The sequence below is a fragment of the Pristiophorus japonicus genome, chromosome 25, assembly GCF_044704955.1.
Source record: "Pristiophorus japonicus isolate sPriJap1 chromosome 25, sPriJap1.hap1, whole genome shotgun sequence".
NCBI classification, from domain to species: domain Eukaryota; kingdom Metazoa; phylum Chordata; class Chondrichthyes; family Pristiophoridae; genus Pristiophorus; species Pristiophorus japonicus.
Window position 1 is genome coordinate 7,833,389 of NC_092001.1, and position 72,089 is coordinate 7,905,477.

Here is a 72,089-nt window from a genome sequence, read left to right on the forward strand (position 1 = left end):
GCACTAATCTATCCAACACTCACCTGTCACATAGTGTGAAAGAATGACAGAGACAGTATCTATGCAAAACTCACCTGTCACATAGTGTCAGAGAATGAGAGAGACAGTATCTATCCAACACTCACCTGTCACATAGTGTCAGAGAATGGGAGAGGCAGTATCTATCCAACACTCACCTGTCACATCGTGTCAGAGAATGGGATAGGCAGTAGCTATCCTACAGTCACCTGTCACATAGTGTCAGAGAATGAGGGAGGCAGTATCTATCCAACACTCACCTGTCACATAGTGTGAGAATGAGAGAAGCAGTATCTATCCTACACTCACCTGTCTCATAATATCAGAGAATGAGAGAGGCAGTATCTATCCAACACTCACCTGTCTCATAATATCAGAGAATGAAAGAGGCAGTATCTATCCAACTCACACGTGTCACAGTATCAGAGAATGAGGGAGGCAGTTACTATCCAACACTCACCTGTCACTTCGTGTCAGAGAATGAGAGAGGCAGTATCTATCCAACACTCACCTGTCACATAGTGTCAGAGAATGAGAGAGGCAGTATCTATCCAACACTCACCTACCACATAGTGTCAGAGAATGAGAGAGGCAGTATCTCTCCAACACTCACCTGTCACATAGTGTCAGAGAATGAGAGAGGCAGTATCTATCCAACACTTACCTGTCACATAGTATCAGCGAATGAGAGAGACAGTATCCATCCAACACTTACCTGTGAGATAGTGTCAGAGAATGAGCGATGCACTAATCTATCCAACACTCACCTGTCACATAGTTTCAGAGAATGAGAGAGACAGTATCTATCCAACACTCACCTGTCACATCGTCACAGAGAATGAGAGAGGCAGAATCTATACAACACTCACCTGTCACTTCGTGCAAGAGAATGAGAGAGGCAGTAACTCTCCAACACTTACCTGTCACATATTGTCAGAGAAAGAATGATGCACTAATCTATCCAACACTCACATATCACATTGTGTGAAAGAATGACAGAGGCAGTATCTATCCAACACTGACCTGTGGAATGGTGTCAGTGAATGAGAGATGCACTAATCTATCCAACACTCACCTGTCACATAGTATCAGAGAATGACAGAGGCAGTATCTATAAAACACTGACCTGTCACATAGTATCAGAGAATGAGAGAGTCAGTATCTATGCAAAACTCACCTGTCACATAGTGTCAGAGAATGAGAGAGACAGTATCTATCCAACACTCACCTGTCACATAGTGTCAGAGAATGGGAGAGGCAGTATCTATCCAACACTCACCTGTCACATCGTGTCAGAGAATGAGAGAGGCAGTATCTGTCCAACACTCACCTGTCGCATAGTGTCAGAGAATGGGATAGGCAGTAGCTATCCTACAGTCACCTGTCACATAGTGTCAGAGAATGAGGGAGGCAGTATCTATCCAACACTCACCTGTCACATAGTGTCAGAGAATGAGAGAAGCATTATCTATCCTACACTCACCTGTCTCATAATATCAGAGAATGAGAGAGGCAGTATCTATCCAACACTCACCTGTCTCATAATATCAGAGAATGAAAGAGGCAGTATCTATCCAACACACACGTGTCACAGTATCAGAGAATGAGGAAGGCAGTAACTGTCCAACACTCACCTGTCACAAAGTTTCAGAGAATGAAAGAGACAGTATCTATCCAACACTCACCTGTTACATAGTGTCAGAGAATGAGAGAGGCAGTATCTATCCAACACTCACCTGTTACATAGTGTCAGAGAATGAGAGAGACAGTATCTATCCAACACTCACCTGTCACACAGTGTCAGAGAATGTGAGAGGCAGTATCTATCCAACACTCACCTGTCACAAAGTGTCAGAGAATGAAAGAGGCAGTATCTATCCAACACTCACCTGTTACATAGTGTCAGAGAATGAGAGAGACAGTATCTATCCAACACTCACCTGTCACATAGTGTGAGAATGAGAGAAGCAGTATCTATCCAACACTTACCTGTCACATAGTGTCAGAGAATGAAAGAGGCAGTATCTATCCAGCACTCACCTGTCACATAGTGTCAGAGAATGAAAGAGACAGTATCTATCCTACACTCACCTGTCTCATAATATCAGAGAATGAGAGAGGCAGTATCTATCCAACACTCACCTGTCTCATAATATCAGAGAATGTGAGAGGCAGTATCTATCCAACTCACACGTGTCACAGTATCAGAGAATGACGGAGGCAGTTACTATCCAACACTCACCTGTCACTTCGTGTCAGAGAATGAGAGGCAGTATCTATCCAACACTCACCTGTCACATAGTGTCAGAGAATGAGAGAGGCAGTATTTATCCAACACTCACCTACCACATAGTGTCAGAGAATGAGAGAGGCAGTATCTATCCAACACTTACCTGTCACATAGTGTCAGAGAATGAGAGAGGCTGTATCTATCCAACACTCACCTGTCACACAGTGTCAGAGAATGTGAGAGGCAGTATCTACCCTCCACTCACCTGTCACATAGTGTCAGAGAATGAAAGAGGCAGTATCTATCCAGCACTCACCTGTCACATAGTCTCAGAGAATGAGAGAGGCAGTATCTATCCAACACTCACCTGTCACACAGTGTCAGAGAATGTGAGAGGCAGTATCTATCCAACACTCACCTGTCACATAGTCTCAGAGAATGAGAGAGGCAGTATCTATCCAACACTCACCTGTCACACAGTGTCAGAGAATGTGAGAGGCAGTATCTGTCCAACACTCACCTGTCACATAGTGTCAGAGAATGGGATAGGCAGTAGCTATCCTACAGTCACCTGTCACATAGTGTTAGAGAATGAGGGAGGCAGTATCTATCCAACACTCACCTGTCACATAGTGTGAGAATGAGAGAGGCAGTATCTATCCTACACTCACCTGTCTCATAATATCAGAGAATGAGAGGCAGTATCAATCCAACACTCACCTGTCTCATAATATCAGAGAATGAAAGAGGCAGTATCTATCCAACACACACGTGTCACAGTATCAGAGAATGAGGAAGGCAGTAACTGTCCAACACTCACCTGTCACAAAGTTTCAGAGAATGAAAGAGACAGTATCTATCCAACACTCACCTGTCACATAGTGTCAGAGAATGAGAGAGGCAGTATCTATCCAACACTCACCTGTCACAAAGTGTCAGAGAATGAAAGAGGCAGTATCTATCCAACACTCACCTGTTACATAGTGTCAGAGAATGAGGGAGGCAGTTACTATCCAACACTCACCTGTCACAAAGTTTCAGAGAATGAAAGAGACAGTATCTATCCAACACTCACCTGTCACATCGTCACAGAGAATGAGAGAGGCAGTATCTATCCAACACTCATCTGTCACATAGTATCAGAGAATGAGAGAGGCAGTATCTATCCAAAACTTACCTGTTACATAGTAGCAGAGAATGAGAGAGGCAGTATCTATCCAACACTCACCTGTCACATAGTTTCAGAGAATGAAAGAGGCAGTATCTATCCAGCACTCACCTGTCACATAGTCTCAGAGAATGAGAGAGGCAGTATCTATCCAACACTCACCTGTCACACAGTGTCAGAGAATGTGAGAGGCAGTATCTACCCTCCACTCACCTGTCACATAGTGTCAGAGAATGAAAGAGGCAGTATCTATCCAGCACTCACCTGTCACATAGTCTCAGAGAATGAGAGAGGCAGTATCTATCCAACACTCACCTGTCACACAGTGTCAGAGAATGTGAGAGGCAGTATCTACCCTCCACTCACCTGTCACATAGTGTCAGAGAATGAGAGAGGCAGTATCTATCCAACACTCACATGTCTCATAGTGTCAGAGAATGAGAGAGGCAGAATCTATACAACACTCACCTGTCACTTCGTGCAAGAGAATGAGAGAGGCAGTACCTCTCCAACACTTACCTGTCACATATTGTCAGAGAAAGAATGATGCACTAATCTATCCAACACTCACATATCACATTGTGTGAAAGAATGACAGAGGCAGTATCTATCCAACACTGACCTGTGGGATGGTGTCAGTGAATGAGAGATGCACTAATCTATCCAACACTCACCTGTCACATAGTATCAGAGAATGACAGAGGCAGTATCTATCCAACACACACGTGTCACAGTATCAGAGAATGAGGGAGGCAGTTACTATCCAACACACACGTGTCACCGTATCAGAGAATGAGGGAGGCAGTTACTATCCAACACTCACCTGTCACATAGTGTCAGAGAATGTGAGAGGCAGTATCCATCCAACACTTACCTGTGAGATAGTGTCAGAGAATGAGCGATGCACTAATCTATCCAACACTCACCTGTCACATAGTGTCAGAGAATGAGAGAGACAGTATCTATCCAACACTCACCTGTCACATAGTGTGAGAATGAGAGAAGCAGTATCTATCCGACACTCACCTGTCTCATAATATCAGAGAATGAGAGAGGCAGTATCTATCCAACACTCACCTGTCTCATAATATCAGAGAATGAAAGAGGCAGTATCTATCCAACACACACGTGTCACACAGTGTCAGAGAATGTGAGAGGCAGTATCTTTCCAACTCATACGTGTCACAGTATCAGAGAATGAGGGAGGCAGTTACTATCCAACACTCACCTGTCACACAGTGTCAGAGAACGTGAGAGGCAGTATCTACCCTCCACTCACCTGTCACACTGTATCAGAGAATGAGAGAGGCAGTATCTATCCATCACTCATCTGTCACATGGTATCAGAGAATGAGAGAGGCAGTATCTATCCAAAACTGAGCTGTCACAAAGTGTGAAAGAATGAGAGAGGCAGTATCTATCCTACAGTCACCTGTCACATAGTGTAAGAGAATGAGAGAGGCAGTATCTATCCAACACTCACCTATCACATAGTGTCAGAGAATGAGAGAGGCAGAATCTATCCAACACTCACCTGTCACATAGTATCAGTGAATGAGAGAGGCAGTATCTATCCAACACTTACCTCTGCGATGATGTCAGAGAAAGAGTGATGCACTAATCTATCCAACACTCACATGTCACATTGTGTGAAAGAATGACAGAGGCAGTATCTATCCAACACTGACCTGTGGGATGGTGTCAGTGAATGAGAGATGCACTAATCTATCCAACACTCACCTGTCACATAGTGTGAAAGAATGACAGAGACAGTATCTATGCAAAACTCACCTGTCACATCGTGTCAGAGAATGAGAGAGGCAGTATCTGTCCAACACTCACCTGTCACATAGTGTCAGAGAATGGGATAGGCAGTAGCTATCCTACAGTCACCTGTCACATAGTGTCAGAGAATGAGGGAGGCAGTATCTATCCTACACACACCTGTCTCATAATATCAGAGAATGAGAGAGGCAGTATCTATCCAACACTCACCTGTCTCATAATATCAGAGAATGAAAAAGGCAGTATCTGTCCAACACACACGTGTCACAGTATCAGAGAATGAGAGAGACAGTATCTATCCAACACTCACCTGTCACACAGTCTCAGAGAATGAGAGAGGCAGTATCTATCCAACACTCACCTGTCACAAAGTGTCAGAGAATGAAAAAGGCAGTATCTATCCAACACTCACCTGTTACATAGTGTCAGAGAATGAGAGAGACAGTATCTATCCAACACTCACCTGTCACAGTGTCAGAGAATGTGATAGGCAGTATCTATCCAACATTCACCTGTCACAAAGTGTCAGAGAATGAAAGAGGCAATATCTATCCAACACACTGGTGTCACAGTATCAGAGAATGAGGGAGGCAGTTACTATCCAACACTTACCTGTCACTTCGTGTCAGAGAATGAGAGAGGCAGTATCTATCCAACACTCACCTGTCACATAGTCTCAGAAAATGAGAGAGGCAGTATCTATCCAACACTCACCTACCACATAGTGTCAGAGAATGAGAGAGGCAGTATCTATCCAACACTCACCTGTCACATAGTGTCAGAGAATGTGAGAGGCAGTTTCCATCCAACACTTACCTGTAAGATAGTGTCAGAGAATGAGCGATGCACTAATCTATCCAACACTCACCTGTCACATAGTGTCAGAGAATGAAAGAGGCAGTATCTATCCAACACTCACTTGTCACATAGTATCAGAGAATGAGAGAGGCAGTATCTATCCAAAACTTACCTGTTACATAGTATCAGAGAATGAGAGAGGCAGTATCTATCCAACACTCACCTGTCACACAGTGTCAGAGAATGTGAGAGGCAGTATCTACCCTCCACTCACCTGTCACACTGTATCAGAGAATGAGAGAGGCAGTATCTATCCATCACTCATCTGTCACATGGTATCAGAGAATGAGAGAGGCAGTATCTATCCAAAACTTAGCTGTCACAAAGTGTGAAAGAATGAGAGAGGCAGTATCGATCCAACACTCACCTGTCACATAGTATCAGAGAATGAGAGAGGCAGTATCTATCCAACACTTACCTGTCACATAGTATCAGAGAATGAGAGAGGCAGTATCTATCCAACACTTAAATGTGCGATGATGTCAGAGAATGAGAGATGCACTAACCTATCCAACACTCAACAGTCACAGAGTGTGAAAGAATGACAGAGACAGTATCTATCCAACACTCACATGTCTCATAGTGTCAGAGAATGAGAGAGGCAGAATCTATACAACACTCACCTGTCACTTTGTGCAAGAGAATGAGAGACGCAGTACCTCTCCAACACTTACCTGTCACATATTGTCAGAGAAAGAGTGATGCACTCATCTATCCAACACTCACATGTCACATTGTGTGAAAGAATGACAGAGGCAGTATCAATCCAACACTGACCTGTGGGATGGTGTCAGTGAATGAGAGATGCACTAATCTATCCAACACTCACCTGTCACAGAGTGTGAAAGAATGACAGAGACAGTATCTACCCAACACTCACCTGTCACTTAGTCACAGAGAATGAGAGAGGCAGTATCTATCCAACACTCACCTGTCACATAGTGTCAGAGAATGAGAGAGGCAGTATTGATCCAACACTCACCTGTCACATAGTGTCAGAGAATGAGAGAGGCAGTATCTACCCTACACTCACCTGTCTCATAATATCAGAGAATGAGAGGCAGTATCTATCCAACACTCACCTGTCTCATAATATCAGAGAATGAGAGAGGCAGTATCTATCCAAAACTTACCTACCACATAGTGTCAGAGAATGAGAGAGGCAGTATCTATCCATCACTCACCTGTCACATAGTGTCAGAGAATGTGAGAGGCAGTATCTATCCAACACACACGTGTCACAGTATCAGAGAATGACGGAGGCAGTTACTATCCAACACTCACCTGTCACTTCGTGTCACTGAATGAGAGAGGCAGTATCTATCCAACACTCAGCTGTCACATAGTCTCAGAAAATGAGAGAGGCAGTATCTATCCAACACTCACCTGTCAAACTGTCTCAGAGAAAGAGAGAGGCAGTATCTATCCAAAACTTACCTGTTACATAGTATCAGAGAATGAGAGAGGCAGTATCTATCCAACACTCACCTGTCACATAGTGTCAGAGAATGAAAGAGGCAGTATCTATCCAGCACTCACCTGTCACAAAGTCTCAGAGAATGAGAGAGACAGTATCTACCCTCCACTCACCTGTCACACTGTATCAGAGAATGAGAGAGGCAGTATCTATCCATCACTCATCTGTCACATGGTATCAGAGAATGAGAGAGGCAGTATCTATCCAAAACTTAGCTGTCACAGAGTGTGAAAGAATGAGAGAGGCAGTATCTATCCTACAGTCACCTGTCACATAGTGTCAGAGAATGAGAGAGGCAGTATCTATCCAACACTCACCTATCACATAGTGTCAGAGAATGAGAGAGGCAGAATCTATCCAACACTCATCTGTCACATAGTATCAGAGAATGAGAGAGGCAGTATCTATCCAACACTTACCTGTCACTTCATGCAAGAGAATGAGAGAGGCAGTACCTCTCCAACACTAACCTGTCACATATTGTCAGAGAAAGAGTGATGCACTAATCTATCCAACACTCACATGTCACATTGTGTGAAAGAATGACAGAGACAGTATCGATGCAAAACTCACCTGTCACATAGTGTCAGAGAATGAGAGAGACAGTATCTATCCAACACTTACCTATCACATAGTGTCAGAGAAGGGAGAGGCAGTATCTATCCAACACTCACCTGTCACATAGTGTCAGAGAATGAGAGAAGCATTATCTATCCTACACTCACCTGTCTCATAATATCAGAGAATGAGAGAGGCAGTATCTATCCAACACTCACCTGTCTCATAATATCAGAGAATGTGAGAGGCAGTATCTATCCAACTCACACGTGTCACAGTATCAGAGAATGAGGGAGGCAGTTACTATCCAACACTCACCTGTCACTTCGTGTCAGAGAATGAGAGAGGCAGTATCTATCCAACACTTACCTGTCACTTCGTATCAGAGAATGAGAGAGGCAGTATCTATCCAAAACTTACCTACCACATAGTGTCAGAGAATGAGAGAGGCAGTATCTATCCATCACTCACCTGTCACATAGTGTCAGAGAATGTGAGAGGCAGTATCTATCCAACACACACGTGTCACAGTATCAGAGAATGACGGAGGCAGTTACTATCCAACACTCACCTGTCACTTCGTGTCACTGAATGAGAGAGGCAGTATCTATCCAACACTCAGCTGTCACATAGTCTCAGAAAATGAGAGAGGCAGTATCTATCCAACACTCACCTGTCAAACTGTCTCAGAGAAAGAGAGAGGCAGTATCTATCCAAAACTTACCTGTTACATAGTATCAGAGAATGAGAGAGGCAGTATCTATCCAACACTCACCTGTCACATAGTGTCAGAGAATGAAAGAGGCAGTATCTATCCAGCACTCACCTGTCACAAAGTCTCAGAGAATGAGAGAGACAGTATCTACCCTCCACTCACCTGTCACACTGTATCAGAGAATGAGAGAGGCAGTATCTATCCATCACTCATCTGTCACATGGTATCAGAGAATGAGAGAGGCAGTATCTATCCAAAACTTAGCTGTCACAGAGTGTGAAAGAATGAGAGAGGCAGTATCTATCCTACAGTCACCTGTCACATAGTGTCAGAGAATGAGAGAGGCAGTATCTATCCAACACTCACCTATCACATAGTGTCAGAGAATGAGAGAGGCAGAATCTATCCAACACTCATCTGTCACATAGTATCAGAGAATGAGAGAGGCAGTATCTATCCAACACTTACCTGTCACTTCATGCAAGAGAATGAGAGAGGCAGTACCTCTCCAACACTAACCTGTCACATATTGTCAGAGAAAGAGTGATGCACTAATCTATCCAACACTCACATGTCACATTGTGTGAAAGAATGACAGAGACAGTATCGATGCAAAACTCACCTGTCACATAGTGTCAGAGAATGAGAGAGACAGTATCTATCCAACACTTACCTATCACATAGTGTCAGAGAAGGGAGAGGCAGTATCTATCCAACACTCACCTGTCACATAGTGTCAGAGAATGAGAGAAGCATTATCTATCCTACACTCACCTGTCTCATAATATCAGAGAATGAGAGAGGCAGTATCTATCCAACACTCACCTGTCTCATAATATCAGAGAATGTGAGAGGCAGTATCTATCCAACTCACACGTGTCACAGTATCAGAGAATGAGGGAGGCAGTTACTATCCAACACTCACCTGTCACTTCGTGTCAGAGAATGAGAGAGGCAGTATCTATCCAACACTTACCTGTCACTTCGTATCAGAGAATGAGAGAGGCAGTATCTATCCAAAACTTACCTACCACATAGTGTCAGAGAATGAGAGAGGCAGTATCTATCCATCACTCACCTGTCACATAGTGTCAGAGAATGTGAGAGGCAGTATCTATCCAACACACACGTGTCACAGTATCAGAGAATGACGGAGGCAGTTACTATCCAACACTCACCTGTCACTTCGTGTCACTGAATGAGAGAGGCAGTATCTATCCAACACTCACCTGTCACATAGTGTCAGAGAATGAAAGAGGCAGTATCTATCCAGCACTCACCTGTCACAAAGTCTCAGAGAATGAGAGAGGCAGTATCTATCCAACACTCACCTATCACATAGTGTCAGAGAATGAGAGAGGCAGAATCTATCCAACACTCATCTGTCACATAGTATCAGAGAATGAGAGAGGCAGTATCTATCCAACACTTACCTGTCACTTCATGCAAGAGAATGAGAGAGGCAGTACCTCTCCAACACTAACCTGTCACATATTGTCAGAGAAAGAGTGATGCACTAATCTATCCAACACTCACATGTCACATTGTGTGAAAGAATGACAGAGACAGTATCGATGCAAAACTCACCTGTCACATAGTGTCAGAGAATGAGAGAGACAGTATCTATCCAACACTTACCTATCACATAGTGTCAGAGAAGGGAGAGGCAGTATCTATCCAACACTCACCTGTCACATAGTGTCAGAGAATGAGAGAAGCATTATCTATCCTACACTCACCTGTCTCATAATATCAGAGAATGAGAGAGGCAGTATCTATCCAACACTCACCTGTCTCATAATATCAGAGAATGTGAGAGGCAGTATCTATCCAACTCACACGTGTCACAGTATCAGAGAATGAGGGAGGCAGTTACTATCCAACACTCACCTGTCACTTCGTGTCAGAGAATGAGAGAGGCAGTATCTATCCAACACTTACCTGTCACTTCGTATCAGAGAATGAGAGAGGCAGTATCTATCCAAAACTTACCTACCACATAGTGTCAGAGAATGAGAGAGGCAGTATCTATCCATCACTCACCTGTCACATAGTGTCAGAGAATGTGAGAGGCAGTATCTATCCAACACACACGTGTCACAGTATCAGAGAATGACGGAGGCAGTTACTATCCAACACTCACCTGTCACTTCGTGTCACTGAATGAGAGAGGCAGTATCTATCCAACACTCACCTGTCACATAGTGTCAGAGAATGAAAGAGGCAGTATCTATCCAGCACTCACCTGTCACAAAGTCTCAGAGAATGAGAGAGGCAGTATCTATCCAACACTCACCTATCACATAGTGTCAGAGAATGAGAGAGGCAGAATCTATCCAACACTCATCTGTCACATAGTATCAGAGAATGAGAGAGGCAGTATCTATCCAACACTTACCTGTCACTTCATGCAAGAGAATGAGAGAGGCAGTACCTCTCCAACACTAACCTGTCACATATTGTCAGAGAAAGAGTGATGCACTAATCTATCCAACACTCACATGTCACATTGTGTGAAAGAATGACAGAGACAGTATCGATGCAAAACTCACCTGTCACATAGTGTCAGAGAATGAGAGAGACAGTATCTATCCAACACTTACCTATCACATAGTGTCAGAGAAGGGAGAGGCAGTATCTATCCAACACTCACCTGTCACATAGTGTCAGAGAATGAGAGAAGCATTATCTATCCTACACTCACCTGTCTCATAATATCAGAGAATGAGAGAGGCAGTATCTATCCAACACTCACCTGTCTCATAATATCAGAGAATGAAAGTGGCAGTATCTATCCAACACACACGTGTCACAGTATCAGAGAATGAGGGAGGCAGTAACTGTCCAACACTCACCTGTCACAAAGTTTCAGAGAATGAAAGAGACAGTATCTATCCAACACTCACCTGTCACACAGTGTCAGAGAATGAGAGAGACAGTATCTATCCAACACTCACCTGTCACACTGTGTCAGAGAATGTGAGAGGCAGTATCTATCCAACACTCACCTGTCACATAGTGTCAGAGAATGAAAGAGGCAGTATCTATCCAGCACTCACCTGTCACATAGTCTCAGAGAATGAGAGAGGCAGTATCTACCCTCCACTCACCTGTCACACTGTATCAGAGAATGAGAGAGGCAGTATCTATCCAACACTCACCTGTCACACAGTGTCAGAGAATGAGAGAGACAGTATCTATCCAACACTCACCTGTCACACAGTGTCAGAGAATGTGAGAGGCAGCATCTATCCAACACTCACCTGTCACATAGTGTCAGAGAATGAAAGTGGCAGTATCTATCCAACACACACGTGTCACAGTATCAGAGAATGAGGGAGGCAGTTACTATCCAACACTTACCTGTCACTTCGTGTCAGAGAATGAGAGAGGCAGTATCTATCCAACACTTGCCTGTCACTTCGTGTCAGAGAATGAGAGAGGCAGTCTCTATCCAACACTCACCTGTCACATAGTCTCAGAGAATGGGAGAGGCTGTATCTATCCATCAGTCACCTGTCACATAGTGTCAGAGAATGTGAGAGGCCGTATCCATCCAAAACTTACCTGTGAGATAGTGTCAGAGAATGAGCGATGCACTAATCTATCCAACACTCACCTGTCACATAGTCACAGAGAATGAGAGAGGCAGTATCTATCCAACACTCACCTGTCTCATAATATCAGAGAATGTGAGAGGCAGTATCTATCCAACTCACACGTGTCACAGTATCAGAGAATGAGGGAGGCAGTTACTATCCAACACTCACCTGTCACTTCGTGTCAGAGAATGAGAGAGGCAGTATCTATCCAACACTTACCTGTCACTTCGTATCAGAGAATGAGAGAGGCAGTATCTACCCTCCACTCACCTGTCACACTGTATCAGAGAATGAGAGAGGCAGTATCTATCCAACACTCACCTGTCACACAGTGTCAGAGAATGAGAGAGACAGTATCTATCCAACACTCACCTGTCACACAGTGTCAGAGAATGAGAGAGACAGTATCTATCCAACACTCACCTGTCACACAGTGTCAGAGAATGTGAGAGGCAGCATCTATCCAACACTCACCTGTCACATAGTGTCAGAGAATGAAAGTGGCAGTATCTATCCAACACACACGTTTCACAGTATCAGAGAATGAGGGAGGCAGTTACTATCCAACACTTACCTGTCACTTCGTGTCAGAGAATGAGAGAGGCAGTATCTATCCAACACTTGCCTGTCACTTCGTGTCAGAGAATGAGAGAGGCAGTCTCTATCCAACACTCACCTGTCACATAGTCTCAGAGAATGGGAGAGGCTGTATCTATCCATCAGTCACCTGTCACATAGTGTCAGAGAATGTGAGAGGCCGTATCCATCCAAAACTTACCTGTGAGATAGTGTCAGAGAATGAGCGATGCACTAATCGATCCAACACTCACCTGTCACATAGTCACAGAGAATGAGAGAGGCAGTATCTATCCAACACTCACCTGTCTCATAATATCAGAGAATGTGAGAGGCAGTATCTATCCAACTCACACGTGTCACAGTATCAGAGAATGAGGGAGGCAGTTACTATCCAACACTCACCTGTCACTTCGTGTCAGAGAATGAGAGAGGCAGTATCTATCCAACACTTACCTGTCACTTCGTATCAGAGAATGAGAGAGGCAGTATCTATCCAAAACTTACCTACCACATAGTGTCAGAGAATGAGAGAGGCAGTATCTATCCATCACTCACCTGTCACATAGTGTCAGAGAATGTGAGAGGCAGTATCTATCCAACACACACGTGTCACAGTATCAGAGAATGACGGAGGCAGTTACTATCCAACACTCACCTGTCACTTCGTGTCACTGAATGAGAGAGGCAGTATCTATCCAACACTCACCTGTCACATAGTCTCAGAAAATGAGAGAGGCAGTATCTATCCAACACTCACCTGTCAAACTGTCTCAGAGAATGAGAGAGGCAGTATCTATCCAAAACTTACCTGTTACATAGTATCAGAGAATGAGAGAGGCAGTATCTATCCAACACTCACCTGTCACATAGTGTCAGAGAATGAAAGAGGCAGTATCTATCCAGCACTCACCTGTCACATAGTCTCAGAGAATGAGAGAGGCAGTATCTACCCTCCACTCACCTGTCACACTGTATCAGAGAATGAGAGAGGCAGTATCTATCCAAAACTTAGCTGTCACAAAGTGTGAAAGAATGAGAGAGGCAGTATCTATCCTACAGTCACCTGTCACATAGTGTCAGAGAATGAGAGAGGCAGTATCTATCCAACACTCACCTATCACATAGTGTCAGAGAATGAGAGAGGCAGAATCTATCCAACACTCATCTGTCACATAGTATCAGAGAATGAGAGAGGCAGTATCTATCCAACACTTACCTGTCACTTCGTGCAAGAGAATGAGAGAGGCAGTACCTCTCCAACACTAACCTGTCACATATTGTCAGAGAAAGAGTGATGCACTAATCTATCCAACACTCACATGTCACATTGTGTGAAAGAATGACAGAGACAGTATCGATGCAAAACTCACCTGTCACATAGTGTCAGAGAATGAGAGAGACAGTATCTATCCAACACTTACCTATCACATAGTGTCAGAGAAGGGAGAGGCAGTATCTATCCAACACTCACCTGTCACATAGTGTCAGAGAATGAGAGAAGCATTATCTATCCTACACTCACCTGTCTCATAATATCAGAGAATGAGAGAGGCAGTATCTATCCAACACTCACCTGTCTCATAATATCAGAGAATGAAAGAGGCAGAATCTATCCAACACACACGTGTCACAGTATCAGAGAATGAGGGAGGCAGTAACTGTCCAACACTCACCTGTCACAAAGTTTCAGAGAATGAGAGAGACAGTATCTATCCAACACTCACCTGTCACACAGTGTCAGAGAATGTGAGAGGCAGTATCTATCCAACACTCACCTGTCACATAGTGTCAGAGAATGAAAGAGGCAGTATCTATCCAACACACACGTGTCACAGTATCAGAGAATGAGGGAGGCAGTTACTATCCAACACTTACCTGTCACTTCGTGTCAGAGAATGAGAGAGGCAGTATCTATCCAACACTTACCTGTCACTTCGTGTCAGAGAATGAGAGAGGCAGTATCTATCCAGCACTTGCCTGTCAACTCGTGTCAGAGAATGAGAGAGGCAGTCTCTATCCAACACTCACCTGTCACATATTCTCAGAGAATGAGAGAGGCAGTATCTATCCAACACTCACCTGTCACATAGTGTCAGAGAATGGGAGAGGCTGTATCTATCCATCAGTCACCTGTCACATAGTGTCAGAGAATGTGAGAGGCCGTATCCATCCAAAACTTACCTGTGAGATAGTGTCAGAGAATGAGCGATGCACTAATCTATCCAACACTCACCTGTCACATAGTGTCAGAGAATGAGAGAGACAGTATCTATCCAACACTCACCTGTCACATAGTCACAGAGAATGAGAGAGGCTGTATCTACCCTCCACTCACCTGTCACACTGTATCAGAGAATGAGAGAGGCAGTATCTATCCATCACTCATCTGTCACATGGTATCAGAGAATGAGAGAGGCAGTATCTATCCAAAACTTAGCTGTCACAAAGTGTGAAAGAATGAGAGAGGCAGTATCTATCCTACAGTCACCTGTCACATAGTGTCAGAGAATGAGAGAGGCAGTACCTCTCCAACACTTACCTGTCACATATTGTCAGAGAAAGAGTGATGCACTAATCTATCCAACACTCACATGTCACATTTTGTGAAAGAATGACAGAGACAGTCTCTATGCAAAACTCACCTGTCACATAGTGTCAGAGAATGAGAGAGACAGTATCTATCCAACACTCACCTGTGGGATGGTGTCAGTTAATGAGAGATGCACTAATCTATCCAACACTCACCTGTCACATAGTGTGAAAGAATGACAGAGACAGTCTCTATGCAAAACTCACCTGTCACATAGTGTGAAAGAATGACAGAGACAGTCTCTATGCAAAACTCACCTGTCACATAGTGTCAGAGAATGAGAGAGGCAGTATCTATCCAACACTCACCTGTCTCATAATATCAGAGAATGAGAGAGGCAGTATCTATCCAACACTCACCTGTCTCATATTATCAGAGAATGAGAGAGGCAGTAGCTATCCTACAGTCACCTGTCACATAGTGTCAGAGAATGAGAGAGGCAGTATCTATCCAACACTCACCTGTCACATAGTGTCAGAGAATGAGAGAGGCAGTATCTATCCAACACTCACCTGTCACATAGTGTCAGAGAATGAGAGAGGCAGTATCTCTCCAACACTGAGCTGTCATCAGAATTTGTCACGTAGAATGAGCGAAAAACAGGAGCAGTATCTGTAAAAAAAAAAACTCAACTGGCAATCCAACTCTGCCTCACTGTACCAGAGATTGAGAGATGCAATACCTGTCCTATTTCAACCAAGATATCTGAATGGTGACAGAGTCAGAAAAGGGGAGGTGCAATGAGACCTCGGTGTCATGGTACATCAGTCATTGAAGGTTGGCATGCAGGTACTGCAGGCGGTTAAGAAAGCAAATGGCAAGTTGGCCTTCATAGCGAGGGGATTTGAGTACAGGGGCAGAGAGGTTTTACTGCAGTTGTACAGTGCCTTGGTGAGGCCACACCTGGAGTATTGTGTACAGTTTAGGTCTCCTAACTTGAGAAAGGACATTCTTGCTATTGAGGGAGTGCAGCGAAGGTTCACCAAACTGATTCCCGGGATGGCAGGACTGACATCACAAGAAAGACTGGATCAACTGGGCTTGTATTCACTGGAGTTCAGACGAATGAGAGGGGATCTCATAGAAACATTTATAATTCTGACAGGTTTAGACAGGTTAGATGCAGGAAGAATGTTCCCAATGTTGGGGAAGTCCAGAACCAGGGGTCACAGTCTAAGGATAAGGGGTAAGCCATTTAGGACCGAGATGAGGAGAAACTTCTTCACCCAGAGAGTGGTGAACCTGTGGAATTCTCTACCACAGAAAGTAGTTGAGGCCAATTCACTAAATACATTCAAAAAGGAGTTAGATGTAGTCCTTCCTATTAGGGGGATCAAGGGGTACGCCGAGAAAGCAGGAATGGGGTACTGAAGTTGCATGTTCAGCCATGAACCCATTGAATTGCGGTGCAGGCTAGAAGGGCCAAATGGCTTACACCTGCATCTATTTTCTATGTTTCTATGTTTCTATGTTTCTATGTTTCTATGTTTCTATGTTTCTATCCCAAATTGATAGCAATGTCACAGAATGAAATGTACAGCGTCTATCCCATGTTCAGCAGTCAATCACACACTGACACACAGTACCAGAGAGTGAGTAACAGGGTCTTTCGTATATTCTCCCTCAATCACACTGACGCATTTTTGCAGAGAGTAAAACATCGGTCGTTTTTGGAAAAATAATATATTTATCAGTTTGGTCAATCTGTATTGCAGAATGGGAGTTAAAGTATCTGCATTTTGTATTCCACTGACAATCAAACACTGCCACACAGTAACAGAGAGTGACAGGTAAACTATCTATCCTATAGTCAACAACAATACCTAAACTGATATGTATGACCAGAGAGTGAGTGGCAGCTATTTGTTGTACACAACTGTCAATCCCAGACTGGCACACAGGAGCAGAGAGTGCGTGACAGTGTCTGTCCTATACACACCTGTCAATCTCACACTGACACACAGGAGCAGAGAATGAGTGGCAGCTATTTGTTGTATCAACTGTCAATCACACACTGACACACAGTACCAGAGAGTGAGTGACAGTGTCTGTCCTGTACATACCTGTCAATCACACACTGACACACAGTACCAGAAAGTGAGTGATAGTGTCTGTCCTATACACACCTGTCAATCTCACACTGACACACAGGAGCAGAGAGTGAGTGACAGTGTCTGTCCTATACACACCTGTCAATTACACACTGACACACAGTACCAGAAAGTGAGTGACAGTGTCTGTCCTATACACACCTGTCAATCACTCACTGACACACAGTACCAGAGAGTGAGTGACAGTGTCTGTCCTATACACACCTGTCAATCACACACTGACACACAGCACCAGAAAGTGAGTGACAGTGTCTGTCCTATACACATCTGGCAATCACACGCTGATACACAGTACCAGAGAGTGAGTGACAGTATCTGTCCTATACACACCTGTCAATCACACATTGACACACAGTACCAGAGAGTGAGTGACAGTGTCTGTCCTATACACACCTGTCGATCACACACTGACACACAGTACCAGAGAGTGATTCATAAAGTATCTAGTCTACCCTAACCAAGCAATTTGAAACTGCCCCATTTTCCCATTAAGTGACAGAAACAATATCACCGGACCAGTGAGTGTAGAACATGGTATTGGGGGTAATGGTTTGACGTGGATAGAGAACTGGTTGGTCGACAGGAAGCAGAGAGTCAGGATAAATGGGTCATTTCAGAATGGCAGGCAGAGACTAGTTAGGTGCCGCAGGGCTCAGTGCTGGGACCCCAGCTATTTACAATATACATCAATGATTAAGAGGAAGGAATCAAAAGTAATATCTCCAAATTTGCAGATGGCACTAAAGCTGGGTGGTGGTGTGAGCTGTGAGGAGGATGCGAAGAGGCTGCAGGTTGACTTGGACAGGTTAGGTGAATGGGCAAGTGCATGGCAGATGCTGTATAATGTGGTTAAATGTGAGCTTATCCAATTCGGTGGCAAAAACATGAAGGCGGAATATTAACTGAACGGCGGCAAATTAGGAAAAGGGGAGATGCAACGAGATCTGGGTGGCATGGTACATCAGGCATTGAAGATTGGCACACAGTTTGGCACAGCTGGTGAAGAAGGCAAAAGGCATGTTAGCCTTCATAGCTAGGGGATTTGAGTATAGGACCAGGGAGGTCTTACTGCAGTTGTACAGAGTCTTGCTGAGGCCTCACCTGGAATATTGTGTTCAGTTTTGGTCTCCTAATCTGAGGAAGGACATTCTTGCTATTGAGGGAGTGCAGCGAAGGTTCACTAGACTGATGCCAGGGATGGCAGGACTGACATATGAGGAGAGTTTGGATCAACTGGGCCTGTATTCACTGGAGTTTAGAAGAATGAGAGGGGATCTCATAGAAACATATAACATTCTGACACGACTGGACAGGTTAGATGCGGGAAGAATGTTCCCGATATTTTGGAGTTCCAGAACCAGGGGACACAGTCTAAGGATAAGGGGTAGGCCATTTAGCAATTAGTTGGGAGAAACTTCTTCACTCAGAGTTGTGAACCTGTGGCATTCTCTTCTGCAGAGAGTTGTTGATGCCAGGTCATTAGATATATTCAAGAGGAAGTAGGATATGGCCCTTATGGCTAAAGGGATCAAGGGGTATGGAGAGAAAGCAGGAAATGGATACTGAGGTGAATAATCAGCCATGATCTTATTGATTGGTGGTGCAGGCTCGAAGGGCCGAATGGCCTACTCCTGCACCTATTTTCAGTGTTTCTATGAACCCAGCCAGAGTCAGCACCTTTAGGGGAGGGGAACCAGTGAGTGTAGAACTGTACCCAGCCAGAGTCAGTACCTTCAGGGGAGGGGAACCAGTGAGTGGAGAACTGAACCCAGCCAGAGTCAGTACCTTCAGGGGAGGGGAACCAGTGAGTGTAGAACTGAACGCAGCCAGAGTCAGCATCTTCAGGGGAGGGGAACCGGTGAGTGTAGAACTGAACCCAGCCAGAGTCAGTACCTTCAGGGGAGGGGAACCAGTGAGTGTAGAACTGTACCCAGCCAGAGTCAGCACATTCAGGTGAGGGGAACCAGTGAGTGTAGAACTGTACCCAGCCAGAGTCAGCACATTCAGGTGAGGGGAACCAGTGAGTGTAGAACTGTACCCAGACAGAGTCAGTACCTTCAGGGGAGGGGAACCAGTGAGTGGAGAACTGAACCCAGCCAGAGTCAGCACCTTCAGGGGAGGAGAACCAGTGAGTGTAGAACTGAACCCTGCCAGAGTCAGTACCTTCAGGGGAGGGGAACCAGTGAGTGTAGAACTGAACCCAGCCAGAGTCAGCACCTTCAGGAGAGGGGAACCAGTGAGTGTAGAACTGAACCCAGCCAGAGTTAGCACATTCAGAGAGGGGAACCAGTGAGTGTAGAACTGAACCTAGCCAGAGATGGTGATGAAAATTGGGAGCAGAGGACAAGCTGAATTTCAGGACAGGAATGAGGAAGAGTATGGAGTGGGGATTTTCTGCTTTCTGGAACAAGAGAGGAAAGAATGTTCTCTAGAATCTAGAATTGTCTGTTCTGAATTTCTGTCCTGTTCTTGCAGTAATGATTTTTGTAAACTCCTTTTCCAGGTTATTCGAGGGGCAGGATTTGCAGGCGGGGAACTCAAACCAAACATCACATCAAGAGCTGACGGAATCACTCGATTCCTCAGGACCTGAGTATCATCGGCGTTTCAATGTGGAAGGAGAAAAGTTTGTCTGTTCTGTCTGTGGGAACAGGTTTCAAACATCAGTGATACTGGAAAAGCACCGAGGCACACACACACCCGAGTGAGAGTGTTCCAGTGCACTGACTGTGGAAAGAGCTTTAACCAGTTACACAGACTGACAAAACATCACACCATTGACAGCGGGGAGAACCCGTAAAGGTGATCTGTGTGTACCAGGCTTCAACTGATCGTCCAACCTGGAGAGACACAAGGACACCCCCACCACAGAGAAACCGTGGGAATGTGAGGACTGTGGGAAAGGATTCAATTACCCATCTAATCTGGAAGTTCATCGGCGCTGCCACACTGGAGAGAGGCCGTTCACCTGCTCTGATTGTGGGAAGGGATTCACTGCCCATTCCAACCTGTTGAAACACCAGCGAGTTCACACTGGGGAGCGACCATTCACCTGCTCCAAGTGTGGGAAAGGATTCACTGCCCATTCCAACCTGTTGAAACACCAGCGAGTTCACACAGGGGAGAAGCCATTCACCTGCTCTGAATGTGGGCAGGGATTCACTCAGTCATCCCATCTTCTAACTCACCAGCGAGTTCATACTGGGGAGAGGCCATTCAGCTGCTCTGAGTGTGGGGAGGGATTCACTACATCATCCCACCTGCTGAGACATCAGCGAGTTCACACTGGGGAGAGGCCGTTCACCTGCTCTGACTGTGGGAAGGGATTCACACAGTCCTCCCACCTTGTAGCTCACCAGCGAGTTCACACTGGGGAGAGGCCATTCATCTGCTTCGAGTGTGGCAAAGCATTCACTCGGTCATCCCACCTGCTAACACACCAGCGAGTTCACACTGGGGAGAGGCCGTTCACCTGCTTCGAGTGTGGGAAGGGATTCACTCGGTCATCACACCTGCTGATGCACCAGCGAGTTCACACTGGAGAGAGGCCGTTCATCTGTTCTGAGTGTGGGAAGGGATTCACTCGGTCATCCCACCTGCTGATACACCAGCAAGTTCACACCAGGGAGAGGCCGTTCATCTGCTCTGAGTGTGGGAAGGGATTCACTACATCATCCAACCTGCTGACACACCAGCGAGTTCACAAGTGACTCCAGGGTTTGGATTCGCTGTTGTTCCAGACTGAATCGTGTCCATTCTGACAGTTGGGCTTTCATTCTGCTGATACTGATTACCCCTATAACTGGACTGGAGTTTAATATTCGGGATATTTGACAAAATAATCAACGGGAAAAGGGTCCGATAAAAAAATAACGCTGATTGTGTTTGCATCCATACTTCATCCTTTAAAAAACATAAGAAATAGGAGCAGGGGTAGGCCATTGTCCACTCGAACCTGTTCTGCCGTATAATAAGATCATAGCTGATCTGATCTTGGCTTAGCTCCACTTCCCTACTGATCACCATAACCCTTCAGTCCATTATCGCTCTAAAGTCTGGCTATCTCCACTTTAAATATTTTCAATGACCCTGGCTCCACAGCTCTCTGGGGTAGGAAACGCCAAAGTTTTACGACACTCCAAGAGAAGAAAATTCTCTTCATCTCAGTTCTAAATCGGCTACCCGTTATTTTAAACTATGCCCCCTAGTTCCAGATTCCCCACGAGTGGAAACATCCTCTCTACATCTACCTTGTTGAGCCGCCTCAGTATCATATGGTTCAATAAGATCTTCTCTCATACTTCTAAACTCCAATGAGTACAGGCTCAGCCTATCTTCCGAAGTCAACTCCTTCATCTCAGAAATTAAACTAGTGAAGATTCTCTGAACTGTCTCCAATGCAAGTATATCACTCCTTAAATAAGGAGATCAAAATTGTACGCAGTACTCCAGGTGTGGTCTCACCAATACTCTGTACAATCATAGCAGGACTTCCCTGCCTTTATACTCCATCCTCCTTGCAATAAAGGCCAACATTTCTTTGCCTTCATAATTATTTCCTGTGCCTGACTTTTTGTGTTTCATGCACAAGGACCTCCAGGTCCCTCTGTACTGCAGCATTTTGTAATATCTCTCCATTTAAATAATAAATTGTATTTTTATTTTTTCTACCTCACACTTTCCCACAATACACTCAATTGGTCCACTCAATTAGCCTGTCTGCATACCGTTGCAGATTATTTCTGTCCTCCACACAATGTGCTTTCACACCCATCTTTGTATCATCAGCAAACTTGGAAACATTACACTCGTTCCCTTCATCCAAGTCATCAATATAGATTGTAAATAGTTGCAGCCCCAGCAGTAATCCCTATGACCCCCAACTAGTTGCCATTTGACAACCGGAAACTGACCCATTTATCCCGACTCTGTCTTCTGTTAGAACATAAGAACATGAGAATTAGGAACAGCCCCTCGAGCCTGCTCTGCCATTCAACAAGATCATGGCTGATCTGGCCGTGGACTCAGCTCCACTTACCCGCCCACTTCCCATAACCTTAATTCCCTTATTGGTTAAAAATCTATCAATTTGTGATTTGAATACATTCAATGAGCTAGCCTCAACTGCCTCCTTGGGCAGAGAATTCCAGATTCGCAACCCTCTGGGAGAAGAAATTCCTTCACAACTCAGTTTTAAATTGGCTCCCCCGTATTTTGAGGTTGTGCCCCCTAGTTCTAGTCTCCCCGACCAGTGGAAACAACCTCTCTGCCTCTATTTTGTCTATCCCTTTCATTATTTTAAATATTTCTATAAGATCACCCCTCATCCTTCTGAACTCCAACGAGTAAAGACTCAGTCTACTCAATCTATCATCATAAGGTTACCCCCTCATCTCTGGAATCAGCTTAGTGAATCGTCTCTGTACCCTCTCCAAAGCTAACATATTCTTCCATAAACCGTGACCAAAACTGCACGCAGTACTCAAGGTGCGGCCTCACCAATACCCTGTACAGTTGCAGCAGGACCTCCCTGCTTTTGTACTCCATCCCTCTCACAATGAAGGCCAACATTCCATTCACCTTCCTGATTCCCTGCTGCACCTGCAAACTAACTTTTTGAGATTCATGCATGAGGACCCCCAGGTCCCTCTGTGCTGCAGCATGTTGTAATTTCTCCCCATTCAAATAATATTCCCTTTTACTGTTTTTTTTTCCCAAGGTGGATGTCCTCACATTTTCTGACATTGTATTCCATCCTCCAAAGCTTAGCCTATTCGCTTAACCTATCTGAATCTCTTTGCAGCCTCTCTGTGTCTTCTACACAACCCGCTTTCCCACTAATCTTTGTGTCATCTGTAAATTTTGTTACACTACACTCTGTCCCGTCTTCCAGGTCATCTATTTCTATTGTAAACAGTTGTAGTCCCAGCACTGATCCCTGTGGCACACCACTAACCACTGATTGCCACCCTTAAAAGGACCCATTTATCCCGACTCTCTGCTTTCTGTTAGTTTGCCAATTTTCTATCCATGCTAAAACATTTCCTCTGACTCCGCATACCTTTATCTTCTGCAGTAATATTTTGTGTGGCACCTTATCGAATGTCTTTTGGAAATCCAAATACACCACATCCATCGGTACACCTCAATCCACCATGCTCGTTATATCCTCAAAGAATTCCAGTAAATTATTAAACATGATTTCCCCTTCATGAATCCATGTTGCGTCAGCTTGATTGCACTATTCCTATCTCGATGTCTCGCTATTTCATCCTTAATGATAGCTTCAAGCATTTTCCTCACTACAGATGTTAAACTAACTGGCCTATAGTTACCTGACTTTTGTCTGCCCCCTTTTTTAAACAGAGGCATTACATTAGCTGCTTTCCAATCTGATGGTACCTCCCCAGAACCCAGAGAATTTTGGTAGATTATAACGAAGGCATCTGCTACAACTTCCTTCTTCTCTTTTAATACCCTGGGATGCATTTCATCAGGATCAGGGGACTTGTCTACCTTGAGTCCCAATAGCCTGTCCACCACTACCTCCCGAGTGATAGTGATTATCTCAAGGTCCTCCCTTCCCACATTCCCGTGACCAGCAATTTTCGGCATGGTTTTTGTGTCTTCCACTTTGAAAACCGAAGCAAAATAATTGTTTAAGGTCTCAGCCATTTCCACATTTCACATTATTAAATCCCCCTTCACATCTTCTAAGGGACCAACAATTACTTAAGTCACTCTTCTCCGTTTTATATATCGATAAAAGCTTTTACTATCTGTTTTTATGTTTTGCGCAAGTTTACTTTCATAATCTATCCTTTCTTTATTGCTTTCTTAGTCATTCTTTGCTGTCATAAAAATTCTCCCAATCTTCTAGTTTCCCACTAACCTTGGCCACTTTATATGTATTGGTTTTTAATTGTTAGTTAGCCCATCCTCTATCCATGCTAATATATTACCCTCAACCCCATGAAATTTTTTCTTGTGCAGTAACCTGTTATGTGGCACCTTATTGCGTATCTGCTGGAAAACCAAATACACCACATTCATTGGTTCCCCCTTATCCACCTTGCACATTACTTCCTCAAAGAACTCCAGCAAATTTGTCAAACATGATTTCTCTTTTTTAAAACCATACTGACTCTGCTTATCTGTATTATACTTTTCCAAATGTCCTGATAGTGCTTCCTTAAAAATGGACTCCAGCTTTTTCCCAATGACAGAAGTTAGGCTATTTTCTGTCTCCCTCCTTTTTTAAATATTGTTACATTTGTGGTTTTCCAATCTCCTGGGACCTCCCTAGAGTCCAATGAATTTTGGTAGATTACAACCAATACATCCATTATCTCTGCAGACCCTAGGACGTAAGCCATTGGTCCAGGGAACCTGTTCACTTTAGTCCCATTATTTTACCAAATACTACTTCTTTAGCGATAGTGATAGTTTTTAGTTCCTCCCTCTCTATAGCTTCTTGAGTATCTACCATTTGGATGTTTTTAGCATCCTCTACCATGAAGTCTGATACAAAATATTTGTTCAAAGTCTCTGCCATTTCCCTGTACCCCACTATTAATTCCCCAGTCTCATCCTCAAAGGGATCAACATTTACTTTAACCAGTCTTTTACATTTTTTCCTGGTATTAATCATAATATAATGAGCTGGATTGGGAGTGGGCTGGCAGTGCGTAGGCAGCAAGCTGTTATGGATGGAATGGGTTGGTTTGGATACCGGTCAGCAGTGAGCTCCCTCAGGAGTTGGTGTGGGATATGTTGCTCTTTACAATTTTTATTAATGATCTGGTTGTAGGTGATGGGGGCACAATCTATAAATTTGCATAAGGATATCAAGATTTGTGCGAGTCTTAGGGGCCCGTCTGCTTCAGGCAGATCTTACTGTTTTGGGAGATTGGTCTCATGACTGGTAAATGGTGTGTAACTTAGGTAAGTGCACTGTTATGCACGTGGGTAAGGTAAATGCTCAACAGTCATTCATGCGTCAGTGATAAGCACTAAAGAAGGTGGTGACAAGGAGAGATTTGGGCATTCCAGCACATACATCTTTTAAGGTTCGAAGTCTGGGGGCTGTTCAACCATTGGAGCAGGTCGGGGAGCAGAAGGAGCAGGCCTGGCCCAGCAGTCTGAGCGGCCCCCAGCCTGTGATCACCATCGGTGCTACAAAGTGGCTTTCTCTGATCCAAATGGAGGATTTCACACTTTGCGAGTTGAATTTCATCTGGCATTGTTTTCCCCATTTTCATGCATCCAATCCACAGATATTGAAGACCAGGAAGTATAATCACCGTCCCTCGCTGATCTCGAACCACCAATCATTCGTTTAATAGACGAACGTGCTACCCGATTGCATTACAGAGATGTGCTGAATTTTTGGCAACAACATATGCGGTTATCGAGCCAAAACTTCAGATTACAGTGAGCAAGCGAACAACTGTCCACTCTCTGTTCAGTTATCCCAATTAAAGAATGTAGTATTCATTGTGGAAACATGCAAATGTTGATCAAAGAAAACACGTTAAACAAATTGATCAGAAAACCCGCGTCCAGCTATTAGCATGGTTCAGCAACCAATTAATATGGTATCTGCGTTTCTCACAACTTTGGGAATCTTTCCACGAGTTCTTCTGCTATAGTATTCTTCAATGTAGGGATCAAATATACACGTGGTTGTTTCACTGCATGCCCTGGGAACCAGGCACTCTAGAGCCGAGGCTAATGATGGGACCCTGCTCGTTCTGCTCTATATGGGGGTCAGCAGCATGCAAAGTGAAACAACGTACCACAGGTTTGTAATGGAGCCTCGACCAATCCTGCTCTGTGTGGGTCTCAGTACCACACTGGGTGATGGAGTAACATATCACAGGTGGGAATGGAGTCTGGGCTTTCCCTGCTCTGTGTGGGTCTCAGTACCACACTGGGTGATAGAGTAACAAAGCACAGGTGGGGAGTGAGTCTGGGCTTTCCCTGCTCTGTGTGGGTCTCAGTACCACACTGGGTGATAGAGTAACAAAGCACAGGTGGGGAGTGAGTCTGGGCTTTCTCTGCTCTGTGTGGGGCTCAGTACCACACTGGGTGATAGAGTAATATACCACAGGTGGGGATGGAGCCTGGGCTTTCCCTGCTCTGTGTGGGTCTCAGTACCACACTGGGTGAGATAGAGTATCATACCACAGGTGGGGATGGAGCCTGGGCTTTCCCTGCTCTGTGTAGGGCTCAGTCCCACACCATGTGCAATAAATTAAGATGTGGAAGGCGGAGGATGGAACCTGATCGCATTCTGTTGTGTGGAGCTCAGCACCACACCGGGTGAGATGTGCAAACTCTCGACACAAGCTGAGCCCCTGGGGCAGAGCCAATAGCTGCCTCCCTGCAATGACAGACAGGGAGCAGAGACTGAGGTTGTAGTTTTACATGTTTAAGCTGCTTTATTAGGCGATTCTTCAGCTCTGAATCCCCCAGCAAAGACTTCATGGAGTGTATAATATAAATGAGATTCAACATCAGCATCAGAAAATCTCTCCTTGATTTGCGACTGTTATTTCTATGCAGCTTCTCGCTGCTAAAGAGTGAACTTAATATAATTTCACCTTGGCTCGGGGTCAGTGCGGCTCAGTGTATTTTGGTCTGTTTGAAATGCAATGTAATTGGCCGCCCCTGAACCAATTTACAGCTTGCCCCAGCCATGAACAGCGCAACATTCGTTGCAGTGATACAAAATAAACTTATATGTCTGTTGTTTTAAAGTCAGCAGTAAATGACTAGACTTCTCTCAACATATGGAACTAGAACTGCCGATTGACACTGTAAATGTTGCAAACATTTAACTGCAAGTGTCAGATCAATCATGGTTATCATTAGGCATCCATGTACCTTTTTGCGCTACACCCTCACTTATCACAGCATGGCTATCAGTCAATGCACTGCCAGTGTGAAAAAATGCAACATTTTAAACTTAGCAACGTGTGCAATACTGTAATCAGAGAGCGCTTGGGCCATGGGCAGTGATAACCTATCCTGAGCATTAAGATATTCATCAGGCCTGGGTCCCTCCTGTATTGCGCATTGGTTCACTGTGTGCCTATGTTTAGGATTCACAGGCGATTTCCCAGCTCTGAATTCATGCAGTGTTTGATGTAATTCACTGTGTCAGTGAGATCTAACCTGGTGTACAAACTTTGTATCTTTATCAACACTTCATAACACTAGCCTGGTGAGCAAGCTTTGTATCTTTATTAACATACCAGCAGAACATTAAATCAACAGATGGAACTAGAATTGCTGATTGACACTGTAAGTTTTGCCAACATTTAACTGCAGTGTGAGAACAATCACAATTATCATTAGGCTTCCATGTACGTTCTGGCGCTGCATCACCCTAACAAACCTAGCTCATCACAGCACAGCTATCAGATAATTCGTAGCCTGGGCCGTGGCAGTGATAACTTAATTTGAGCGTTAAGGTTTTCATTATCATTATACATACATTAACACAATCTGATCTCCGAGATCTGTTTGGGACCCATCGCCCGAAGTGAGGACTGAGTGGGCGAGACAATTCCTTCCGGGGTTAGGTTTTCTTTCAAAAAGTTGTGAGAAAATTCTGTTTCACTTCTTTGCGGGCCGATAATAGCTCAGTTTGGAGAGTGTTAGCGTTAAGACCAAAAAATACTTGGTTCAATTCTGGGTTTTGGCAATTTTTGATTATTTTGTTTAAGGGGAGAGGCTGGTTTTGTATGGGGACAGTGCTTGAGGGATGGGCTGTTTAGCGGTTCCATGATAATTTTCAAAATGAATTTTGTTGGATGCAGCGCTCTTTTTCTGTTACTTTATATTTACTCTCTGCCCAGTTTGAATATGAACAGTGAAAAATGTTTAAGCGATGTGATGTGTTCAATGTTTATGCAGTAACTCTGTCACCCAGTGTGAGCCGGAAACACGATCCGGTCAGGCTGGGTTTTCACACATGTTCAGCGCACTTTGTGGTTAGTTAGCTTAGTGGCATAGAGCATGGTGTTACTAATTCTAAGGTCGCTGATTCGATCCCTGTACGGGACATTTGAATACAATTGATATTTTTGGGGGGTTTTCATAACATTTAATATCCAATCTTTATAATGAAACAAATCTGTACAGAATCTCAAGGTTTGGGAATTATTTGGAATAACATCCATTGCTTCTTTGCCGCCGGGGTGAAGAGGCACATCTTTCTGTTTATTTGTGTTTCTTGGTCTGCTGATAAACAATAAACTGGCGGCCTGTTCCCTTAAATGGTCCTCAGCAGGAACGGACAGACAGAACGGTTCTGTCCCCAGAGATAAGCAAAAGGCTTCAGTTCAGGACAAATACACCAAATGAAATGTTCACCCGGCACCGAGAGTGAACAACCCAGAGAAAAGGACAGAATGAAATAGAATTCAGTGGATGCCTACCCGCACTTAATGCTGTGGTTGCGCGGACATGCCTTTCGTGTTCTCAGCAAAATTGCCATTTGCTACGAACGGTTTTACCTGGCACGAATGTGATGTGAATTTCGAAGGAGCAAGGAGGATAGACTGCGTTTGTCTGCTTGCTGGCAAAGTCACTTGCAGCAGCTTCCCTGGTGGTCTAGTGGCTAGGATTTGCACTTTCACTGTTCGCGCACAGGGTTTGCTTCCCGGTCAGGGAACAGTGTATTTTGGGCTGTTTGAACTGCAAAGTAATCGGCTGCTCCTGAACAAATTTGCAGCTCACCACAGTGCTGCTGCCCCAACCTTCAGCATCGCATCATTCATTGCAACGATACAAAATACTTCTGTGCTTGCTGTTTCAAAGTCAGCAGTAAATGACTAGATCTCTCTCAACAAATGGAACTAGAATTTCTGCTCGATGCTGTAAATGTGTTTAATCATAGCTATCATTAGTCTTCCATGTACCTTTTTGCACCACATCACTCTCGCTTATCACAGCACGGCTATTAATCAATGCATTGCCAGTGTGGAAACATTCAACATTGTAATCTTAGTAACTTGTGAAACACTGTAATCAAAGAATGCCTGGGCCATGGGCTTATCCTGAAGATTAAGATATTCATTTGGCCTGGCCCTTCCTGTATTACACATTGGCTCGCTGTATGTCTATGTTTAAGTTTCTCAGGCGATTTCCCAGATCTGAATTCCCCAGCAGAAACTTCATGGAGTGTTTGATCTAAAGGAGATTCAGCATCAGTATCGTTAACTCTCTCCTTGTTTCACGACTCTTATCTCTCTTCAGCATCTCACTGCTAAGGACTGAACCTGTTATAATTTCACCTTGGCTCGAATTCAGTGCGGCTCAGTGTGACTTCGGCACATCTCCCTTTCACAACCCATCAGTGCCATCAAAATAACGGGGAATTTTACTAAAACGTTATATTCTGAAATTTGAATAAACACACCAGCAGATTTCACTGTGTCTTCAACGCTGTGAGATGTAGCCTGGTTAGCTTTGTATCTAATGAACACTTCTGCAGAACATTAAATCAACATATGGAACTAGAATTACTGATTGACACTGTAAGTTTTGCCAACATTTAACTGCAGTCTGAGAACAATCACAATTATCATTAGGCTTCCATGTACATTCTGGCGCGGCATCACCCAAACAAACCGAGCTGCTCACAGCACGGCGATCAGGCAATTCATTGCCAGTGTGGAAAAATACACATTTTGAACTTAGCAACTTGTGCAATACTGGCATCAGAGAGTGCCTGGGCCTTGGGCAATGATAACTTAATCTGAACGTTAAGATTTTCATTATCATTATACATTACATGAACACAACCTGAGCTCCGAAATCAGTTTGGGACTCATTGCCCCCAAGTGAGTGAGCAGGGCAATTCCTCCCGGGGTTCGGTTTTGTTTCAAAAAATTGTGATAAAGTTTTGCTTCATTTGCTTTCGGGCCGAAAAAGCTCAGTTGGGAGAGCGTTAGACTGAAGATCGAAAGGACCCAAATCTTGGGTTTCGGCAATTTCTCGTTATTTTGTGTTCTCTTCAAATTTAAGAGAAGAGGTTGGTTTTATATGTGGACTATACTTGAGGGACAGGCTGTTCAGCGGTTGTGTGATAATTTTCAAAATTATTTCTGTTAGATTCAGCGCTCTTTTTCTGTTACTTTCTATTTACACTCTGCCCAGTTTTGTATATGAACAGTGAACAATGTGTACGCGATGTGATGTGTTCAATGTTTGTGCAGTAAATCTATCACCCAGTGTGTACCGGAAACACACATTTGTTATACAGTGTGACCGGTTAGCTCAGTTGGTTTGAGCATGGGGCTATTAACGCCAAGGTAGTGGGTTTGGTCCCTGTTCGAATGCTGTTCATATTTTTTTCCGGTTTTTCATAACATTTCATCCAATATTTATAATGAAACAAATTCATACAGAATCCCAAGGGTTGCGAATTATTTGGAATAACTTCCATTGCTTCTTTGCCGCTGTGGCGATGAGGCACATCTTTCTGTTTATTTCTATTTCTGGGTCTGCTGATAAACGATGAACTGGCGGCCTGTTCCCGTTAATGGTCATCAGCAGGAACGGTAAGACAGAACAATTCTGTCCCCCAGAGATGGGCAAATGGCTTCAGTTCAGGAAAAATAATACAAATGCAATGTTCACCCGGCACCGATAGTGAACAAACCAGAGAAAAGGACAGGGAGAAATAGATTTAAGTGGATGCCTACCCGCACTTAATACTGTCGTTGTGCGGACATGTCTTTCATAAGAACATAAGAATTAGGAACAGGAGTAGGCCATCTAGCCCCTCGAGCCTGCTCCACCATTCAACAAGATCATGGCTAATCTGGCCGTGGACTCAACTCCACTTACCCGCCCGCTCCCCGTGACCCTTAACTCCTTGATTGGTTAAAAATCTATCTTTCTGTGATTTGAATAAATTCAATGAGCTAGCCTCAACTGCTTCCTTGGGCAGAGATTCACAACCCTCTGGGAGAAGAAATTCCTTCTCAACTCGGTTTTAAATTGGCTCCTCCTAGGCTGTGCCCCCTAGTTCTAGTCTCCCCGACCAGTGGAAACAACCTCTGTGCCTCTATCTTGTCTATCCCTTTCATTATTTTAATTGTTTCTACAAGATCACCCCTCATCTTTCTGAACTCCAACGAATAAAGACCCAGTCTGCTCAATCTATCATCATAAGATAACCCTCTCATCTCTGGAATCAGCCTAGCGAATCGTCTCTGAACCCATTCCAAAGCTAGTATAGCCTTCCTTAAGTAAGGTGACCAAAACTGCACGCCGTACTCCAAGTGCGGCCTCACTAATACCCTGTACAGTTGCAGCAGGACCTCCCTGCTTTTGTACTCCATCTCTCTCGCAATGAAGGCCAACATTCCATTCGTCTTCCTGATTACCTGCTGCACCTGCAAACTAAATTTTTGGGATTTATGCACAAGGACCCCCAGGTCCCTCTGCACCTCAGCATGATGTAATTTCTCCCCATTCAAATAATATTCCCTTTTACTGTTTTTTTTTCCAAGGTGGATGACCTCACATTTTCCGACATTGTATTCCATCTGCCAAACTTTAGCCCATTTGTTTAACCTGTCTCAATCTCTTTGCAGCCTCTCTGTGTCCTCTGCCCAACCCGCTTTCCCACTAATCTTTGTGTCATCTGCAAATTTGTTACACTACACTCTGGCCCCTCCTCCAGGTCATCTATGTCTCAACAAAAATGCCACTTGCTACAAACAGTTTTACGTTGCAAGAATGTGATGTTAATTTCGAAGGAGCAAGGAGGAAAGACTGCGTTGGTCTGTTTGTATGTAGGCACTCTTTTAATGACTCCACGAGGCAGTGATATGGGACTTAAACTGTGAAGACTGTAGTCCTTTATTGCAGCTCCTAGGGAGAGGACACTAAGAGGTGAGCGCACTTTTATACTGGGTTACCTGCAGTGTGCAGGTGACCATTAGGTCTCCAGCAGCAGCACCCTCTGGTGTACAGGTAAGGTCTGTGCAGGGTGAAGTTGGTGATGTGATCAGTCGTGGGCTGTGGGAGCTTTTGGTGAGGGCTGTGTTGGTGCCAGATGTGATCCCTGTGCATGAAGCTGGCCTCATACATTTCCCCACTCACGCACAGACCATGTGGTGTCACGTTTGTGGGATCCCTCAGTGCGGCTGCCAGTGCAGCAGTGGGTAGGGTACATACTCTGTAGAGTGGGTAAGTGTGTGGTGGTGGGCAGGGATAAGCAGCGAGGGTGCATTTTGTGCGGACTGTAATGCATTAATGCAGGCTGAGCAGCCCGCAGCCTGAGAGCACCATCGGAGCAGGCCGGGGAGCGGAAGGAGCACTGTGGAGGCCTGGCGCAGTAGGCTGCGCAGCCTCCGGTCTGCGAGCACCAGCGGAGCAGGCCTGGGAGTAGAAGGAGCAGGTGGCGGTACACCACTCCAGGGAGCAGTTGGTACCGGAGCAGGAGAGCAACGGCAGTGCAGAGTGACGTCACCAATGTCCAGGTCGATGATTGGAGGATTGGCAGATACTGCAGGACCGGCGAGGTTGGGGCAAAGGGGTGGCGAGAGATTGTAGAGGGATATGATCGGGGCCCAGGAGAGGCGCAGGCCCAGGGGTAGCACAGACCAGCCCACACTGCGATTTGTGCAGCAGAGCTGGTCTCCAGTTAATCTTGGTTAATCCTTGCCACTGGACCAAGACCTAGCTCTGTTTAGCCCGTGTGGTGGCTGGTGTGCAACGGCCACCACACATTTAAAAAATCCACGCACAGGCATCATCCAAATTTCAAGGTTTAGTTCGGACCTGGAATTTTAGCTGCTTCATTGAAACACCTGTGAACTTTTTGATATGGAAGCAAGTCATCCTGGATTCGAGGGACTGCCGATGATGATGGATGATGATGGTGGTGGGCAGGACCACAGGACTGTGTGGGCTTCTTGTCCTCCGTTTGTGATGAAAGTCTGCTCAGTCCAGGGTCTGGCAGGAAAGCTGGAGGGTACTGGCCTCTCGCTCCTGGTGTTGGTCCTGATGGCCAGGGGGTGTAGGGCCGATCTGGGGCAGGTTGCCAGTATTGGTGGCTGTGCTGCCCATTGACCGCTGTCCCTGTCCCTGCAGTGGGTCTGTACCCACTATGTGTGTGTGTGAGCCCTTCCTGGGGCATCACATTTGTCCCAAAAGTCCAGGCTACATGATCAGGTAGCACGCTGGACCTGGGGGTCTCCCACTGGGGGATTCCGCTGTATTAACATTGTCCCTGTTGAACCCAGTGTCCTTTAACAGTATACTTCATGTATACATGACACATTGTCTCCAATCATACAGAGTCCAATCTACACTGCTTTCTCTCTTTACATTGTAACTTACAGCATTTACATCAATTTCTTGTATTTTGGTCTCTCCACACATGGTTGCATTTGGCATTTTTTAATTTCTATCATCATCATTAAGCGTTACAAACTTGTTCTCAACATCACTTACACAAGCATTCATTACATTTTCTCATCAGTTACTCCGGCATCACAATTCAACGGTACATCATCATACCTGCATTTGCTAACTGTATTTGTAACTTTAAAGTCCTTGTCATCGTAACATTGAAACTGTCCTGTTCAATTATTTCGGTTACCGGTCTCGTTGAAGGTGGCCTTCCAATCCACTTCGCCGCTCGTTGCCACGTGTCGCTCCTCTAACGCTGCCCCTCGTGGTCTGATCGTGGCCATTCTGATTTTAGGTTCTTCGCCTCGTGGTTTGGCCGCCATCTTCTCGCTCTCCTCCAGTTAGGCTGTGATGATCTTTCCTTCTCAGGTCCAGCCACAGACGCCGGGAATCCACTTTTCTCGACGATTTGCTTCACTTGGAGTTCTGCCACGGCCCGGAAGGTGAAGTCTGGACCTTTGGTTCTGGTGATCTCGCCATGGTGTTGTGAAGTTGTCGCCACGCAGTAGAGCTGGACGGTAGGATTTCTAGGTGCAGCCATGGATCCAAGTTCTGTACTGAATGGGATGTGGAATACTGGAGCTCGGAGACAGTCATCACTTCGACTGACTTGGACCTGCTTCATCCAACATCTTCCCAGCAGTGTTGGACCATCGATGGCAATGATCCACAGTGGGAGATTGATTTATCACACCGCCCTGGGCGACCTGGACATCCCCACTGCCAGTGACTGTGATTTGCCTTTGGTGTAGGTGAGCGGCTTCACTTGGACAGGAGACAGTTTTGCTCATTTGGCGGGATTGATCCAAAGTTTTTCAAAGGTTATCTGGCTCACCAAAGACTGGCTCGCCTCTGTTTCCATCTCCATTGAAATTGGAACTCCTATCATGGCTACTTCCATTTTCCATGGGGAACTTTCAGTGGAGGAGGGATAAATTCCACACTTTTCTTCTAGGGGTTGAGCAGCTTCACCTTCATCTATGTCGGAGCCCAGTTGATCAGACAATTCTTCAGCGATGTGCTGAGTAAAGCTTTTTCTATACATTCTCTGAAGGTGCACTTTCGCTTTGCAGCCTTTGCATCTATAGTCTTTGTAGCGGCACTGCTGGGCCCTGTGCTTTCCTCCACAGCGTCAGCATGGGGCTAACCGATTTGTCCAATTTGGTGGATGCAGGGCTGCGGGACTCAGGGCAGCATTTCTGCCTTTAGAAGTAGCCATTCAGTTCATTGAATTCATTAGTTTAGGGTTCTGGGTGTGTGTCATTTTTCGCTTGGAGTCGCTGCCTGAAATCACGTAGGCCTAGCTCAATTTAATTGCATTCTGCTGGGTGACTGTGATGTCCGCAGAGAGCAGTTTGTGGAGGAGGCCCTTGTGGCCGGTTCCACAAACAAATTTGTCCCTTAGTGCTTCGTTAAGGTGGTCGCCAAAATCACATGGTGATCTTCTTAAATCTGCAGCATACTTAGCAATTTCTTGGCCTTCGGGTCGCCGGTGAGTGTAGAACCGGTGCCTGGCTGTGAGGATGCTGTCTTTGGGTTTCAGTTACTCCTGTATTAGGCTACAAGTTCCCCATAGCTCTTGTTTGCTGTCTTCGCTGGGGCTAGCAAGTCCCTGAAAAGACCATGAATAGTGGGCCCACAACTACTAAGCAGGACGGCCCTGCACTTGTGTGGCAGTGTAGCCGGTGTGTCCCCATCCAGGTCGTTGACTATGAAGAAGTGCTTTAACATTTCCACGAAGGCGTCCATATCTTCCTCATCGGTGAATAGTTGACAGTTGCTGACACACGAAATGTTGTGCGTGTAGTTCGTGACCTCGTCGCCAGTTATTGTGTCGGTAGATATTCTCTTAATGAATCCACGATGCAGGGGTTTGATACTTAAACTGTGAAGACTGTAGTCCTTTATTGCAGCTAGAGTGATGACACCAAGAGGTGAGCTCCCTTTCATACAGCGTTACCTGCAGTGTGCAGGTGACCCTTAGGTCTCCAGCAGCAGTAGCCTCTGGTGTACAGGTAAGGTGTGTACAGGGTGAAGGTACAGTCAGTGTTACAGTACATCACAACATTACATCATAACATTACATCATAACATTGTAGGCGTGCATACATAACAGACTATTTGCTGGCAAATATATTTGCAGTAGCTTCCCCGCTGGAGTAGTGGTGAGGATTTGGTGCTTTTACCGCTGCAGCCTGGGTTTGATTTCCGGTCAGAGAACAGTGTATTTTCGGCTATTTACATTGCTACTCCTGAACAAATTTACAGCTCACCACACTGCTGCTGCTCCAACCATCAGCAGCGCATTATTTGTTGCAGCTATACAACATACACTTCTGTGCCTGCTGTTTTAAAGTCAGCAGTCAATGACTAGACCTCTCTCAACATCTGAAACTAGAATTGCTGATTGACACAGTAAATGTTGCCAGTCATGTCCATCATCAGTCATCAATGTACCTTTTTGCAGCACATCATCCTTGCTTACCACAGCACGGCTATCAGTCAATGCACTGCCAGTGTGGAAAATTCAACATTTTAAACTTAGCAATGTGTGCAAGATTGGAATCAGATTGTGCCTGGCCTATGGGCACTGATAACTTATCCTGAGCATAAAGATTTTCATTATCATTATATATTACATTAGCACAACCTGAACTCCGAGACCTGTTTGGGACCCTTTGCGCCGAAGTGAGGACTGAGTGAGCGGGGCAATTGCTCCCGGGGTTAGCTGTTCTTTAAAAAAGCTGTGAGAAAGTTTTGCTTCATTTGCTGTCGGGCCGAAAAAGCTCAGTTGGGAAAGCGTTAGACTGAAGATTTAAACATCCCGGGTTTCGGCAATTGCTGGTTATTTTGTGTTCCTTTCATTTAATGAGAGAAGCTGGTTTTATATCTGGAGAGTGCTTGAGAGATGGGCTGCTCAGCGCTTGCATGATAATAATTTCTACAATGAATTGTTCGATTCATGCGCTGTTTTTCTATTACTTCTTATTTACACCCTGTCCAGTTTTATATATGAACAGTGAACAATGTTTAAGCGATATCATGTGTTCAATGTTTTTGCAGTAACTCGGTCACCCAGTGTGAGCCGGAAACACATTCCCCTCAGGCTGGGCTGGCACCTACCTTCAACACACTTTGTGGCCGGTTAGCTCAGTTGGTACTAATAACGCCGATATCCCCTTACGCGCCATTCAAGTAGTTTTCATATTTTATTCGGTTGTTCCTAACATTTAAAATCCAATCTTTCAAAATAAAACAAATCCGCACAGAATCCCAAGGGTTGGGAATTATTTGGAATAACATCCATTTCTTGTTTCCCGCTGGGGCGGAGAGGCAAACCTTCTGTTTACTTGTGTTGCTGGGATGCTGATAAAAGTTGAAGCAGCGGCCTGGTCCCGGAAATGGTCATAAGCAGGAATAGACAGAAAGAACAGCTCTGTCCCAGAGACAGGCAAACCAAAGCAAATGTTCACCGGCTCCAAGAGTGCAAAATCCAGAGAAAAGGACAGAATGAAATAGATTTCAGCGGATGCCTAGCCGCACTGTGGGTGCTCCTGAACAAACTTGCAGCTCACCACACTGCTGCTGCCCCTAACATCAGCAGCGCATCATTCGTTGCAGCGATACAAAATACATCCCCCACTATTGTTTTAAGTTCAGCAGTAAACAACTCGACATCTCTCAACATTGCTGATTGAAACTGTAAGTTTTACCAACATTTAACTGCAGTGTAGAACAATCACAATTAACATTAGTCTTCCATGTACGTTCTGGCGCTGAATCACCCTAAAAAAAACCTCGCTCATTACAGCACGGCTATCAGGCAATTCAGTGCCAGTGTGGACACATGCACCATTTTGAAATTAGAAAAGTGTACAAGACTGTAATCAGAGAGTGCCTGCGCCATAGGCAGTGATAACTTAACCTGAGCATAGAGATTTTCAATATTATTTTACATTACAATAACACAAGCTGAGATCCTAGATTTGTTTGGGACCCAATGCCCCGAAGTGAGGATTGAGTGAGCGGGACAATTCCTCTCGGGGTTAGATTTTCTTTCAGAAATGTGTGAGAAATTTTTCATCTGTCTGCTGTCGGATGAAATAGCTCAGTTGGAGCGCAGTAGACTGGAGATTTCAAAGTCCATGGTTCAATCCTGGGTTTTGGCAATTTCTCGTTATTTTGTGTTCCCTTCATTTTAAAGGGAGAGGCTGGATTTATATCCGAACAGTGCTCATCTCTGTTTTAAATGGGTGGCCCCTTATTCTAAGATCATGCCCTCTAGTTCTAGTCTCTTCCATCAGTGGAAAGATCCTCTCTGCATTCACTTTGTCAAGCTCCCTCATAATCTTATACTTTTCAATAAGATCACCTCTCATTCTTCTGAATTCCAAAGAGTAGAGGCCCAGCCAGCTCAAACTTTCCTCATAAGTCAACCCCCTCATCCTCGGAATCAACCCAGTGAAGTTGCTCTGAACTGCCTCCAAAACAGGTATATCCTTTCATTAATATGGAAAACAAAACTGCACGCAATATTCCTGGTGTGGCCTCACCCATAACTTATATAGCTGTAGCAAGACTCCCCTGCTTTTATACTCCAACCCCTTTGCAATAAAGGCCAAGATACCATTGGCATACCTGATCAATTGCTATACCTGCATGCTATCATTTTGTGTTTCATGCAAGTACTCTCAGTTGCCGGTGTACTGCATCACTTTGCAATCTTTCTCCATTTAAATAATAATTTTCTCGTGAATTTTCTGCAAAAGTGCTTGATCTCACACTTTCAATCATTGTACTCTAGCTGCCAAATTTGTGACCACTCACTGAGCCTGCCTTTGTCCTTTTGCAGATATTTTGTGTCCTCCTCACACATTGCTTTTCCGCCCATCTTTGTATCGTCAGCAAATTTGGCTACGTTATGTAAGTTGCCTACTTTCAGATGTGCAATAGAAAATCCCACAGCACATTCTTCTCCTGTCAGGCAGTCATCGAATCCGTGTTCAATCAAATCAGTATGGCTTCAAGTTACATGTGATGCCTTTTTTCTCACATGACATGAAATGCACAGTAAGATCGCGCAACACGTTTGCACGCACTCTCTCACTTACACAAACAGACTAAAATTCCTGCACCCTCCAAATTTGAAATTGGAAATCCGGGACAGACAGCACATCCCTTTTAAACAGACACAGAACGATCCGGGACTGATAGCACACAATTTTCGAGAGACAGAAAAAGACCCCGGTCATCAGCACATCACAGATTGAACAAAAACAGAGATTTCTTTAAAGTTAACAGGTCGTGCAGATTCTGTGGATGAAGATCCCGGGTTCACGTTTAGTCAGATGATCATTCCGATATTTTAGGAAAAATGTAAAGTTTACACATTTGTTTTCCAAAAATAGCGCCTGGAAAAAAATAGGCAGCGAGGAAGGACACAAGGAAATGTCTGTGATACAGTGGAGCTCAGTAGTGATTGAATAATAAATGGCACAATGCGAAAAGGCAAAGTGGGTGGTAAGCGGGCAATAAAGTAACAAAGAATGCTCCAGAGGAGGTGTTAGTGGGAACAGCAGAACCATTACCAGACAATGGGAGCGGTGCTTATGATCCGATACACTGAACCTAATATTGAGGACAGAACACTATAACATGCCTGAAATATAGGGTGTGAACGCCTTTTAATCAGACCAGGCAGCTTGGCCACCCCGGATTGATTTCCTGTACGGTTTGAATTCGGCAGCCAAGGGACTAAATCCAAAGCAAGCTTCTCACATCTTTTCAGCGCTAGAGATACAGGACGCACTCATATTCAGGGCAGAGTATGTTTGACGTTGAAGTGGAGATTAACGCAGAATATATGTTTATCCCAATGGAGGTGAGCTCATGCATGCAGAAAGGAAGATATACTGATCAAGTATTGGCCGGAACCAAACACGGGTTTAGGTTGTCCAATGAGACACAGAGCCGAGTACATCTGAGATACTTTAACTTTACTCAGTTCGGTGATTTTCACTTTGCTCCTGGGAAACTCCAGGATTTGGACGATGTGGAAACAACGGAGCGAAATCAGACGTTTTAATTTGTAATATATCCGTTCTCTCACAGGTCGACTGGCTCAGAAGCGGTTCTTTGACTAAAAGTTGGCAGGGCTCATCCGGGATCGCTCGCATTTCAATTATGAAAATCCCAAAGCGAGAATCATACGCCTAGACCAACGAGCCACCGCCGATGAGGAGCGTAGCTCTCAGATTCTGACGGTAGTTTACCATTCGGCCCATCGTGCCTGTGCTGACTCGCAGAGACCGATCTCATGAGTCCCCCTGTCCATAGTCCTGCTAATGTTTTCCCTTTGATGAATATAGTATTAATTTAAGACATTACATTACCAAAGAGATGCATCTTTGTCAGTAAAAAGTGAATTTGGCAATGAGGTTAAATGTGATTGACAAAAAAAACCAGAGGGGTCAAATGTTTAACACAATAACGACGAGGGTGGGAGGACACTAGATTAGCAGTCCATCGCCTGAACCTCTCGGCCACCGCGTCTCCTATTTACAGCAACGTCAGACATCCATCCCCTTTGCATCAAAACTGAAATAACGTGCAAAAAAGTCGACTTCACCGCCTCTTCTGCCCGTGGAACCAAATTGGCAGTGATGAAAATGTGCCACTAGCTTCTTAAAGCAAACAGCCTTCCTTTACTTCAGGTGAGTGACTGTACGAGATGATTGGTTTTGAGGCAGAATCAAAACAAAGGATATAAAATTTCAAGAGGCGAGTTAGTTGACCGCGACAGGACTCAAACCTGCAATCTTCTGATAACATCGTGATTACAATCAAAGTCAGACGCCTTATCCATTCGGCCACGCTGCTGCTGCCATTGGCGCAAAATTTGTTGTTTTTTTATCTTGAGAGCAAATTTGGGACAAAGGTTATTTTAATGAATGAATGTAGGAAAACATTGAGCATATTTCGAGTAATGAATAGATGCGCTGCGATATGGATGCGCACGGGCACAGGCAACGTCAATGTAGCTTGAAACACAACAGTTTCACAATTCGGTTATCGCAGCTGATAATCACACTCCTTTTAAAACTATACAGGATGATCCGGATTATGAGAAAATACGTCATAAAGGGGCAAATGATGAACCGGAACTGACAACCATCCCGTTTAAGCAGACGCCAAATGATCCTGAACAACAATCACATCCCGATTACAAAGATGTAGAATGACCCTTGACTGACAGCAGTTCGCTTTTAAAAGAATAAAGTGGGATTTCTATCTTTCTTGAAGGCAATTATGCTGTGCGTGAGTGAGTGTGGGGCTCAGGACCAGTCGGGGCTGGGACGGTTGTTGAAGCCACAGGTGATAGACAGGCAGGAAGGAGGGAGGGAAGTAAAACCAACCCAGACAAAAAGACAATTTAAAGTATCTATATATTTATTATAATAAGAAAATAAATATTTTTACAATTTTATTGCAAAAAATTAAATTTGATTTGATTTAAATAAATAAATAATTGTTTCATAATCTATATATTTTTGATTGAACGCAGTCTGTGTGACTGGATGAATTCCACTGGAAATCAGGGCGTGCAGTCAGTAAATGCCCAACCACAGTAAGCCCATGGTGGAAGACAAGCCACGAGGGAAGATGTGGGCAACAAAGGCGATCTTTTAAAGGCGCGTGTGTCTTTCTGCTGGATCTGACAGCAGCTGCGTGTGCTGTGAAAGAAGTCAAATGTAATAGAGCCAATGCAGGCAGCACAGAAAAAGCACATTTATTGTGAAAGTTAAAAAGTAGGGAAAGTATAAAAATATACATCTATATATAAATATATATATATATGTATATAAACAAAGTCAGTAAGTCAGTCATGTCTTGTCTTGTCTTGATTTGATTTGTATTTGAAAATAAGGGGGCATCATGTCACACAGCCCATCCGCAAGCTCTCGCTAAAATCGCTATGTTTCTGACTTATGTAATTTGCCTTCTTTCAGATATGGAACAGCAAAATCCCACAGCAGATTCTTCTCCTGTCAGGCAGTCCTCGAATGCGTGTTCAATCAAATCAGTGTGGCTTCAAGTTGCAAATAATGCCTTTTTTCTCCCATGACATGAAATGCACAGTAAGATCACACAGCACGTCTGCACGCACTCTCTCTCGCTTACACAAACACACAAACAAACTAAAATTCCTGCACCCTCAAAAGGCAGTTTTTGAAATTTGAAATTTGAAATCCAGTACAGACAGCACATCCCTTTTAAACAGACACAGAATGATCCGATACTGATAGCACACCATTTTAAAGAGACAGAGAATGACCCCGGACAGGCAGCACATCACCTTAAAAGGGATACGGAAACAGAATGAACAAAAACAGAGAATTCTGTAAAACTCAGCAGATCGTGCAGATTCTGTGGATGAAGATCCCGGGTTCACGTTCAGTCAAATGATCATTTCGATATTTTAGGAAAAACGGAAAGTTTACAGATTTTTTCAACATAAATAGCGCCTGGAATAAAATAGGCAGCGAGGAAGGACAAAAGGGAATGCCTGTGATACAGTGGAGCTTAGGAGTGATTGAATAATAAATGGCACAATGCGAAAAGGCAAAGTGAGTGGTAAGCGGGCAATAAAGTAACAAAGGATGGACCAGAGGAGGTGTTAGTGGGAACAACAGAACCATTACCAGACAATGGGAGAGGTGCTTATGATCCGATACGCTGAACCTAATGTTGAGGCCAGAAGACTATAACATGCCTGCAATATAGGGTGTGAACGCCTTTTAATCAGACCAGGCAGCTTGGCCACCCCGGATTGATTTCCTGTACGGTTTAAATTCGGCAGCCAAGGGACTAATTCAAAAGCCAGCTTCTCACATCTTTTCGGCGCGAGAGAAACAGGACGTACTCAAATTCAGGGCAGAGTATGAAGTGGAGATTGACGCCGAATGTATGCTTATCTGAATGGAGATGAGCTCATGCATGCAGAAATGAAGATATGCTGATCAAGTATTGGCCGGAACCAAACACGGGTTCAGGTTGTCCAATGAGACACAGAGCCGAGTTCATCTGAGATACTTTAATTTTACTCAATTAGGTGAGATTCACTTTGCTCCTGGGAATCTAAAAGATTTGGACGATGTGGGAACAACGGAGCGATTTCACACGATTCAATTTGTAATATCTCTTTTTTCTCTTATGTCGACCGGCTCAGAAGCGGTCCTTTGACTAAAAGTTGACAGGGCTCGTCCGCGATTTGAACATGATACCTCTCGCATTTCCAATTATGAAAATCCCAAAGTGAGAATCATACCCCTAGACCAACGAGCCACCTACAACAATGAGCGCAGGTCTCAGATTCTGACGGTAGGTTGCTATTCGGCCCATCGTGCCTGTGCTGACTCTCAGAGACCAATCGAATGAGTCCCCCTCTCCATTGTCCTGCTAATGTTTTCCCTTTGATGAATAAAATATTAATTTGAGATATTACATTACCAAAGAGTTGTATCCTTGTCAGTAAAAAGTGAATTTGGCAATGAGGTTAAATGTGATTGACAAAAAAATCCAGAGGGGTCAAAGGTTTAACACAATAACGACGAGGGTGGGAGCAGTCCATCGCCTGAAACTCTCGGACACCTCGTCTCCTATTTACAGCAACGTCAGACATCCATTCCCTTTGCAACCAAACAGAAATAACGTGCAAAAACATTGTACTTCACCGCCTGTTCTGCCCTTGGAACCAGATCGACAGTGATGAAAATGTGCCATTAGCATCTTAAAGCAAACAGCCTTCCTTTATTTCAGGTGAGTGACTGTCCGAGATGGTTGGTTTTGAGGCAGAATCAATGCAAATAATTAAAATTTCACGCAGCGAGTTAGTTGACCGCGGCAGAAATCGATCCTGCAATCTTCTGATAACATCGTGGTTACAATCGAAGTCAGACACCTTATGCATTAGGCCACACGGCCGCTGCCATTGGCACAAAAATTTGTTGTTTTTTTATTTTGAGAGCAAATTTGGGACAGGGGTTTATTTCAAGGAATGGATGCAGGAAAACATGAGCATATTTCGAATAATAAATAGATGCGCTGCGATATGGATGCGCACGGGCACAGGCAACGTCAATGTACCATGAAACACAACAGTTTAACAATTCGGTCATCGCAGCTGAAATCACACTCCTTTTAAAACTAAACAGGATGATCCGGCATTCTGAGCAAATACGTCTTAGAAGGGCAAAACATAAACCGGAACTGACAACCACCCCGTTTAAACTGACACCGAATGATCCGGGACTGCAAGTACATCCCTTTTACAGATGTAGAATGACGCATGATTGACAGCAGTTCCGTTTCAAAAGAATAAAGTGGGATTTCCATCATTCCTGAAGGCAATTGTGCTGTGCGTGAGTGAGCGCGGGTCTGAGGAACACGCGGGGCAGAGACGGTTATTGAAGCCACAGGTGATAGACAGGCAGAAAGGAGGGAGGGAAATAAAAATAACCGAGACAAAAAGCCAATTTGAAATATATATATATATATATTTATCATAATAAGAAAATAAATACATTTACAATTTTATTTCAAAAAATTGAATTTTATTTTATTGAAATAAATAAATAATTGTTTCATAATCTATATATTTTTGATTAAACGAAGGCTGTGTGACTGGATGAATTCCACTGGAAATCAGGTGGTGCAGTCAGTAAATACCCAAACACAGTCAGCCCATGGTGGAAGGCAAGCCACGAGGGAAGATGTGGGCAACAAATACGACCTTTTAAAGTCGCGAGTGCCTTTCTGCTGGATCTGACAGCAGCTGCTTGTGCTGTGAAAGACATCAAATGTAATAGAGGTATTGCAGCCAGAACAGAAAAAGCACATTTATTGTGAATGTTAGCAAGTAGGGAAGGTATGTGAATATACATATATATATATATATCTAAACAAAGTCAATCAGTCATCATGTCTTGTTTTGTCTTGATTTGATTTATATTTGAAAATAAGGGGGCATCATGTCACACAGCACATACGCAAGCTCTCGCTAAAATCGCTATGTTTCTGACTTATGTAATTTGCCTTCTTTCAGATGTGGAACAGCAAAATCCCACAGCAGATTCTTCTCCTGTCAGGCAGTCCTCGAATGTGTGTTCAATCAAATCAGTGTGGCTTCAAGTTGCAAATAATGCCTTTTTTCTCCCATGACATGAAATGCACAGTAAGATCACACAGCACGTCTGCACGCACTCCCTCGCTGACACAAACACACAAACAAACTAAAATTCCTGCACCTTCCAAAGGCAGTTTTTGAAATTAGAAATTTGAAATCCGGGACAGACAGCACATCCCTTTTAAACAGACACAGAATGATCCGATACTGATAGCACACCATTTTAAAGAGACAGAGAATGACCCCGGACAGGCCGCACATCACCTTAAAAGGGATACGGAAACAGAATGAACAAAAACAGAGAATTCTGTAAAACTCAGCAGATCGTGCAGATTCTGCGGATGAAGATCCTGGGTTCACGTTCAGTCAAATGATCATTTCGATATTTTAGGAAAAACGGAAAGTTTACAGATTTTTTCAACATAAATAGCGCCTGGAATAAAATAGGCAGCGAGGAAGGACAAAAGGGAATGTCAGTGATACAATGGAGCTTAGGAGTGATTGAATAATAAATGGCACAATGCGAAAAGGCAAAGTGAGTGGTAAGCGGGCAATAAAGTAACAAAGGATGGACCAGAGGAGGTGTTAATGGGAACAACAGAACCATTACCAGACAATGGGAGCGGTGCTTATGATCCGATACGTTGAACCTAATGTTGAGGCCAGAAGACTATAACATGCCTGCAATATAGGGTGTCACCGCCTTTTAATCAGACCAGGCAGTTTGGCCACCCCGGATTGATTTCCTGTACGGTTTAAATTCGGCAGCCAAGGGACTAATTCAAAAGCCAGCTTCTCACATCTTTTCGGCGCGAGAGAAACAGGACGTACTCAAATTCAGGGCAGAGTATGTTTCACGTTGAAGTTGAGATTGACGCCGAATGAATGCATATCTGAATGGAGGTGAGCTCATGCATGGAGAAATTAAGATATGCTGATCAAGTCTTGGCCGGAACCAAACACGGGTTCAGGTTGTCCAATGAGACACAGAGCCGAGTACATCTGAGATACTTTAATTTTACTCAGTTTGGTGAGATTCACTTTGCTCCTGGGAATCTAAAAGATTTGGACGATGTGGGAACAACGGAGCGATTTTACACGATTCAATTTGTAATATGTCTTTTTTTCTCACATGTCGACCGGCTCAGAAGCGGTCCTTTGACTAAAAGTTGACAGGGCACGTCCGGTATTTGAACATGGTACCTCTCGCATTTCCAATTATGAAAATCCCAAAGTGAGAATCATACCCCTAGACCAACGAGCCACCTACAACGATGAGCGCAGGTCTCAGATTCTGACGGTAGGTTGCTATTCGGCCCATCGTGCCTGTGCTGACTCTCAGAGACCAATCGAATGAGTCCCCCTCTCCATTGTCCTGCTAATGTTTTCCCTTTGATGAATAAAATATTAATTTGAGACATTACATTACCAAAGAGTTGTATCCTTGTCAGTAAAAAGTGAATTTGGCAATGAGGTTAAATGTGATTGACAAAAAAATCCAGAGGGGTCAAAGGTTTAACACAATAACGACGAGGGTGGGAGCAGTCCATCGCCTGAAACTCTCGGACACCTCGTCTCCTATTTACAGCAACGTCAGACATCCATTCCCTTTGCAACCAAACAGAAATAACGTGCAAAAACATTGTACTTCACCGCCTGTTCTGCCCTTGGAACCAGATCGACAGTGATGAAAATGTGCCATTAGCATCTTAAAGCAAACAGCCTTCCTTTATTTCAGGTGAGTGACTGTCCGAGATGGTTGGTTTTGAGGCAGAATCAATGCAAATAATTAAAATTTCACGCAGCGAGTTAGTTGACCGCGGCAGAAATCGATCCTGCAATCTTTTGATAACATCGTGGTTACAATCGAAGTCAAACGCCTTATGCATTAGGCCACGCGGCCGCTGCCATTGGCACAAAAATTGTTGTTTTTTTATTTTGAGAGCAAATTTGGGACAGGGGTTTATTTCAAGGAATGGATGCAGGAAAACATGAGCATATTTCGAATAATAAATAGATGCGCTGCGATATGGATGCGCACGTGCACAGGCAACGTCAATGTACCATGAAACACAACAGTTTAACAATTCGGTCATCGCAGCTGAAATCACACTCCTTTTAAAACTAAACAGGATGATCCGGCATTCTTAGCAAATACGTCTTAAAAGGGCAAAACATAAAAACATAAACCGGAACTGACAACCACCCCGTTTAAACTGACACCGAATGATCCGGGACTGCAAGTACATCCCTTTCACAGATGTAGAATGACGCATGATTGACAGCAGTTCCGTTTCAAAAGAATAAAGTGGGATTTCCATCATTCCTGAAGGCAATTGTGCTGTGCGTGAGTGAGCGCGGGTCTGAGGAACACGCGGGGCAGAGACGGTTATTGAAGCCACAGGTGATAGACAGGCAGAAAGGAGGGAGGGAAGTAAAAATAACCGAGACAAAAAGCCAATTTGAAATATATATATATATATATATATTTATCATAATAAGAAAATAAATACATTTACAATTTTATTTCAAAAAATTGAATGTTATTTTATTTAAATAAATAAATAATTGTTTCATAATCTATATATTTTTGATTAAACGAAGGCTGTGTGACTGGATGAATTCCACTGGAAATCAGGTGGTGCAGTCAGTAAATACCCAAACACAGTCAGCCCATGGTGGAAGGCAAGCAACGAGGGAAGATGTGGGCAACAAATGCGACCTTTTAAAGTCGCGAGTGCCTTTCTGCTGGATCTGACAGCAGCTGCTTGTGCTGTGAAAGACATCAAATGTAATAGAGGTATTGAAGCCAGAACAGAAAAAGCACATTTATTGTGAATGTTAGCAAGTAGGGAATGTATGTGAATATACATATATATATATATATATATATATAAATCTAAGCAAAGTCAATCAGTCATCATGTCTTGTCTTGTCTTGATTTGATTTGTATTTGAAAATAAGGGAGAAGGAGTTCAACATGTCACACAGCCCATACGCAAGCTCTCGCTAAAATCGCGATGTTTCTAACTTATGTCATTTGCCTTATTTCAGATGTGGAATAGCAAAATCCCACAGCAGATTCTTCTCCTGTCAGGCAGTTCTGGAATGCGTGTTCAATCAAATCAGTATGGCTTCAAGTTGCATGTGATGCCTTTTTTCTCACATGACATGAAATGCACAGTAAGATCGCGCAACACGTTTGCACGCACTCCCTCGCTTACACAAACACACAAACAAACTAAAATTCCTGCACCCTCCAAAGGCAGTTTTTGAAATTTGAAATTTGAAATCCGGGACAGACAGCACATCCCTTTTAAACAGACACAATACTAACCGGGAATGATAGCACACCATTTTAGAGAGACAGAGATCGTCCCCGGCCATCAGCACATTACCGTAAAAGGGATACGGAAACAGAATGAACAAAAACAAAGAATTGTGTAAAACTCAGCAGTTCGTGCAGATTCTGTGGATGAAGATCCCGGGTTCACGTTCAGTCAGATGATCATTCCGATATTTTAGGAAAAATGTAAAGTTTACAGATTTTTTTCAACAAAAATAAGGCCTGGAAAATATAGGCAGCGAGGAAGGACAAAAGGGAATGTCTGTGATACAGTGGAGCGTAGGAGTGATTGAATAATAAAAGGCACAATGAGAAAAGGCAAAGTGGTTGGTAAGCGGGCAATAAAGTAACAAAGAATGTTCCAGAGGAGGTGTTAGTGGGAACAGCAGAACTATTACGAGACAATGGGATCGGTGCTTATGATCCGATACGTTGAACCTAATGTTGAGGCCAGAACACTATAACATGCCTGAAATATAGGGTGTGAACGCCTTTTAATCAGTGCAGGCAGCTTGACCACCCCGGATTGATTTCCTGTACGGTTTGAATTCGGCAGCCAAGGGATTAATTCAAAAGCCAGCTTCTCACATCTTTTCGGCACGAGAGAAACAGGACGCACTCATATTCAGGGCAGAGTATGTTTCACGTTGAAGTGGAGATTGACGCCGTAGGTATGCTTATCCCAATGGAGGTGAGCTCATACATGCAGAAATGAAGATAGACTGATCAAGTATTGGCCGGAACCAAACACGGGGTTTAGGTTGTCCAATGAGACACAGAGCCGAGTACATCTGAGATACCTGAACTTTACTCTGTTCAGTGAGATTCACTTTGCTCCTGGGAATCTAAAAGATTTGGACGGTGTGGGAACAACGGAGCGATATCACACGTTTTAATTTGTAATATGTATTTTTTCTCATTTGTCGACCTGCTCAGAAGCGGATCTTTGACTAAAAGTTGACAGGGCACGTCCGGGATTTGAACCCGGGACGTCTCACATTTCCAATTATGAAAATCCCAAAGTGAGAATCATACCCCTAGACCAACGAGCCGCCGACAGCGAGAAGCGTAGCTCTCAGTTTCTGACGGTAGTTTACTATTCGGCCCATCGTGCTTGTGCTGATTCTCAGAGACCTTTCTGATGAGTCCCCCTCTGCATTGTCCTGCTAATGTTTTCTCTTTGATGAATATATTATTAATTTGAGACATTACATTACCAAAGAGTTGCTTTCTTGTCAGTAAAAAGTGAATTTGGCAATGAGGTTAAATGTCATTGACAATAAAATTCAGAGGGGTCAAAGGTTTAACACAATAACGACGAGTGTGGGAGCACACTGGATTAGCAGTCCACCGCCTGAAATATCTCGGCCACCTCGTCTCCTATTTACAGCAACGTCAGAACCCCATCCCCTTTGCAAACACACAGAAATAACTTGCAAAAAAGTCTACTTCACCGCCTGTTCTGCCCGTGTAACCAGATCGACAGTGATGAAAATGTGCCATTAGCTTCTAAAAGCAAACAGCCTTCCTTTGCATCAGGTGAGTGACTGTCCGAGATGGTTGGTTTTGAGGCAGAATCAAAGCAACGAATTAAAATTTCAAGCGGTGAGTTAGTTGACTGCGGTAGGACTTGAACCTGTAATCTTCTGATAACATCGTGGTTACAACCGAAGTCAGACGCCTTGTCCATTATGCCACGCGGCCGCTGCCATTGGCTCAAAATTTGTTCTTTTTTATATTGAGAGCAAATTTAGGATAAGGGTTATTGCAACGAATGGATGGAGTAAAACATGAGCATATTTCGAGTAATGAATAGATGCGCTGCGATATGGATGCGCACGGGCACAGGCAACGTCAATGTAGCTTGAAGCACAACAGTTTAACAATTCGGTCATCGTAGCTGAAATCACACTCCTTTTAAAACTATGCAGAATGATCCGGATTATGAGAAAATACGTCACAAAGGGGCAAATTGTGAACCGGAACTGACAACCATACCGTTTAAGCAGACACCGAATAATCCTGAACAACAAGCACATCCCTATTACAAAGATGTAGAATTACCCTTGACTGACAGCAGTTCACTTTTAAAAGAATAAAGTGAGATTTCTATCATTCTTGAAAGCAATTGTACTGTGCCTGAGTGAGCGTGGGGCTCAGGACCAGTCGGGGCTGGGACAGTTGTTGATGCCACAGGTGATAGACAGGCAGGAAGGAGGGAGGGAAGTAAAACGAACCCAGACAAAAAGACAATTTAAAATATCTATATAATTATCATAATTTTAAAATCAATAATTTCACAATTTTATTGCAAAACAGTGAATTTGATTTGAATTGAATAAATAAATAATTGTTTCATAATCTATATATTTTTGATTGAACGAAGGCTGTGTGACTGGATGAATTCCACTGGAAATCAGGTGATACAATCAGTAAATACCCAAACACAGTAAGCCCATGGTGTAAGACAAGCACCGATGGAAGATGTGGGCAACAAAGTCGATATTTTATAATCGCGAGTACCTTTCTGCAGCATCTGACAGCAGCTGCGTGTGCTGTGAAAGAGGTCAAATGTAATAGAACCCAGTGCAGGCAGAACAGAAAAAGTACTATTATTGTGAAAGTTAAAAAGTAGGAAATGTTTATAAATATACGTATATGTAAATATAGACATATATATATATATATAAACTAAGTCAGTCAGTCAGTCATGTCTTGTCTTGTCTTGATTTGATTTGTATTTGACAATAAGGGGGAAGGAGGTCATCATGTCACATAGCCCATGCGCAAGCTCTCGCTAAAATCGCGATGTTTCTAACTTATGTCATTTGCCTTCTTTCAGATGTGGAATAGCAAAATCCCACAGCAGTTTCTTCTCCTGTCAGGCAGTCCTGGAATGCGTGTTCAATCAAATCAGTATGGCTTCAAGTTACATGGCATGCCTTTTTTCTCACATGACATGAAATGCACAGTAAGATCGCGCAGCACGTTTGCACGCACTCTCTCGCTTACACAAACACACAAACAAACTAAAATTCCTATACTCTCCAAAGGCAGTTTTTGAAATTTGAAATTAAAATCCGGGAGAGTGAACACAATCCCTTTCAAACAGACACAGAATGATCCGAGACTGATAGCATTCCATGTTAGAGAGACAGAGACTGACCCCGGCGATCAGCACATCACCTGAAAAGGTATACGGAAACAGAATGAACAAAAACAGAGAATTCTGTAAAACTCACCAGTTCGTGCAGATTCTGTGGATGAAGATCCCGGGTTCAGGTTCAGTCAGAAGATCATTCCGATATTTTAGGAAAAATTTAAAGTTTACAGATTTTTTCAACAAATATAGCTCCTGGAATATAATAGGCAGCGAGGAAGGACAAAAGGGAATCTCTGTGATAGAGTGGAGCGTAGGAGTGATTGAATAGTAAATGGCACAATGCGAAAAGGCAAAGTGGGTGGTAAGCGGGCAATAAAGTAACAAAGGATGGTCCAGAGGAGGTGTTAGTGGAAACAGCAGAACCATTACCAGACAATGGGAGCGGTGCTTATGATACGATACGCTGAACCTAATGTTGAGGCCAGAAGACGATAATATACCGTGTGAAAGCCTTTTAATCAGACCAGGCAGCTTGGCCACCCCGGATTTATTTCCTGTACAGTTTGAATTCAGCAGCCAAGGGACTAATTCAAAAGCCAGCTTCTCACATCTTTTCGGCACGAGAGAAACAGGACGCACTCATATTCAGGGCAGAGTATGTTTCACGTTGAAGTGGAGGTTGACGCCGAACGTCTGCTTATCCCAATGGAGGTGAGCTCATGCATGCAGAAATGGAGATAGACTGATAAAGTATTGGCCGGAACCAAACACGGGTTTAGGTTGTCCAATGAGACACAGAGCCGAGTACATCTGAGATACTTTAACTTAACTCTGTTCGGTGAGTTTCACTTTGCTCCTGGGAAACTCCAGGATTTGAACGCTGTGGGAACAACGGAGCGAAATCACACGTTTATAATTTGAAATATGTTAGTTTTCTCACATGTCGACCTGCTCAGCAGCGATTATTTGACTAAAAGTTGACAGGGCTCATCCTGGATTGAACCCGGGAGTTCTCGCATTTCAATTTTGAAAATCCCAAAGCGAGAATCATACCCTTAGACCAACGAGCCGCCGCCTACGAGCTGCGTGGATCTCAGATTCTGACGGTAGTTTACTATTCGGCCCATCGTGCCTGTGCTGACTCTCAGAGACCGATCGAATGGGTTCCCCTCTCCATAGTTCAGCTACAGTTTTCCCTTTGATGAATATATTTTTAATTTGAGACATTACATTACCAAAGAGCTGCATCCTTGTCAGTAAAAGGTGAATTTGGCAATGAGGTTAACTGTGATTGACAAAAAAAAACAGAGGGATCAAGTTTTTAACACAATAACTACGAGGGTGGGAGCACACTGGATCAGCAGTCCATCGCCTGAACCTTTCGGACAACTCGTCTCCTATTTACAGCAACGTCAGACATCCATCACCTACTTTTTGCATCCAAACAGAAATAATGTGCAAGGAAGTCTACCTCACCGCCTGTTCTGCCCGTGTAACCAGCTCGACAGTGATGAAAATGTGCCATTAGCTTCTTAAAGCAAACAGCCTTCATTTGCATCAGGTGAGTGACTGTCCGAGATGGTTGATTTTGAGGCAGAATCAAAACAAATAATAGAATATTTCAGGCTTCGAGTTAGTTGACTGCGGTAGGACTCGAACCTGTAATCTTCTGATAACACCGTGGTTACAACCGAAGTCAGACGCCTTGTCCATTAGGCCACGCGGCCGCTGCCATTGGCTCAAAATTTGTTCTTTTTTATATTGAGAGCAAATTTGGGATAAGGGTTATTGCAACGAATGGATGGAGTAAAACATGAGCATATTTCGAGTAATGAATAGATGCGCTGCGATATGGATGCGCACGGGCACAGGCAACGTCAATGTAGCTTGAAATACAACAGTTTAACAATTCGGTCATCGCAGCTGAAATCACACTCCTCGTAAAACTATGCAGAATGATCCGGATTATGAGAAAATACGTCATATAGGGGCAAATTGTGAACCGGAACTGACAACCATCCCGTTTAAGCAGACACCGAATGATCCTGAACAACAAGCACATCCCTATTACAAAGATGTAGAATTACCCTTGACTGACAGCAGTTCACTTTTAAAAGAATAAAGTGGGATTTCTATCATTCTTGAAGGCAATTGTACTGTGCCTGAGTGAGCGTGGGGCTCAGGACCAGTCGGGGCTGGGACAGTTGTTGATGCCACAGGTGATAGACAGGCAGGAAGGAGGGAGGGAAGCAAAACGAACCCAGACAAAAAGACAATTTAAAATATCTATATAATTATCATAATAATAAAATCAATAATTTCACAATTTTATTGCAAAACAGTGAATTTCATTTGATTTAAATAAATAAATAACTGTTTCATAATCTTTTTATTTTTGGTTGAACTAATGCTGTGTGACTGGATGAATTCCACTAGAAATCAGGGGGTGCAGTCAGTAAATACCCAAACACAGTAAACCCATGGTGGGAGACAAGCCACGAGGGAAGATGTGGGCAACAAAGTCGATATTTTAAAATCGCGAGTGCCTTTCTGCTGGATCTGACAGCAGCTGCTTGTGCTGTGAAAGTGGTCAAATATAATAGAGCCAGTGCAGGCAGAACAGAAGACGTACATTTATTGTGAAATTAAAAAAGTAGGGAATGTTTCTAAATATATGTATATATAAATATATACATATATATATATAAAAACAAAATCAGTCAGTCAGTCATGTCTTGTCTTGTCTTGATTTGATTTGTATTTCAAAATAAGGGGAAGAAGGTCATCATGTCACACAGCCCATACGCAAGCTCTTGCTAAAATCGCGATGTTTCTAAATTATGTCATTTGCCTTCTTTCAGATGTGGAATAGCAAAATCCCACAGCAGTTTCTTCTGTCAGGCAGTTCTGGAATGCGTGTTCAATCAAATCAGTATGGCTTCAAGTTACATGTCATGCCTTTTTTCTCAGGTGACATGAAATGCACAGTAAGATCGCGCAGCAGGATTGCACGCACTCTCTCGCTTACACAAACACACAAACAAACTAAAATTCCTGCACTCTCCAAAGGCAGTTTTTGAAATTTGAAATTGAAATCCGGGAGAGTCAACCCAATCCCTTTCAAACAGACACAGAATGATCCGAGACTGATAGCATTGCATGTTAGAGCGACAGAGAATGACCCCGGCGATCAGCACATCACCTTAAAAGCGATACGGAAATAGAAAGAACAAAAACAGAGAATTCTGCAAATCTCACCAGTTCGTGCAGATTCTGTGGTTGAAGATGCCGGGTTCAGGTTCAGTCAGATGATCATTCGGAAAGTTTAGGAAAAATGTAAAGTTTACAGATTTTTTCAACAAAAGTAGCGCCTGAAAAAAAATAGGCAGCGAGGAAGGTCAAAAGGGAATGTCTGTGATACAGTGGAGCGTAGGAGTTATTGAATAATAAATGGCACAATGCGAAAAGGCAAAGTGGGTTGTAAGCGGGCTGTCCGAGAGGCGGGAGTTCCAGGCGTTGGTGAGGCCTTTCAAGGCCCAGCGGCAGCGAGAGGCGTGACTTGTGCAGTTGCAGCGGGGAGAGAAGGCAAATAAGAAGTAGAAAGAAATCAAAAGGTGACGTCACAGCCAAGAGGGTAAGTGATTGGCTGGATTGGTGAGTAGTTTTTCTTTTTTCTCTTCTATATCAGTGAGTAACTTTTAACATTGTTGTTGCCAATTTAAGTGTATCTAAGGGTTAAGTCATGGCAGGAGAGCTCGGTCGGGGGTTATGCTCCTCCTGTACCATGTGGGAACTCAGGGATGACTCCATTGTCCCTGACGACTATGTGTGCAGGAAGTCTATCCACCTCCAGCTCCTGACGGACTGCGTTGCGGAGTTGGAGCTGAGGGTGGATTCACTCTGGAGCATCCACGACGCTGAGAATGACGTGAGTATCACGTGTAGCGAGTTGGTCGTACCACAGAGAAAGGGTCCACAGCCAGATATGGAATGGAAGACCAACAGGAAGAGCAGTGCAAGGAAGGTAGTTCAGGAGTCTCCTGTGGTCATCCCCAAGCAAAACAGATACACTGCTTTGGGTATTGTTGAGGGGCATGACTTATCAGGGGAGGGCTGCAGCAGCCAAGTTCATGGCACCGTGGCTGGCTCTGTTGGGAGAGCGATAGTGATAAGGGATTCAATTGTACGGGGAACAGATAGGCGTTTCTGCAGCCGCAACTGAGACACCAGGATGGTATGTTGCCTCCCTGGTGCAAGGGTCAAGGATGTTTCGGAGCGGGTGCAGGACATTCTAAAAAGGAAGGGAGATCATCCAGTTGTCGTGGTGCACATTGGTACCAACGACATAGGTAAAAAAAGTGATGAGGTCCTACGAAACGAATTTAAGGAGCTAGGAGCTAAATTAAAAAGTAGCACCTCAAAAGTAGTAATCTCGGGATGGCTACCAGTGCCACGTGATAGTCAGAGTAGGAATCGCAGGATAGCGAAGTTGAATACGTGGCTTGAGCAGTGGTGCAGCAGGGAGGGATTCAAATTCTTGGGTCATTGGAACCGGTTCTTGGGGCGGTGGGACCAGTACAAGCCAGATGGTCTGCACCTGGGCAGGACCGGAACCAATGTCCGAGGGGGAGGGTTTGCTAGTGCTGTTGGGGAGGATTTAAACTAATATGGCAGGGGGATGGGAACCAATGCAGGGTGACAGAGGGAAACAAAAAGGAGGCAAAAGCAAAAGACAGAAAGGAGATGAGGAAAAGTGGAGGGCAGAGAAACCCAAGGCAAAGAACAAAAAGGGCCATTGTGCAGCAAAATTCTAAAAGGACGAAGGGTGTTAAAAAAACAAGCCTGAAGGGTTTGTGTCTTGATGCAAGGAGTATCCGCAATAAGGTGGGTGAATTAACTGTGCAAATAGATGTTAACTAATATGATGTGATTGGGATTACGGAGACGTGGCTCCAGGATGATCAGGGCTGGAAACTCAACATCCAGGCGTATTCAACATTCAAGAAAGATAGAATAAAAGGAAAAGGAGGTGGGGGTAGCATTGCTGGTTAAGAAGTAAATTAAGGCAATAGTTGGGAAGGACATTAGCTTGGATGATGTGGAATCTATATGGGTAGAGCTGCAGAATACCAAAGGGCAAAAAACGTTAGTGGGAGTTGTGTACAGACCTCAAAACAGTAGTAGTGATGTTGGGGAGGGCATCAAACATGAAATTAGGGATGCGTGCAGTAAAGGTGCAACAGTTATAATGGGTGACGTGAATATGCACATAGATTGGGTTAATCAAACTGGAAGCAATAAAGTGGAGAAGGATTTCCTGGAGTGCATAAGGGATGGTTTTTTAGAACAATATGTCGAGGAAGCAACGAGCGGGGAGACCATTTTAGACTGGGTGTTGTGCAATGAGAGAGGATTAATTAGCAATCTCGTTGTGCGAGGCCCCTTGGGGAAGAGTGACCATAATATGGTGGAATTCTGCATTAGGATGGAGAATGAAACAGTTAATTCAGAGACCATGGTCCAGAACTTAAAGAAGGGTAACTTTGAAGGTATGAGGCATTAATTGGCTAGGATAGACTGGCGAATGATACTTAAGGGGTTGACTGTGGATGGGCAATGGAATACATTTAGAGACCGCATGGATGAACTACAACAATTATATATTCCTGTCTGGCGTAAAAATAAAAAAGGGAAGGTGGCTCAACCGTGGCTATCAAGGGAAATCAGGGATAGTATTAAAGCCAAGGAAGTGGCATACAAATTGGCCAGAAATAGCAGCGAACCCGGGGACTGGAAGAAATTTAGAACTCAGCAGAGGAGGACAAAGGTTTTGATTAGGGCAGGGAAAATGGAGTACGAGAAGAAGCTTGCAGGGAGCATTAAGACCGATTGCAAAAGTTTCTATAGATATGAAAAGGGAAAAAGGTTAGTAAAGACAAACGTAGGTCCCCTGCAGTCAGAATCAGGGGAAGTCATAACGGGGAAGAAAGAAATGGCGGACCAATTGAACAAGTACTTTGGTTCGGTATTCACTGAGGAGGACACAAACAACCTTCCGGATATAAAAGGGGTCGGAGGGTCTAGTAAGGAGGAGGAACTGAGGGAAATCCTTAGTAGTCGGGAAATTGTGTTGGGAAAATTGATGGGATTGAAGGCCGATAAATCCCCAGGGCGTGATGGACTGCATCCCAGAGTACTTAAGGAGGTGGCCTTGGAAATAGCGGATGCATTGACAGTCATTTTCCAACATTCCATTGACTCTGGATCAGTTCCTATGGAGTGGAGGGTAGCCAATGTAACCCCACTTTTAAAAAAAGGAGGAGAGAGATAACAGGGAATTCGAGACCGGTCAGCCTGACATCGGTAGTGGGTAAAATGATGGAATCAATTATTAAGGATGTCATAGCAGTGCATTTGGAAAGAGGCGATATGATAGGTCCAAGTCAGCATGAATTTGTGAAAGGGAAATCATGCTTGACAAATCTTCTGGAATTTTTTGAGGATGTTTCCAGTAGAGTGGACAAGGGAGAACCAGGTCCCACACAAGAGATTAACGTGCAAAGTTAAAGCACATGGGATTGGGGGTAGTGTGCTGACATGGATTGAGAACTGGCTGTCAGACAGGAAGCAAAGAGTAGGAGTAAATGGGGACTTTTCAGAATGGTGTGCCGCAAGGTTCTGTGCTGGGGCCCCAGCTGTTTACACTGTACGTTAATGATTTAGACGAGGGGATTAAATGGAGTATCTCCAAATTTGCGGATGACACTAAGTTGGATGGCAGTGTGAGCTGCGAGGAGGATGCTGTGAGGCTGCAAAGCGACATGGATAGGTTAGGTGAGTTGGCAAATGCATGGCAGATGAAGTATAATGTGGATAAATGTGAGGTTATCCACTTTGGTGGTAAAAACAGAGAGACAGACTATTATCTGAATGGTGACAGATTATGAAAAGGGGAGGTGCAAAGAGACCAGGGTGTCATGGTACATCAGTCATTGAAGGTTGGCATGCAGGTACAGCAGGCGTTAAGAAAGCAAATGGCATGTTGGCCTTCATAGCGAGGGGATTTGAGTACAGGGGCAGGGAGGTGTTACTACAGTGGTACAGGGCCTTGGTGAGGCCACACCTGGAGTATTGTGTACAGTTTTGTTCTCTTAACCTGAGGAAGGACATTCTTGCTATTGAGGGAGTGCAGCGAAGGTTCACCAGACTGATTCCCGGGATAGCGGGACTGACCTATGAAGAAAGACTGGATCAACTGGGCTTGTATTCACTGGAGTTCAGAAGTATGAAAGGGGATCTCATAGAAAAGTTTAAAATTCTGACGGGGTTAGACAGGTTAGATGCAGGAAGAATGTTCCCAATGTTGGGGAAGTCCAGAACCAGGGGACACAGTCTAAGGATAAGGGGTAAGCCATTTAGGACCGAGATGAGGAGGAATTTCTTCACCCAGAGAGTGGTGAACCTGTGGAATTCTCTACCACAGAAAGGTGTTGAGGCCAATTCACTAAATATATTCAAAAAGGAGTTAGATGAAGTCCCTACTACAAGGGGGATCAAGGGGTATGGTGAGAAAGTAGGAAAGGGGTTCTGAAGTTGCATGTTCAGCCATGAACTCATTGAATGGCGGTGCAGGCTAGAAGGGCCGAATGGCCTACCCCTGCACCTATTTTCTATGTTTCTATGTCTATGTTTCTAAAGTAACAAAGGATCGTCCAGAGGAGGTGTTAGTGAGAACAGCAGAACCATTACCAGACAATGGGAGCGGTGCTTAAGTCCCGATACGCTGAACCTAATGTTGAGGCAAGAAGACGATAACATGACTGAAATATAGGATGTGAACGCCTTTTAATCAAACCAGGCAGTTTGGCCACCCCGGATTGATATCCTGTTCGTTTTCAATTCGGTCGCCAAGGGACTAATTCAAAAGCCAGCTTCTCACATCTTTTCGGCACTGGAGAAGCAGGACGCACTCATATTCAGGGCAGAGTATGTTTCACGTTGAAGTGGAGATTGACGCCGAATGTATGCTTATCCCAATGGAGGTGAGTTCATGCATGCAGAAATGAAGATAGACTGATCAAGTTTTGGTCGGAAGCAAACACGGGTTTAGGTTGTCCAATGAGACACAGAGCCGAGCACATCTGAGATACTTCAACTTTACTCAGTTCAGTGAGTTTCACTTTGCTCCTGGGAAACACCAGGATTTGGACACTGTGGGAACAACGGAGCGAAATCACACGTTTATAATTTGAAATATGTCCGTTTTTTCACATGTCGACCTGCTCAGAAGGGGTTCTTTGACTAAATGTTTGCAGGGCTCATCGGGGATTTGAACACAGAACCTCTCGCATTTCAATTTTGAAAATCGCAAAGCGAGAATCATACCCCTAGACCAACGAGCCGCCGACTGCGGAGAGCGTAGCTCTCAGATTCTGACGGTAGTTTACTATTCGGCCCAACGTGCCTGTGCTGACTCTCCGAGACCGATCGAATGAGTTCCCCTCTCCATAGTTCAGCTAATGTTTTCCCTTTGATGAATATATTATTAATTTGAGACATTACATTACCAAAGAGCTGCATCCTTGTCAGTAAAAGGTGAATTTGGCAATGAGGTTAAATGTCATTGACAAAAAAAACAGAGGGATCCAATTTTAACACAATAACGACGAGGGTGGGAGCTCACTGGATCAGCAGTCCATCGCCTGAACCTTTCGGACACCTCGTCTCCTATTTACAGCAACGTCAGACATCCATCACCTACTTTTTGCATCCAAACAGAAATAAAGTGCAAGGAAGTCGACTTCACCGCCTTTCTGCCCGTGTAACCAGCTCGACAGTGAAGAAAATGTGCCATTAGCTTTTTAAAGCAAACAGCCTTCCTTTACATCAGGTGAGTGACTGTCCAAGATGGTTGATTTTAAGGCAGAATCAAAATAAAGAATATACAATTTCACGCTGCGAGTTGGTTGACTGCGGTATGAGTCGAACCTTTAATCTTTTGATAACATTGTGGTTACAATCGAAGTCAGACGCCTTGTCCATTTGACCACACGGCGCAGCCATTGGCTCAAAATTTGTTGTTTTTCAAATTGAGAGCAAATTCGTGATAAGCTTATTGCAAGGAATGGATGTAGTAAAACATGAGCATATTTCGAGTAATGAATAGATGCGCTGCGATATGGATGCGCACGGGCACAGGCAACGTCAATGTAGCTTGAAACACAACAGTTTAACAATTCGGTCATCGTAGCTGAAATCACACTCCTTTTAAAACTATGCAGAATGATCCGGATTATGAGAAAATACGTCATAAAGGGGCAAATTATGAACCAGAACTGACAACCATCCCGTTTAAGCAGACACCGAATGATCCTGAACAGCAAGCACATCCCTATTACAAAGATGTAGAATGACCCTTGACTGACAGCAGTTCACTTTTAAAAGAATAAAGTGGGATTTCTATCATTCTTGAAGGCAATTGTACTGTGCCTGAATGAGTGTGGGACTCAGGACCAGTCGGAGCTGGGACGGTTATTGAAGCCACAGGTGATAGACCGGCAGGAAGGAGGGAGGGAAGTAAAACGAACCCAGACAAAAAGACAACTTAAAATATCTATATATTTATCACAATAAGAAAATAAATAATTTTACAATTTTATTGCAAAAAATTGAATTTGATTTGATTTGAATAAATAAATAATTGTTTCATAATCTATATATATTTGATTGAACGAAGGATGTGTGACTGGATGAATTCCACTGGAAATCAGGGGGTGCAGTCAGTAAATACCCAACCACAGTCAGCCCATGGTGGAAGACAAGCCACGAGGGAAGATGGGGGCAACAAATGCGATCTTTCAAAATCGCGAGTGCCTTTCTGCTGGATCTGACAGCAGCTACATGTGCTGTGAAAGAGGTCAAATGTAATAGAACCCAGTGCAGGCAGAACAGAAGAAGTCCAATTTTTGTGAAAGTTAAAAAATAGGGAATGTATATAAATATACGTATATATAAATATTTATATACCTATACAGATAAACAAAGTCAATCAGTCAGTCATGTCTTGTCTTGTCTTGATTTGATTTGTATTTGAAAATAAGGGGGAATCAGGTCATCATGTCGCACAGCCCATAGCAAGCTCTCGCTAAAATCGCGATGTTTCTAACTTATGTCAATTGCCTTCTTTCTGATGTGGAAGAGCAAAATCCCACAGCAGATTTTTCTCCTGTCAGGCAGTTCTGGAATGCGTGTTCATTCAAATCAGTCTGGCTTCAAGTTGCATGTAATAACTTTTTTCTCACCTGATATGAAATGCACAGTAAGATCGCGAAGCACGTTTGCGCGCACTCTCTCGCTTACACAAACACACAAACAAACTAACATTCCTGCACCCTCCAAAGGCAGTTTTATGAAATTTGAATTTGAAATCAGGACAGACAGCACATCACTTTTAAACAGACACAGAATGAACCGGGACTGATCGCACACCATTTTAGAGAGACAGAGATTCCCCGACCATCACCACATCACCTTATAAGGGATACCGAAACAGAATGAACAAAAATAGATAATTCTGTAAAACTCAGCAGGTCGTGCAGATTCTGTGGATGAAGATCCCGGGTTCACGTTCAGTCAGATGATCATTCCAATATTTTGGGAAAAATTTAAATTTTATAGATTTTTTCAACAAAAATAGCGCCTGGAAAAAAATAGGCAGCGAGGAAGGACAAAAGGGAATGTCTGTGATACAGTGGAGCGTAGGAGTGATTGAATAATAATTGGCACAATGCGAAAAGGCAAAGTGCGTGGTAAGCGGGCAACAAAGTAACAAAGAATGCTATGGAGGAGGTGTTGGTGGGAAATGCAGAATCATTAACAGACAATAGGAGCGGTGCTTATGATCCGATAAGCTGACGCTAATGTTGAGGCCAGAAGACTATAGTATGCCTGAAATAGAGGGTGTTCACGCCTTTTAATCAGACCAGGCAGCTTGGCCACCCCGGAGTGATTTCCTGGACGGTTTGAATTAGGCAACCAAGGGACTAATACAAAAGACAGCTTCTCACATCTTTTCGGCGTTAGAGAAACAGGACGTACTCATATTCAGGGCAGAGTATGTTTCACGTTGAAGTGGAGATTGACGCCGAATGTATTCTTATCCCAATGGAGGTGAGCTCATGCATGCAGAAATGAAGATATACTGAACAAGTATTGGCCGGAACCAAACACGGGTTAAGGTTGTCCAATGAGACACAGAGCCGAGCGCATCTGAGAAAATTTAAGTCCGGTGAGTTTCACTTTGCTCCTGGGAATCTTCAGGATTTGGACGCTGTGGGAACAACGGAGCGAAATCACACGTTTTAATTTGAAATATGTCCGTTTTCTCACATGTCGACCGGATCAGAAGCGGTTATTTGACTAAAAGTTGGCGGGGCTCGTCTGGGATTTGAACGCGGGACCTCTCGTATTTTAATTTTGACAATCCCAAAGCGAAAATCATAACCCTAGACCAACGAGCCGCCGACAACGAAGAGCGTAGCTCTCAGATTCTGACGGTAGTTTACAATTTGAACCATCGTGCCTGTGCTGACTCTCAGAGACCGATCCAAGGAGCGCCCCTATCCATAGTCGTGCTAATGTTTTCCCTTTGATGAATATATTATTAATCTGAGACATTACATCACCAAAGAGCTGCATCCTTGTCAGTAAAATGTGTATTTGGCAATGTCATTGACAAAAAAACCAGAGGGATCAAATTTTTAACACAATAACGACGAGGGTGGGAGCACACTGGATTCGCAGTCTATCGCCTGAACCGCTCGGCCTCCTCGTCTCCTATTTACAGCAACGTCAAACATCCATCCCCTACTTTTTGCATCCAAACAGAAATAATGTGCAAGGAAGTCTACTTCACCGCCTGTTCTGCCCGTGCAACCAGATCGGCAGTGATGAAAATGTGCCATTAGCTTCTTAAAGCAACCAGCCTTCCTTTGCATCAGGTGAGTGACTGTCCGAGATGGTTGATTTTGAGGCAGAATCAAAACAATGAATATAAAATTTGATGCATCGTGTTAGTTGACCGCGGTAGGACTCGAACCTCGCGGTTATTATCGAAGTCAGATGACTTATCCATTAGGGCACGCGGCCGCTGCCATCTGCACAGATTTTGTTGTTTTTTATCTTGAGAGCAAATTTGGGACAAGGTTACTTCAAGTCATGAATGTCGGAAAACATGAGCATATTTCGAGTAATGAATAGATGCGCTGCGATATAGATGCGCACGGGAACAGGCAACGTCAATGTCGCTTGAAACACAACAGTTTAACAATTCGGTCGTCGCAGCTGAAATCACACTCCTTTTAAAACTATACAGAATGATCCGGATTATGTGAAAATACGTCATAAATGGGCAAATTATGAACCAGAACTCACAACCATCCCGTTAAGCAGGCACCGAATAACCCTGAACTGTAAAAACACATCCCTATTAGAAAGATATAGAATGACCCATGCCTGACAGCAGTTCGCTTTTCAAAGAATAAATTGGGATTTCTTTCATTCTTGAAGCAATTGTGCTGTGCATGATTGAGTGTGGGGCTCAGGACCAGTCGGGGCTGGGAAGGTTGTTGAAGCCACATGTGATAGACAGGCAGGAAGGAGGGAGGGGTGTAAAACCAACTCAGAGAAAAATAAATTTTAAAATATCTATATATTTATCATAACAAGAAAATAAATAATTTTACAATTTTATTGCAAAAAATTGAATTTGATTTGATTTAAATAAATAAACAATTGTTTCATAATCTATATGTTTTTGATTGAACGAAGGCTGTGTGACTGGATGAATTCCACTGGAAATCAGGTGGTGTAGTTAGTAAATACCCTAACACGTTAATACCATAGTGGAAGACAAGCCACGATGGAACATGTGGGCAACAAAAGTGATCTTTTAAAATCGCGAGTGCATTTCTGCTGGATCTGACAGCAGCTGCGTGTGCTGTGAAAGATATCAAATGTAATAGAGCCAGTGCAGGTTGACCAGAAGAAGTATATTTATCGTGAAAGTTAAAATTTAGGGAATGTATATAAATATACATATATATCAATATTAATATACTTATATATATAAACAAAGTCAGTCAGTCAGTCATGTCTTGTCTTGTCTTGATTTGATTTGTATTTGAAAATAAGGGGGAAGGAGGTCTTCATGTCACACATCGCATCGGCAAGCTCTCGCTAAACTCGCTATGTTTCTAACTTATGTCATTTGCCTTCTTTCAGATGTGGAATAGCAAAATCCCACAGCAGATTCTTCTTGATACGTCCTTACTGCACAGTAGAAATGCACAAGAGGCCCATGCTTGAGAGAAGGTCAGTCTGTGACCTGTCCTTTATTCCTTCGCACTCAAGTGATGAAAGTGGGTGGAGCTTCCCCTTTTATACCTGAAGCTCCAGGTTAGGAGTGTCTCCCACCTCGTGGTCAGTGTTCTCACGGTGTACAACTTTCGTCAGTTTATACATGGGTTAGAATGCTGGTTGAATACATGACATCACCTCCCCCCCCCTCAAAGTCTTATTGGGATCACAGGTTGAGTCTCTCTGGTGGTTCACGCTCCCTTGTAGAGCGCCTGAGTTGGGGCTCCGGTTGTTGGGCGCTGGCCTGAGTTTCTGCTGTTTGGGGTGCCTCAGGCCTGTCCGGACTGCCCACAGTGACTGGGCTCTCCTCTTGGTTCCGGTGTTCGGTCACCTGTGGTGGAGTGAACTCTATATCGTGTTCTTCCTCTGCTTCTTCTATGGGGTTGCTGAACATCCTTTTTGTTTGATCTACATGTTTGCGGCAGATTTGTCCATTGGTAAGTTTAACTACCAGAATCATATTTCCCTCTTTGGCAACCACAGTGCCTGCGAGCCATTTGGGCCCTGCAGCCTAGTTGAGGACAAAAACAGGATCATTTACATCAATACATCGCGCCCTCGCATTCCTGTCATGGTAGTGATATTGTGACTGGCGCCTGCTCTCGACAATTTCTTTCATGGTGGGGTGTATAACGGATAATCGGGTTTAGAGCGTCCTTTTCATTAGTAGCTCTGCGGGTGGAAACCCTGTGTACGAATGTGGTCGGGATCTATAGGCCAACAGGTGGCGTGATAAGCGGGTTTGTCGGGAACCCCCTTGGAATCTGAGCATCCCCTGTTTGATTATCTGCACTGCTCGTTCTGCCTGGCCGTTTGAGGCCGGCTTGAACGGTGCTGTTCTAACACGGTTAATTCCATTGCCTGCAATAAGTCCTGGAATTCAGTGCTTGTGAAGCACGGGCCATTGTCGCTGACCAAGATCTCCGATAGACCGTGGGCGGCGAACATTGCCCATAGACTTTCTACCGTGGCAGAGGATGTGCTTGAATTTAAAATGTCACACTCGATCCATTTGGAGTAGGCGCCTACTGCAACCAAAAGAATTTTCCCCATGAAAGAACCTGCATAGTCCACATGGATGCGTGACTAAGGCTTGGCGGGTCATGGCTAGGGGCTAAGGGGGGCTTCCTGGGCGCATTGCCCAGCTGGGCACACGTGTTGCACCTGTGAACACAAAGTTCCAGATCTGCGTCTATCCCTGGCCACCAAATGTGTGACCTGGCAATTGCCTTCATCATGACAATGCCCGGGTGCCCATTGTGGAGTTCTCTGATGAACACCTCTCTGCCCATCGGGGGCATGACTACGCAGTTTCCCCAAAGAAGGCAATCGGCCTGAATCGAGAGTTCATCCTTGCGCCTGTGAAATGGTTTAAATTTCTCAGGGCATGCCCTGTACGTGGCTGCCCAGTCCCCATTCAGGACACATTTCTTTACTAGAGACAATAGCGAGTCTCTATTTGTCCAGACTTTAATCTGACGGGCTGTCACGGGTGAGCCTTCGCTTCCGAAAGCTTCAACAGCCATGACCATCTCAGCACCATGCTCGGTAGCCCCCTCAGTGGTGGCTAGTGAGAGCCTGCTGAGTGCATCGGCGCAGTTTTCGGTGCCCGGTCTGTGGCGAATTGTGTAGTCATAGGCAGCTAACGTGAGTGCCCACCTCTGTATGCAGGCCGATCCGTTTGCATTTATGGGCTTGTTGTCGGCCAAAATGGATGTTAGGGGTTTGTGATCTTTCTCCAGCTCAGATTTCCTGCCAAATAGGTCCTGGTGCTTTTTCTTTACCGCATATACACATGCGAGCGCCTCATTTTCTACCATCCCCTAGCCCCTTTCTGCCTGGGACAGACTCCTGGAGGCATAAGCTACTGGCTGTAACTGACCCTTGGCATTGACATGCTGCAACACACACCCGACACCATAGGACGATGCATCACACCTTAACACAAGTTTCTTGCATGGGTCATATAGCGTTAGCAGATTGTTGGAACATAACAAATTGCGCGCTCTATTAAAAGCCCTTTCCTGGCTGTCCCCCCAGACCCATTCGCGACCTTTGCGTAGGAGCACATGTAGCGGCTCTAGCAGCGTGCTCAATTTGGGAAGAAAGTTACCAAAATAGTTCAGGAGCCCCAGGAACGAACGCAGCGCCGTCGTGTTACGGGGTCTGGGTGCTCTCTGGATCGCTTCCGTCTTGGATGCAGTAGGGCTGATCCCGTCTGCTGCTACCCTCATCCCCAGGAATTCTACCTCTGGAGCTAGGAAGACGCACTTCGCCTTTTTCAGTCGTTGACCTACCCGGTCCAGTCTGCGTAACACCTCCTCAAGGTTGTGGAGGTGTTCTTCAGTATCGTAACCCGTAATGAGGATGTCGTCCTGAAAAACCACCGTCCTTGGAATCGACTTCAGGAGGCTTTCCATATTTCGTTGGAAGATCGCGGCGGCCGAGCGAATCCCGAATGGACATCTGTTGTACTCAAACAACCCCTTGTGTGTCATGATGGTGGTCAGCTTCTTCGACTCACTCACCAGCTCCTGGGTCATGTAAGCTGAGGTCAGGTCCAATTTTGAAAAACGTTTACCACTGGATAGCGTCGCAAATAGGTCCTCCGCTCTCGGTAGTGGGTACTGGTCTTGGAGTGACACCCGATTGATGGTGGCCTTGTAATCGCCACATATCCTGACCGACCCATCCGCCTTGAGCACAGGCACAATCGGCTCGCCCAGTCACTGAATTCGACTGGCGAGATGATACCTTCCCTCAACAGGCGGTACAATTCGCCTTCTATCTTTTCCTGCATCACGTACGCCACCGCTCTGGCCTTGTGGTGTACTGGTCTGGCGTCCGGGATTATGTGACTCATTACATTGGCCCCCATGAAAGTGCCAATGCCGGGTTGAAATAATGAGTCAAATTTGTCCAGGACCTGTAAGCATGATACTCGTTCCACAGAGGAAATTGCATTGAAATCGCCCCATTTCCAGTTCAAGACAGCAAGCCAACTCCTCCCCAATAGTGCGGGACCGTCCCCTGGGACAATCCAGAGTGGCAACCTGTTCTCCGAATCTTTGTGGGTCACGACTACCGTGGCGCTGCCGAGCACCGGAATGATCTGCTTTGTGTAAGTCCGTAGCTGTGAGTCAATCGGCGATAATTTCTGCCTCCTGGCCTTGGATGCCCACAACTTTTCGAACTGTTTGTTACCCATCAGGGACTGGCTAGCACCCGTGTCTAACTCCATTGATACTGGGATGCCATTGAGGAGCAATTTCATCATTATCGGTGGCGTCCTGGTGTATGAACTGTATACGTGCTCCACATGAACTGGCTGAACTTTAGCTTCCAGCGATTTCCCCCAGTGTCCATTTCTGCAATTTCTGCAGGTATTTTGCTCATCTCTGCAAACTCCGGCTGAATGTATGCCTCCACGCCTCCAGCATGAGTTGCGGTTTGAAACAAAAGGTCCCTTGCCAGTCGATCGTCCCTGACTGTCCCTATTATTGTCCTTGAGTGCACCATTAACAGGTGTTTTGGCCCCATTACTGGCCGCATTGTCCCTTGCAATGGCGTGAATCGCTGTTCAGCTTGCCATTGTCTCTGTCGAACTCCCCCTCTGGGTTCGACTACATGTTGGGGCATGCCTGACTGCCCTTGTCTGCCTGGAGAACTGTGTGCTGCTTTAACAATGTTGAATCTCTGTCCCAACCATTCCTTAACACAATACCTCTCGTCTGTTCTGCTAGTGGCCATGCTCGTGTGGTTTAAATCCCAGTGTCTTGTCGCCATTGATACGTCCTTACTACACAGTATAAATGCATAAGAGGCCCATGCTTGAGAGAAGGTCAGTCTGTGACCTGTCCTTTATTCCTTGGCACTCAAGTGATGAAGGTGGGTGGAGCTTCCCCTTTTATACCTGAAGGTCCAGGTTAGGAGTGTCTTCCACCTGTTGGTCAGTGTTCTCACGGTGTGCAACTTACGTCAGTTTATACATGGGTTACAATGCTGGTTGAATAGATGACACTTCTCCTGTCAGGCAGTCCACGAATGCGTGTTCGATCAAATCAGTGTGGCATCAAGTTGCAAATAATGCCTTTTTCCTCACGTGACATGAAATGCACAGTAAGATCACGCAGCACGTTTGGACGCACTCTCTCGCTTACACAAACACACAAACAAACTAAAATTCCTGCACCCTCCAAAGGCAGTTTTTGACATTTGAAATTTGAAATCGGGGACAGACAGCACATCCCTTTTAAACAGACACAGAACGAACCGGGACTGATCGCACACCATTTTAGAGAGACAGAGAATGACCCCGACCATCAGCACATCACCTTAAAAGGGATACGGAAACAGAATGAACAAAAACAGAGTATTCTGTAAAACTCAGCAGGTCGAGCATATTCTGTGGATGATGAGCCCGGGTTCACGTTCAGTCAGATGATCATTCCGATCTTTCAGGAAAAATTTAAAGTTTACAGATTTTTTCAACAAAAATAGCGCCTGGAAATAATAGGCAGCAACGAAGGACAAAAGGGAATGTCTGTGCTACAGTGGAGCGTAGGAGTAATTGAATAATAAATGACAAATTCGAAAAAGGCAAAGTGGGTGGTAAGCGGGCAAAAAAGTAACAAAGAATGGTTTGGAGGAGGTGTTAGTGGGAACAGCAGAACCATTAGCAGACAATGGGAGCGGTGCTTATGATCCGATACGCTGAACCTAATGTTGAGGCCAGAAGACTATAACATGCCTGAAATATAGGGTGCGAACGCCTTTTAATCAGACCAGGCAGCTTGGTCACCCCGGATTGATTTCCTGTTCGGTTTGAATTCGGCAGCAAACTAATTCAAAAGCCAGCTTCTCACATCTTTTCCGCACTAGAGAAACAGGACGCACTCATATTCAGGGCAGAGTCTGTTTCACGTTGAAGTGGAGATTGACGCCGAATGTATGCTTCTCCCAATGGAGGTGAGCTCATGCATACAGAAATGAAGATATACTGATCAAGTATTGGCCGGAACCAAACACGGGTTTAGGTTGTCCAATGAGACACAGAGCGGAGAACACCTGAGAACTTAAATTTTACTCAGGTCGGTGAGTTTCACTTTGCTCCTGGGAAACTCCAGGATTTGTACGATGTGGGAACAACGGAGCGAAATTACACGTTTCTAATTTGAAATATGTCCGTTTTTTCACATGTCGACCAGCTCAGAAGCGGTTCTATGACTAAAAGTTGGCAGGGCTCGTCCGGGATTTGAACGCGGGACATCTCGCATTTCCAATTATAAGAATCCCGAAGCGAGAATCATACCCCTAGACCAACGAACCGCCGACTGCGAAGGGCTTAGCTCTCAGATTCTGACGGTAGTTTACTATTCGGCCCATTGTGCATGTGCTGACTCTCAGAGACCGATCGAGTGAGTCCCCCTCTCCATCGTCGTGCTAATGTTGTCCCTTTGATGAATATATTATTAATTTGAGACTTTACATTACCAAAGAGCTGCATCCTTGTCAGTAAAAGGTGAATTTGGGAATGAGGTTAAATGCGATTGACAAAAAAACCAGAGGGGTCACATTTTTAACACAATAACGACGAGGGTGGCAGCACACTGGATCAGCAGTCCATCGCCTGATCCTTTCGGCAACCTCGTGTCCTATTTACAGCAACGTCAGACATCCATCCCCTACTTTTTGCATCCAAACAGAAATAATGTGCACGAAAGTCTACTTCACCGCTTGTTCTGCCCATGCAACCAGATCGGCAGTGATGAAAATGTGCCGTTAGCTTCTTAAAGCAAACATCCTTCCTTTAATTCAGGTGAGTGACTGTACGAGATGTTTGGTTTTGAGGCAGAATCAAAAAAAGAATATAAAATTTCATACGGCGAGTTACCTGACCGCTGCAGTACTCGACCCAGCAATCTTCTGATAACATCACAGAGTGACATAACATGGTGGAACTCTGCATTAGTATGGAGAATGAAACACTTAATTCAGAGACCATGGTCCAGAACTTAAAGAAGGGTAACTTTGAAGTTATGAGGCGTGAATTGGCTAGGATAGATTGGCGAATGATACTGAAGGGGTTGACTGTGGATGGGCAATGGCAGACATTTAGAGACCGCATGGATGAACTACAACAATTGTACATTCCTGTCTGTCGTAAAAATAAAAAAGGGAAGGTGGCACAACCGTGGCTATCAAGGGAAATCAGGGATAGTATTAAAGCCAAGGAAGTGGCATACAAATTGGCCAGAAATAGCAGCGAACCCGGGGACTGGGAGAAATTTAGAACTCATCTGAGGAAGATAAAGGGTTTGATTAGGGCAGGGAAAATGGAGTACGAGAAGAAGCTTGCAGGGAACATTAAGGCTGATTGCAAAAGTTTCTATCGATATGTAAAGAGAAAACAGTTAGTAAAGACAAACGTAGGTCCCCTGCAGTCAGAATCAGGGGAAGTCATAACGGGGAACAAATAAATCGCAGACCAATTGAACAACTACTTTGGTATGGTAGTCACTAAGGAGGACACAAACAACGTTCCGGATATAAAAGTGGTCAGAGGGTCTAGTAAGGAGGAGGAACTGTGGGAAATCCTTTTTCGTCGGGAAATTGTCTTTGGAAAATTGATGGGATTGAAGGCCGATAAATCCCCAGGGCCTGATGGACTGCATCCCAGAGTACTTAAGGAGGTGGCCTTGGAAGTAGCGGATGCATTAGACAGTCATTTTCCAACCTTCCATTGATTCTGGATTAGTTCCTATGGAGTGGAGGGTAGCCAATGTAACGCCACTTTTTAAAGAAGGAGGGAAAGAGAAAACAGGGAATGATAGACCGGTCAGCCTGACCTCAGTAGTGGGTAAAATGATGGAATCAATTATTCAGGATGTCATAGCCTTTGGAAAGAG